General features: G+C 41.8%; 4 protein-coding genes across 4 annotated transcripts in view; 2 read left to right on the top strand and 2 right to left on the bottom strand.

Moving 5' to 3' along the window:
• The first annotated feature begins 7,758 nt into the window (after nucleotides 1-7,758).
• Nucleotides 7,759-21,671, top strand: samsn1b (SAM domain, SH3 domain and nuclear localisation signals 1b). Its single transcript, XM_085469497.1, has 15 exons — nucleotides 7,759-8,090; nucleotides 9,172-9,306; nucleotides 9,469-9,512; nucleotides 9,602-9,642; nucleotides 9,759-9,839; nucleotides 10,183-10,259; nucleotides 14,016-14,133; nucleotides 14,217-14,602; nucleotides 18,072-18,149; nucleotides 18,276-18,401; nucleotides 19,777-19,909; nucleotides 20,156-20,307; nucleotides 20,606-20,794; nucleotides 20,902-21,052; nucleotides 21,373-21,671. Exons 1-15 carry the CDS (start codon nucleotides 8,067-8,069, stop codon nucleotides 21,561-21,563), a joined length of 1,926 nt encoding a protein of 641 aa, XP_085325623.1. The 5' UTR covers nucleotides 7,759-8,066; the 3' UTR covers nucleotides 21,564-21,671.
• A 772-nt stretch (nucleotides 21,672-22,443) lies between these two features.
• Nucleotides 22,444-55,873, bottom strand: gdpd5a (glycerophosphodiester phosphodiesterase domain containing 5a). Its single transcript, XM_085469498.1, has 16 exons — nucleotides 55,588-55,873; nucleotides 46,187-46,360; nucleotides 35,775-35,878; nucleotides 35,318-35,411; nucleotides 35,179-35,238; nucleotides 34,989-35,087; nucleotides 34,059-34,152; nucleotides 33,634-33,779; nucleotides 30,242-30,324; nucleotides 29,861-30,011; nucleotides 29,358-29,579; nucleotides 28,905-29,050; nucleotides 27,834-27,981; nucleotides 27,399-27,481; nucleotides 24,480-24,592; nucleotides 22,444-23,816 (listed from the first exon to the last, which is right to left on the bottom strand). The coding sequence occupies exons 2-16, from the start codon at nucleotides 46,301-46,303 to the stop codon at nucleotides 23,725-23,727; spliced, it is 1,752 nt and encodes a 583-aa protein (XP_085325624.1). The 5' UTR covers nucleotides 46,304-46,360; nucleotides 55,588-55,873; the 3' UTR covers nucleotides 22,444-23,724.
• LOC146699673 (uncharacterized) lies at nucleotides 38,266-39,568 on the bottom strand. The gene has a single exon (XM_085469505.1). It carries the CDS (start codon nucleotides 39,384-39,386, stop codon nucleotides 38,418-38,420), a length of 969 nt encoding a protein of 322 aa, XP_085325631.1. The 5' UTR covers nucleotides 39,387-39,568; the 3' UTR covers nucleotides 38,266-38,417.
• Nucleotides 55,874-59,347: 3,474 nt separating the features above from the next.
• serpinh1a (serpin peptidase inhibitor, clade H (heat shock protein 47), member 1a) overlaps nucleotides 59,348-60,948 on the top strand; it is a 3,864-nt gene continuing 2,263 nt past the window's right edge. The window contains exons 1-2 of the mRNA XM_085469504.1: nucleotides 59,348-59,525; nucleotides 60,365-60,948. The exon at nucleotides 60,365-60,948 is cut by the window's right edge and continues 40 nt beyond it. Coding sequence (XP_085325630.1) covers nucleotides 60,391-60,948 — 558 coding nt within the window. The 5' untranslated portion in view covers nucleotides 59,348-59,525; nucleotides 60,365-60,390. The remainder of the gene's footprint in view (nucleotides 59,526-60,364) is intronic.

The following is a 60,948-nucleotide window of genomic DNA, read 5'->3' as shown; positions in this document are numbered from 1 at the left end:
AAAACAAATAAAAGGCATGATTTAAAATTGATTAAAACAAGCAAACAAACAAACAAACAAACAAACAAACATACAAAACAGTTTATAAAATCAAAAATCAAAACAGATAAAATCAGAACAGTAGATAAAATTAGTAGTTAAAATGTAAGTTTTGAAATTTAAGCTTAAAGTGTGGATTTGGTGCTTTATTCAAATGCAGCTGAGAACAGGTGAGTCTTCAACCTGGATTTAAATAAACTGAGTGTTTCAGCTGATCTGAGGCTTTCTGGGAGTTTGTTCCAGATATAAGGAGCATAAAAGCTGAATGCAGCAAAATAGATCAGTGACACAGTTTAAATTCAAGACTCTAAACCACGATTTCTACACCAAATGTCCTTCTGCCTGTGGCAGGTGTTCTGTAGCAAGCATCCAAATCCAGGTGCAAGGCACATGTTGTAATCTGCGCATGCTACAGAAACCAGATTGTTGCTGAATGGGTGCTCCCAGGTGTGAGTGTGTTCAACTGGGTGAGTGTGAAGAAGGATGGAAAACAGCTTTCATGCTCACTGAGCTGACCCTTACAACAGCAAGGAAAAAGTGAGGAATATATCTGTGTGTGTGTGTGTGTGTGTGTGTGTGTGTGTGTGTGTGTGTGTGTGTGTGTGTGTGTACATGTTTAGACATCTTTGTGAGGACAGAAAATTGGCATGGTATTATACTTATGGGGACAAAATGCCGTCCCCATAAGTTTGAAGGCTTTTTTGAGGCTCAAAATGTGATTTTAGTTTTAGGGGTATAACTAGGTTATGGTTAGGTTATGGTAGATAATATGGTTAGGATTAGGCATTCATTTTTGATGGTTTCTAACCAGGCTTTCATTAACGTGATCCAGCGAGGAGTACCGTGCTTCTTCCCTTTAAATAGTGGCAGGCAAATGAGGTACAGGTGAACATCATCCTTCTCAGGTGTGTAGGCCAAAGGCAGGAACCCGTAACGAGTTCCGCCCAGGCGACAGGGGGAGAGAGAAAAACACAAACAAACCCTGCTGCCAGTGTGGGCCAGCCAGAGAGACACGGGACCGTGATATTATAAACAGTTTGCGAGAGCCTGAGTGGCAGAATGAGGAAAGAGCACTGAGATTTAAACCATGCAGAATGGATGCTGATTGGCTTGGAGAAGGTGGGCAAGGCAATTATTGCACTAGAGCAATGAGTGTGGGAAAGTTGAAGTAATGTGAAGAATACACTAACAGAAAAAAATCCAGGAACACCCAGCTTACACATAAGCTTCATTAAAAGCAGGACACAATACAGGTGTGTAAATAAGAGGGAAACAGTTATACAGTTAAACAGCAGTAACAATAAAGATGTAGTGAGGGCAGACGATTTTAACCCTGGTGAAGGAGAAGGTTTGGAGACGGTGGTGCTGACAAAAAAGACAGGACGCTGACCTGAACATGTTCTGCTCTTCATTGAGAGTGACAGAGATGGGCAAGATTAGAAACTAGTACTTCAGAGGGACAGCTCAGGTTGAGCAGTTTGGAGAAAGAGTTAGAGAGGCGAGGCTGAGGTGGTTTGGACATGTGCAGAGAAGAGAAAGTCAATATATTGGAAAAAAGATACTGAGTATGGAGACACGAGACAGGAGGAAGACAGGAAGACTACAGAGAAGATTCATGGATGTAGTGAAGGAGGACATGCAGAAGCTTGGTGTGAAAGAAGATGATGCTGGGCATCAGGAAAAGCCATTATCGCAGTCTGTGAACTGTAACTAAAAGAATGACACTGATCTGATTTGCGTTACTATCTGTATAAAATAAATGGTTTTAAAATGTAAATGTTCTACAAGATTCTTCAGTATTCTTTCTGAAAAGAGAACAAACTGTGAGTAGCATCGTTGTTTCTTATTAGCAGAGAAATATTGTCCTCATTTTCTGACCTAATTTTCAGCCCAGCCCCGATCACAGCAACATGAAAGCTCTTCTTTATCTCTGGATGAGAGACAAAAAGACAGCAGGGTAGGAGAAGTCGCAGACAACTGTACCGTGGAGCAACGGGGGACGGGGCTTTAAATCCAGACATCAGTAGTAATTGTAACAACGTCATTGTTAGAAGCTGATTCACCTGCAGAGAATGAGACCAACCTCAAGATCTGAAACGATGTTTATCCTCAGAATAGATGAGAAGGAGTGACAGGAATAAGAGGTTTATATTTAAGGATTTATGGGATTTGTCAGAGTGAAGCATAGTTATTTTGCAAGTGGCACAGTTATAAAAATAGGTTCATGCCAGTGAAGCTCCCCCGTCTCATACAGTATGATAAACTACTGAAATTATGCTTTTTTCCTCCTGATTTTCTTTCTCTTCGACATTTCTAATTCATTCGTTTTCACCTTTTTTGTATTTCTGTTCTGTTAAATGGAGCCCTGTTCCATTCAAAATCACAGAAATATTTTTAGAAAAGTAAAAGTAGTAGTGTTGTAGAAAAAAAATACATATTCCTGGCTGGTTGATACAGTCCTGTGAAAAACAAAGTGTATACCCAATGATTCAGTAACACGTAAAACCACCTTTACCAGCAACTTGGAGTAATCCCTTTCTGTATGACTTTATCTATTCATATTAATTTTTTTCTATGTTATTTTCAGGCATTCGTTTATTTACAGCTCTCTTAAGATCCTGCCACAGCATTTTAATTGGATTGAGGTCTGCACTGGGCCAGTGCGACACCTTCTTTCTTTTCTTTTTTTATAGATTCGGTCCTCTGCTTGGGATAATTGTCCCAAACATGAGCCAGTTTGGCTTTAGCTGTCAGACAGATGGCCTTACATTTGACTCTAAAATATTTTGGTATGAAGAGGAATTCATGGTGACTGCAAGATGCCCAGGTCCTGTGTGTCATGCGAGGGCTGTGTGCAGGCAGGAGTGGTAGAAAGGAGGACCCAATGTGCAGACTAGGGATGGGTATCGTTTAGGTTTTATCCGATACCGGTGCCAAATCGGTACTTTTGAAACGGTGCCGGTGCTCAAACGGTGCTTAAACCGGTGCTTAAAGAATGGAGAACACAAAATTGGTCCAAAAACCTCTCATGTTCAGCTGTTGTTTTGTAAAAAGATAACAATGTTAGCCTTTTCTGCAGCTATGGGGCATATATGGCATCACTCTTGGCTGGAAGCAGTGCTTAAACAATGGAAAAAACACAAACTTTGTCCAAAAACCTCTCATGTTTAACTGTTTTCCACTTTTTCTTTGGTCATTTTAGCCTTTTTGGCCAGGGTGAAGGGAGTATCTGCCATCAAACAAGAAGACAGCCGCATGTAGCTATGATGATGTTTGCTAGTTCACCTTACATGCATTAATGTAATAACGTGGTTAGCCTACTCAACGTAAATTAGCTACTCACGCAGAGAAGAACGGCTGCTGCTGCATCATCATCCGTCATCATTTCTGCTACACTGGCAGGGTTAGGGGCCAGGACTCTCCTCTTCGTGTTTTTGGGGGATGTTGCATAACAGCCAACCCACCCGCAGTAGATGTGCTCGGTGTGAGGTCTCACAGCAAGCTATCAAATACGGCGCATTTCTGGGCTTTTAAAAAAACGCTATGCGTCTCCAGGTGTTTCATCGGATCCTTGGTGTTACCTCCTTTGACAGTATCACAGTATCACCTTAAAGCACTTGTTGCAGGCTGCTGAGTTTGCATCTTTTGCTGTGAAGTACAGCCAGACTTTTGACCGCTTCGCCTTGGACATTTTTAATCTGTAGCTCTGCTCTAACAGAACGTACGTAACTGGCCCCGCCTACTATCCTCGGAAACGTAAAATGATTGGCTAGAATCTAAAGTGTATCACAGCTCAGGAAAAAAAAGCACCGAAATAAAGCACCGAAATAAAGCACCGAAATGTGCGCTGCTTTTCGGTCTGGTTACTACCGTTTATGTCAGAACCGGTGCCATCATGGCACCGGACACCGGTACCCATCCCTAGTGCAGACACTTGGAGGCAAAAACATGAACTGAAAACAACTTTAATGCTGAACTCAAATATAACCAAACTGAGAATACAAATAAACTTACACAGGCAGACAGAACACACAGCATAGGATGAGGGTAGATCGCAACACGGACAGAGGAAAACACAGGGCTTCAATACACAGAGGGAGCAGTCAGGGAATGAGAGACAGGAGGGAAACAAATGGGACAAATCAGGCCTAACAAGACAAGGGAGGCAAAACCAGATACTTTAACATAGGACACAGACTTTCAAAGTAAAACAGGAAACAGAACACAGAGACGCGGACTTGACAAGGGGATACAGCAGACAGGGGAGACAGAGCAACTAAGGAACACAGACAGAAACCAGAAGGCAGAAAAGAAACCAAAAGACTAGAAATGATAAATAATGGCCAAATCAAAGTTCAACAATAATGACAACTCGAAACTCTGGGGCGACGACCCAGGTTTCCTAACTCTGTGGCTACAAGAACACATTATTATTCCTTTACCGTTATGTTTAATACTGTATATGAGGTGTTTTTTGTTGTTGTTGTTGTTGATTTTTTTTGCCAAATATCCCTCTGTACTTTATGGCCAAACATCTCCACTTTGGTCTGTCCAAAGAACACTGTTCAGAAGACAAATCAAACTTTGCACACCTTAGATATGTAATTAGTTTTACATAGGCCTGTATAGAGTCCTGTGAAAAGTGTCTTTTTCACTTGCCTGTATATGACTGTAAATATGCATCAGCACTGTTGTTTAAGGTGGCACTGTTTTGCGTGAGGCCATTCCTACAGATTTATATCTCCAAGGTCCAGGCAGTAAACACACTCTATACTGGAACAACTCTGTATTCAAACATGCTGCCAGACTGTAGTCTCTCCATCAGTCTCCATTTCTGATTGCTGCCAGCTTGCCCTGCTCCACTCTGTTATGCTGCACTTCTTCAGCATCAGCATCTCTCTCAAACTTCTGCCTTCACATTCTATCTCTGCACACACTTGCCTTTCCCAGTTCTCAGTCATCAGCCAAGTCATCACGTGTGGTTTCCTCTTGTCTGCTGGCAATCCACAGCCCTTTCAGTAGAAATCAATAATAAATCAGTTAGGTCTTTCTCCTCTGTGACGGTGTTTTCATGCACCTGGGTTCACCTGTTTGTGTGTGTAGGTGTAATCCAGGCCTGATGTGTCTGTCTATTCCATTTCTTCCAAATGTATTAAGAAAGTGAAAAAAAAAATCTTTAATGAACCCTCACTTATATTCCGTATCATAGCTCAATTATCTGGAAAATGACTTAGTCTAGTGTCTAATTTGTGAAGACAGCAGTACCTTTGATTTATCACATACTTGTGTAATATGCTTTGCAGCTATTTAATTTGCAGTGAACAGCATTAGGCCTGTTTGGGTTTTATTGAAGTCCAAGCTGTTTTATTATAGACCGATTTCATTCAGTGACACTGTGAGAAAGAAGAAGAGCTGCAGTGATATTTGTCAGTTTTGGGGGTCTTTGAATAAAAAGAACTGTTAGCTGAGAGCAGTGAGCGAGTGCCCACCAGATGATAGATTAGCAAAAGAAGACTGAGTGTTTTTTGATATTCAGAGGGGAAGTAGTGCATTTTCCACCAGCCTGGTAAGAAACACCACTTTCACTAATATTTCTTTTCACCACGTCACCAGGTGATGGCACAGACAGAAAGACAAACTGCAAAAGTTATACTAATACTGTTAGTTAAGGACATACAATGAAACAACAAAGTACAAAAGTAACCCGGGAAAAGAAATAAAATAATTTTAAAAAACAATCAAAATTTAAAAATCACTTTAGTGACAGGAAGCAAATGCAAGAGGAAAGAAAAGTGTCAAAGTCTGTGACCCCGTGATTTCAGTTGGTTTTGATCTCTTATGTTATATTTTGAAGATAATGTGGAGTTTGGGATTATTATTCATTGAATTTAAATTTAGTCTGTTTCACCCAGGCCTTCTGTGCTAGTTGTTATGTATTTCTCATCCGCTCGTTTTATGTTGTCAAGCCTGTGTTGTCATGTCTACGTCTCTCCATGTTTCCTGTTTTATTTTGAAAGTCTTGTGCTTCTTTGTTCAAGTTTTACTCCCATCATTTGTTTCATTTGTTTCAGCTGTTTCCCAACGTGTTTCCACTTCCCCTGTGTGTATTGAGTCTGTGTGTTTCATTCAGTCTTAGGCTACGTTCACACTGCAGGTCTTAATGCTCAACTCCGATTTTTTGATCAAATCCGATTTTTTTGTCTGCTCGTTCACACTACAAATAAAATGCGACAGCAAACGCGCTCTAGTGTGAACGCTCAAAGCAGCCGCATGCGCAAAAGAAGACGTCACACACGACACGCTCTGTTCAGACCCAGAGCAAACAGTATTGTTTGACCGATGGCCCTTAATATAAAGACTTCGAACTTTACGTTTCCCAATTTTTGCTTTAAGTTATTTTGTTATTTACATAATAATGTAGATAACCTAATAATGATCCTTATTGCTGTTTTAGAGGAGCGGTGCTTCAAAGGATAGCTGCAGATTTCTGTCAGAATCTGCAGATTATACAGTACAAATAAAATGTTCACGTTTCTCCAACGTTGTCTTCCCAACAGTTTCACTGACATCTACACTGGATGGCCAGGAAGCGTTCACGATGTCTTCTCGGGCACTTCTCCGGCGCTGATAATTGGCGTCTGTCTTGTGTCAGTGACGTAAAAGACGGATTTAATGCGACTTGACCATCAAACAGCAGTCGCTTTCTAAAACATCGGATATGTATCGGATTCAGGACCACATACGAAAGTGACCCAGATCGGATTTGAAAATATTGGATTTGTGCCGTTCACACTGTCACACCATGATCGGATAGATGGGTCGCAAAGGGTCAAAAAAATCGGATTTGATGCGCTTTCGCCTGCAGTGTGAACGTAGCCTTTGTCAGGCTGTCTGTGTTCTTCCCTTCATATCATGTCAAGTTTCAGGTAATTCATGATTCTGTTCAGGTCATGTTCATGTTTATTCTCATAGTTTCCCGCATGCACCTGTTATGAATCATGTTCATGTTTTTGTCACAGTTATCATAGTTGAGTTTTTCCAGTTTAGGTTCTAGTTTAGTTGTCGCCCCGCTCGCCTTTGCTTTGTTTATGTACTCTTGTTATCAGCCACAACAAACGGCTCACTTTTTGTTCTAGTCACGTTTCACGCCCTGTTTTTGGTCTGCATTTGAGTCTAGTATTCTCTCCACAAAGAATCAGCTCCTGCTGATTGTGACAAAAAGCAAAGCTGTTGTTTGGTTTTACCAAAATCTGCTGTATTTATTTGCTTATTTATGTATTGTTACATAAGTAGCATATTAAAAATCTCTGATGGACAAATGACAACAAACTGGACTGAAATTTCACAGACACACACAGCTCCCAGTATTGCACATGTGCGCTTCCATAAAAAATGCCATATTTCTGATGTCTATGAGAGTAAGTAGTTTCTCATTGTCTAATAAACAGAGTACAATAAAATCAAAATAAAATTGTAGCTGCGTACTTGAGTAACACAAGGTTAAAGTATTACCTAAGTGATTATCATCTGTGTAAAGCATGCTTGACTTCAGCATGTGTGCAGACATAAAGACACATTTGATAATGCGATAAATCCTGATATTCTCCCTGAATTACATCCAAAACACTTTTTAACTGAGTAAAAAAGGTCACTGGAAGTTTAACCTCACTCAGCGATTACATAATCTCCATGAAGTCATTATCATAATCATTTTAGACACGAGCAAAACAAAGGCAGCCTGTGTGGTTTATTGTCTTCTTGCTATAGGTGTCCTGATGCTTTCTGAGGCCAGCGTTGGACAGCAACGGCTCACTGCATCTATTGGATTAGGTGAGGGATTTGACTCTAGGAATAGGCCACAGGCTGGAGACAGCACAGGGGCTGCGTGAGCCTTTGCATCACGGGGGTGTGGTAGGGTGCTTGTGTGGGTTTGAGATGGAGGATGGCGCGTGAAAGTGCGCTTACGTGACCCGGAGGCTAAGCCTGTCTCCACTTGGTTTCGTTGTCTTCGACCCAGACCATCAGCCATGAACCTGTTCTGCTTCACACTGGTAAGATTCATCTTTTGAACTGCTCTAAACTTGAGGTTAGCCTGTGAGGAGACACTTAAAGGAACTGGTGAACAGAGGAAAGTCATGGTACTCTTATGGGAGACACTGCTGATGTTATTATTGTTGACAGGTCTCTCTGCGGGATGAGACAATACAGCAAACAACTTTCCTCCAAGATTCGTTCCGATTTCTTTGATGCAGTCTTTTTCTTCTTTACTATCCTTCTATTTCCTGCATTTTGTGCATTTTGTTGGATAAATGATTCCATTATTACAACAGCGTTAGAGAATTGATTATCATATCAACAGATGAGCTTATAGTTGGTCTTGATGTTTCATATAAAATAAATATTAATATTAAGGAGCAGGGAAATCATCATGTGTCAAATTTTATTTGTTGTTGGAAGTGAGACCTTCATGAGTGGGAACATTATATGGTGTAGCTGATCTCACACACCGAGGGGGCAGTAACTCTATCTGTAGATGACTTTTTTCAAATGTTGTATTATCTTATTATAATGAATGATTAGTGCGTATATGTCTGCATATATCCTATTGTTGCCTTAACAGGTGGGTCAGTCTGAACTAAACAGACATCAGCACACAGGGAGCAGCTGTTTGATTTTCCAATATAATATTTTCATTTCATCATCTCTCTGGGAATGTAATGTCGTGTTCCCCATTTATTTATTTTTATTTTTTAAGTGAGCCCGTACATAACTTAACGGCCACCAACATTTGTATCCACGACTGAATTTTGTTTGAATTAATACGAGTGGTTTTTGCATAGCCTGTAGCAAAAAGAGGAAGCCCCGTGCTAACCTGCGTACACAAAAAAGGTTCAAATCCCGCCTGGGGCCTGTATTCTCTCTCTCTGGGTTTCCAGTTTCCTCCTACAATCCAAAGACAATGACTGAGACAGGTTAACTGGTGATTCTAAACTGACTGTGAGTGGGAATGGTTGTCTGTCTCTATTTGTTAGCCTTGTGACTGATTATGAACTTGTCCTGATTATTATTAAAGTTCTTAGGTGGGTCAAATACTACAGTACTTAACAACATGCGTGCTGGCTTTCTGTTTAGGAGGGCTCCACAGAAAGCATGTATGAACCAGCAAACAACCAAAAGCTCAAGGAAGTCCTGCCCAAGTACCACTGCAGTCCTGTTCTTCTGAGGCGCAATGCTGACTGGGGCGGCTCAGATCCTTCAATTACTTCCGTAAGTCTGCTGCCTCTGAGCTTTTATAGACGTAATCAAATACTCAAACGTTCACTGTTACATTTAACTTATAAACACACAATGCAAAACACATGGAATAAGTGTGTTCACAATTTTTGTGCACATTTGCTTACTAAAAGTTGTGTTCTTTGTTTTACCAAGAACCGACCCCTGGGAAAGATGAAGTTTAAAAGAGAGAGCAAAAGGTGAGTTTTACATATATTTTTATTATCATCTTGAGTTTATCTCAATTTTCAATTTCATTCAGGCAATAATTATTTACTTGTGATTTTAGATCATGCGTGCCAAAATCAGCCTTGGACAATGAAATGTTAGGTTGGTGCAAAAGGATCACGTCTCAGATGTTCACATTTCTATTTCTAATCGTAGCTGTACCTTTCTATACGGCTACAATGTGACAGCTTCTTCCCTCTCCACCCCGTGTGTTGCAGAAACAGACATTCATCATACCTGCTGGTTGTCATGTGGTGACAAGAAGGACTTGTTTCATCAAATGAAAGTCCAAGAAAAAGGTACAAAAAAAGAAAAAAAAATATGTATATGTGTGTGTGTGTGTGTGTGTGTGTGTGTGTGTGTGTGTGTGTGTGTGTGTGTGTGTGTGCGCACATCGCCTAAAACATAGCACTTAGCGGAAACCAGAAGTCCAGTGAGGTTTACCAAACAGCTGATGCATTACAGGAGAATTTACCACTGGCAGCAATGGCTGGGGTAAAATAGCAAAGTAAGGAGAATCAGCTCCTCTTCGATATGTATGATGAAAAGCAATTTGTTAAACTGCATTACTCACTTGATTGTTGGACTTCATACAAATTAAGGTGAATAAATTATTATGCAATATGTGGATTGATCCTGCAGAGATGTGTGACAGCAGCAAACTGACAACAGAAGACAAAGTGAAGGATGTGAGGTCTGACAGGACACAGACTACTCAGGTACAACCACATCACTTTACAGCACATTTATGATGAGTATAAGACAAAAGCCATGAAAACACAACTCTGTAGTCTCTCTATAATGATTACATTTTGAAATGGAGCCAGAGCACACAGGGCAGTACGTTGTATAATAGGGACTCTCACACTCGTCTTCTGATAAGGAGGCAATCACTTTAGCACCACAAATGATAGTTATTTGCAAAGCCGTGCAGATGGCAGAGTTAAAGGTCTCGTAATCCTGTACCCACATGGATGCGAGTGCCAGACAGGCTTACAAATACCTGGCATTCCTGGATGTTTGTGCACTTGCCATGTGTGCATGTGAGCAAAACGACTGTGCATGTTTATCCTTGCTCACGATCCACGCTCTGCTTATGTAACCAAGGAAAAAGGGGGATTCGATAAAAACAGTGTCAAGTACCAATAAAGATATAAGAATATAATACATCTGTCAGATAATAATTAAATTATAACAAAAGATACGCTTCGTAGGTTCGGATGGAGGTAAGAACTCAACATCTCAAAAAAATCTCTGAGAGGTCAAATGTATGTCAACCAAATCAGATACAGAGTCCACTGTAATCTGCTCTGTAATCTTTAATCTCCTTTATAAGGACCTTTTATATCTTCCCCGAGGTCTTTAGAACACCTGAATTTGATACCGTTTACCGCATTTCATGCCAGCTGCTGATAAAGTAGTGGAGCATGGAACATTGCTAACATCACAGAAAAAACAAATACACAATGAGGCAGCATATGCATCAAAAGAGACCTGTGTACACCACGGCTACACTTTTTGAATGATATAACTGGAACGTAGGCAGGAAATGCTCGGATCTTTTACTTTAGCAGTTGTTCCAGTGGTTACCAACCTATGGAGTTTTTGTCCCTTCAGTGCTTTAAGTGACTGTAACTGCAACATGACAAAGTAGTCTTTAGATTTAATTAATCCAGAAGATTGTAACACCTTATAATAAAGATCCCCACCTATGAGCACGTACCTGGTGACAGAAGGAAGGAAACACTCCCTTTGAACAGGAAGAAACCTCCGGCAGAACCAGGCTCAGGCAGATGACCCCCAACCAGTCATCTTTATAAACCAGTTGTAAATATACAATATCATCCAAATAATACCTTACATTTTGTGTAATTAGTACCAGTAAAAAATATACACATATTTATAACGGTTATTAAAGAGTGTCACCCCGAGGTTTAATGGGACAAAGTCTAATCGATCGTGGCTCAAGAGTTGGGAGTTCGCCTCGTAATCGGAAGGTTGCCGGTTCGAGCCCCGGCTTGGACAGTCTCGGTCGTTGTGTCCTTGGGCAAGACACTTCACCCGTTGCCTACTGGTGGTGGTCAGAGGGCCCGGTGGCGCCAGTGTCCGGCAGCCTCGCCTCTGTCAGTGCGCCCCAGGGTGGCTGTGGCTACAATGTAGCTGCCATCACCAGTGTGTGAATGGGTGGATGACTGGATATGTAAAGCGCTTTGGGGTCCTTAGGGACTAGTAAAGCGCTATATAAATACAGGCCATTTACCATTTACCATTTAATGAATGAGCCTCAGTTAGATCTCACTTTCACATAAGCAATAGCGAGTCAAAATATCACATTTTGCAAAAATTGAAAACCTGGAAACGGGACATGCAGTTGGTGCAGTCACACCTGCACACTAGTCTGACCAGCTCTGACTGTTTTTTCCTTGTTTTGGGCAGATGTGAGGAAGCAGCAGTTTGGCTGCGGTATAAAATGAGCATACCAAGATCACTGGAATGATCTCAAGCCCTGTAGTTGTTTGTGGGAATGAGATGTAGCCTCAAACTGAATGTCAGGTGTACCAGCAATTCAATGCAAAAAAGGTGCTTTAACACAGATGTCGCTTTCATTTGGAGGAACAGTAGTGGTTTATGGTACAGTAGGTTTCTAGACATATTCCACGATGCAGCTGGTAGTGTTTCTACAAACTAGAAACACTACCAGCCACGCTGTCATGTCTTATAATCATAGTGCTGGGGAACAGCTGAGAAAATCCTGAGGCTGTCAGGAAAGCCAGGCAGGTGGGATCCATTGATCCAGTGTAGAGATATGATATATATTACCTATATGTGCTATAAATATAGTTGACTAAACTGTATATAGTGGATTCAAATCAAAGCTGTACTGAAACAAATTACAATGTGGGCCACAGATTTTAATCTTCTTAGTATGATTCGAAAATTAACATGAATAGGTTCGGCAGCAGTCGTTTAGCATGAAGTAAATCATTGTTAAACATCCATCCATCCATCCATCCATCCATCCATCCATCCATCTTCATCCGCTTTATCCGGGGCCGGGTCGCGGGGGCAGCAGCCTAAGCAAAGAGGCCCAGACCTCCCTCTCCCCAGCCACCTCCTCCAGCTTATCCGGGGGAATACCAAGGCGTTCCCAGGCCAGCCGAGAGATATAATCTCTCCAGCGTGTCCTGGGTCTGCCCCGGGGCCTCCTCCCGGTGGGACATGCCTGGAACACCTCACCCAGGAGGCGCCCAGGGGGCATCCTTGTCAGATGCCCGAACCACCTCAGCTGGCTCCTTTCGATGTGGAGCAGCAGCTGCTCTACTCTGAGCCCCTCCCGGATGGCCGAACTTCTCACCCTATCTCTAAGGGAGAGGCCAGCCACCCTTCGGAGGAAGCTCATTTCTGCCGCTTGTATCCGCGATCTCGTTCTTTCGGTCACTACCCACAGCTCGTGGCCATAGGTGAGGGTAGGGACGTAGATCGACCGGTAAATTGAGAGCTTCGCTTTTACACTCAGCTCTCTCTTCACCACGACGGACCGGTGCAGCGTCCGCATTACTGCAGCTGCAGCCCCAATCCGTCTGTCGATCTCCGGCTCCCTTCTCCCATCACTCGAGAACAAGACCCCGAGATACTTGAACTCCTCCACTTGGGGCAGGAACTCATCCCCGACCCGGAGTGGGCACTCCACCCTTTTCCGGCTGAGAACCATGGCCTCAGATTTGGAGGTGCTGATCCTCATTCCCGCTGCTTCACACTCGGCTGCGAACCGTTCCAGTGCGAGCTGGAGGCCCTCACCCGATGAAGCCAACAGAACCACATCGTCTGCAAAAATCAGAGATGAGATTCTGAGGCCACCAAAGCGAAAGCCCTCCGCCACTTGGCTGCACCTAGAAATCCTGTCCATAAAAATTATGAACAGAACCGGAGACAAAGGGCAGCCCTGGCAGAGCCCATCACCCACCGGGAACGAGTCCGACTTATTGCCGGCAATGCGAACCAAGCTCTTGCAATGGTTATATAGGGATCGAATGGCCCGTAGCAATGGGCCAGACACCCCATATTCCCGCAACACCTCCCACAGGACACCCCGAGGGACACGGTCGAATGCCTTCTCCAAGTCCACAAAACACATGTAGACTGGTTGGGCAAACTCCCATGCACCCTCAAGTATCCTGGAGAGGATAAAGAGCTGGTCCAGTGTTCCGCGACCAGGACGAAAACCGCATTGTTCCTCCTGTATCCGAGGTTCGACTAACGGACGAACTCTCCTTTCCAGCACCCTGGCATAGACTTTATGTTAAACATAGAAAGTATTATACTTTACTGGCAGTAAGGTGGAAGACCTCATAAAACTAAAAACCCTATTACTCTAGTATTTAGTGTTGTTCTATCTGTTCTGGAGACATGGTTGGTGTTGAATATTTGTACACTGCACTGAATGTATGCATTTGTTTTTATTTGCTTTAATCTAGGAGAGTAAGACATCAGCTGATGCATCGGAATCAATAAAAACTACAGCAAGACTAAGGAAATTACAAAATTTTGTGCAAGCAAGAAGTGGAAAGGGAAAGAGCACATCTAAGAGTAACGGTGAGCTACTCGTGAGGATGCTTTCCAGTTTTTCAATGAATCTGTTTATAATACATGCAATATCTGGTGATCTCATTTAACAGATGCAGAAATTGTGAGCAACAACAACTCAGTCCTAACCTGCATCGGCCGGAGGAGGAAGACTGAGAGGAGGCTCTCCAAAACTGCTCCGCTGCCACAGCAGCTGTTACAGCAACACGCCAGGAATCTCCATAAAGATCCAGAGGAGGATGAAGCTTGGAGCACAAGGGTTGGAAATTACCTGTGGAGCCCTTTTGACTATCCACAGACTTTCTTCTCTCAGACTTGCTACCAACCTCGACATGGACTTTGTGAGCTGCCACAGACCACAGAATGGGATCGTTTTGAGACCCTCGTACACTGGACAGAGCTGGATAGAAAACAGTCGGGTCTGTCTCCTCCCCAAATGATCCGCTCCATCACAGATTTGCATCTCTACCAAAACACTGTAAGTTATAACCTTGTCATTATTACCATCCATCAGTGAAGCTTCTAAGCAAATGAGAGAAAACAAAGCTGTAAATCAGGAACTAACAACATTTGATTGGGAGTATCTGTGATATGGGCCAGGATATTACGGCTTGTAGTCAAATGCCATGTCCTAAATTATATACTATCATATCCAGACCATAATTTACACAATGAACATCAACTTGCATTTAATAAGACTTGAAACTTGACCAAAAGCTCTTTAGGAAAGTCTAGAGTAATTTATCCAATTCAATGCAACACTTTAGAAGGTCGGCTTATTTACCTCCTGGCAACTCGTTAGCTGAGAACATTGGTGCATCATTAACTTTATTAATAATTTGTAATAATTGTTAACTTAAAGCATAATGTTTTTTTTTTTAATTAAATCCATAAAAATAACAACAAGTTGTGTTTTAAAGTCCTTATACCAGATTATTTGGGAGCATATGGTATAATAAAGCAGTTTCCCTGTTCCATTACTTTATGCTAAACTAACTAGTAGCTTACAGTGGTACAAGTATTTACCAGACTGGCAGAATTTTTTTTATCAAATGTAATTTTCCCCAAATGATTATGAATTTAAATCTCTTTTTCTTTTTTATATTTTTGGAAACCCCCCAAATCCCCATAATTGTGATGTCCTTACCTGGATGATTGAGCATGCATCAAGATACACTGATGGAGTTATGTCTTCCTGTCAGCCAATGAAGCTTTCTGTTTGAATGAGCAAACCAATCCAAGATACCTACTTCCTCCTCCCAGCTCTCCTAAGTATCATTATTGTGTGCTTTGCAGGGCTCGCCATCAGTGTTGCCAACTTAGCGACTTTGTCGCTATATTTAGCGAGTTTTCAGACCCCTTAGCGACTTTTTTTCTAAAGAAAGTCGCTAAAAAAAGACGTGAAAGCGCGTATCGCTTTTACTCTCAACAAGCAGCGGGTGCTGTAACGCAGTCAGTTCTTCTTTTACTCTTATGCTGTTTTGTGGATCACAAGGTTTAAAACTACTTATAAACACACACACAAAGTAACTCCACCAGAGTGTCTATTTCGGGTCACTTGCCGGTCCAAGCCCAGGTAAAGGAGCAGGGTTGGAATTGTGGCATTAAAAAAACAATAATTGCTAAAAGAAATTTAATTTGTAGTTCTAAATAAACTCTAAATGCATTTAGGACGTTTTTTACTCACTTTATGTCTCTTCCACGATGTTATTTCTCTCTCCAAAAACAAAGGTTACAATTAGATTAGCATGATCAATTATGCAAATTAGGCGATGACATCATTTGGCAACTTCTAGCGACTTTTAGGACAACCAATAGCGATTTTCCTTACTGAGGAGTTGGCAACACTGCTCACCGTTCTAAATGTGCTTCAGGGCTCTTTTGGGAACATTTAAGCTAACTGAACTGTAACTGAAATTAGCGCTTAGCGCTTGTGTTTCATCATTGTTTTAATGAAATCAGGAGGTTTTTAAGTACTGGTTTTAATTTCCAGCCTCAGTTATCATTAATGTTTCGTTAGCTCTTCAAAACATCATAATCATAATTTTTTAAAATAAATCAATAATGGACTGTTTCTATGAAGGGATTCCACACAGTGTTGAAAGTGGCTGGTTCAGAATGTAATGTTTACACATTTAGGCTACGTCCACACGTACCCGGGTATTTTTGAAAACGCAGATTTTTCTATGCGTTTGCACCTTTCGTCCACACGTAAACGGCGTTTTTGGTCACTGAAAACTGAGATTTTTAAAAACTCCAGCCAGGGTGGATATTTTTGAAAACTCCGTTTTTGCATTTACGTGTGGATGAGAAAAACGCAGAAAACGCAGCGTCAAAGGTGTGCGCATTTTTTGACGTCACACAGTGCGCCACGTTATTGTTTCGGTGAAATGAATTTCTACAATACTGTTACTGTTAATTCTACTCTCTGCAGTGTTTAAATGCTTACATATACACACAGTTACTGTCCCTCCACACATACGACTCGGTTCTGCTTCTATGCCCCAGCTTTGTTTACTTTTTCCCACCGAGGCTTCTAAACTTCTGATTGGCCAACATTTCTCCACGGTTAGGAATCTAGCGCCACCTGCTGCTTTGGCATGTTCCTAGCAGTGTTTTCCTTCATTTCTGCCTTTATGTGTGGACGGGATTATTTTTTAAAACGAAAACAGAAAATCTCCGTTTTCAAAAATACCCGTGTACGTGTGGACATAGCCTAAGTTTGTAATCAGGAAAAAGCTGCACTGCATTGTGGGTAGGGTAGATTTGCCATTTGACTCCCACTGAAGCCTAAACCTGCAAATCTTGCTGCTATTTTGATTTCCACAATTCATTTTTGTTGTTGTTAATGTGCATATTGTGATTGATGTGATAGTAGCATTACATACAATTTTATCAGTAGTGTACACTGAAACGCTTAATTTCACAATATCAAAGTAATATTATCACTCTGCAGTTTATACAGTCTGTTGTCATTTAAGTAAACCTAATCTATTCTAATACTGCAAGATATTAGCCTGTGCTCGTTTTAGACATCGACTGTGTAGACTTAATTTGTCCGTATAATTTGGCAACTTAGTGGAGTTTTTTGAACAGCTTCAACTTGCATCCAGACTTACAAACACTCTCAGATATATTTCAGTTCCCTCTGTGCCAACACCAAAAATCTATAATGGTAAATGACACATTCATTGAAGACTCGAGATCGTGATGCAATCAAGTAACTAGTAATGAATTATTTTTAAAGTCTACCACACAGCACCTCAGGCTGTGACAGTAACCACAAATCTTGTTCAGTGGCTTCAGCCTACATTTAAATTATCAAGTGGTTCTTTAGAATTGAGTTAGAGTGACTCTCGAGACTACAGCAATATAATTTTGCCAATGTGGCCAAATTACTGACTGAAATCAGACTCAACATCATACATCAGAGCACATAGTTCAGAGAGCAGTACTGATGAAGCAGCAGGACGGTCAGGAGAGGCAGATATTTACTTTTCAGAAACATCTGCCTTATTATACTTGTTTCCTGTATGTGGTATTAAGAGGTGCTTATCCAACCACTCAGTGCATGACAGCGAGGGCTCAGTTTACGTCCTTGTTGGGAAATTAGCCAACACACACTGTAACAGATTTCTGAGAGCAGCACCGAATTACTGCTAAGCTGATGCTAATGGGCAACCTGTATAAGAAAGGATGCTTTGCTTCATGCTTCACCAGCTTCAGTGACACTTTAGAAAATATATGCAGCTGATCAAAAATAAGCACATGTAATTAATAACTTGTAAAATGTATATTTAAGAAACTCCAACCACAACAAAAATAGCATTTCTGCAAGCTGTGTAGCTTCCAGGGTTTAGCCTAATTCAGAACACAGGTTTTATATTGTTGGTGTTCATGTTGCCCACCAGAAAACACACATTTTAATCTGTCTTTTATTCAAACAGTTGACCAGATTTGAGAGATTTGAAGCCTTAAGACAGCACTCGCCTTTAATGAAACCACAGGATAATGAAAGTTGTCTGGTAAGAGAGCCCAGCCTCCTCGTCCTGCCAGCTCGTTCGTCTACGGATTCAAACTTTCTTTCTTAAATGTTTATTTTCAGGAGCTGTGTTGGATCCTTCTGTTTACAGTGTGCTTTGTTATTCAAGCGAACGCGGGAGCAGAACGGTGAGCTGACCACATCGAGAGTGCGGAGGACAGAGCTGGAACATCTATCTCAGAGTGACAGGAAACACATCGAGGACTCACCAGAGGGAACACAAACTATCATCTCTGTAAGTCATGCATCTGCAAATGTTGTGTTAATGCAGAAATTTGTTCATGGCTTCATGTAATGAAATAACAAACAATAGTAGGAGAGGGACCAAAATGATCTAGTTATCCAGGCTCAGCTGTGAAACACATCTTCACACTCCAATATGAAAATAATTTTTCTGTTTAAATGCATTAAATGACATCCTATCATCAGCTAGCATTACTAACATTTTCAGCTCAGTATGATTGGACAATGCTGGGCCAGGTTAGCCTTCTGAGGGAACTTAAATTCTTGTTAGCGCCCCAGAATTTTTCTTTGCATTGATCATAGACACACGATGAATGCATAGTGATCAGTACTTATAGGTAGTTTCTTTAGGATTACCTTCACAGCACTTATTTAACTGACCAAAACTCAGAACAGTGTGAAAGAGAATTGTAGATTTGCACATGTTGGGAGCCAGATACTTATAAGACGTATATTTGGAGGTGTAAAGATGAGGCTTTGTCCCCACTGTCAAGCATTATGCTGTGTTTGGCTGCCAGTAGTACAGGTATAATGCACAAAGTAAATGAAATAATAAAGGACAAGGAGTACCTCAAAATTTTTCAACTTCACCACAAATTGCAGCTACATGGTTGAAACTTGACACAACTGGGTTTTCTAACAGACAGTGATCCCAAACTCACATCAGAACTGGTTAAAGGCTAAAGTTAAGCTTCTGCAATGACTTTCCCCAAGCCCCGACCACAACCTCAAATATCCAGCCAAATTATTTCAGACGCTTGTTGATGGCTACCAAAAGCATCTGGTGGAACTTGCTAAAGGTTACTAACTGACTATTAGTGGGGTTGTATGGATATGTATTTTTGACCATGTGTATTAAGATAAAATCCCCCAAAATGTACACTTGTGTACCCAATTCTTGTTGTTTTTTTAATCATTTTGACATGTATGCAGTACAACCATTGCACCCTGTAAAAAGTGCAGTTTAAAGAAATCACTTAAAGATGATGTGCAGTATACAGTTTAGCCAAACTCATTTAGATTTCAGACTAAGAGAAGCAGGATGTTAAAAGCTGAGCACAGGAAGTTGGGGATTAAGCTCACCGCACAGCTCCTGGACTTCTGCTATAAAAAGCAAAGCAGTGTTTGCAGGATTAGGTATTTTGCTTGCCATAGGAGCTGACGTGTCTGGGATACTGAGCTGTTCAGTCACATGAGGAATCAAACACAGCAGCCTAGGGCCCTGACTCAGCTTTCTGCTTGGTTAGCTTTGTCTTTTATTTATCCTAAAATTCCTGTGGCACAAAATCGACAGAGAACATGACAGAGAACCAAAAGCATATACTGCATTGGAGATAACAACACGAATGAATGTTTTTACTGTGCAGAGCAGAGACATGCAGAAAGGTGAAGCAGAGAAGACGGATGCTGACCATGGGAGACCAATTACTAAAGCGCACCATAGGTCCAGTGTCTCTCTGGAAAGCCTCTACAGCCTCAACAGCAGACAAAGCTCCTCAAGTAAGCACCTCTGGGCACAGACCCAAGCACATCCTTCACACCACAACCCAATGAATTATGCAATCCTTGTGTTCTGAGTATTCTATTACCCCTCTTCTGATGCACTAATTTGTCCAGCTACACTGACCGCTGACATATCAAAAACAGAATCCCCATCTCACACTTGTGCTGCTGTGTTACTGAAATGTGGATGAGCATTTTAATTCTGCTGCCCTTTGCTGAAGCCTCTTGTGTTCTGTTTCCCAGGTGGAGTCACCAGTGGGTCAGACTATTCCAGTAACAGAAACAGTCTGAAGCTAGAGGACGATCTGCTATGCACAAGACAGTTTTGTGGCAGAGCCAGAGTCCATACAGAGTATGTGCCAAGTCCATACGACACCGAGTCCCTCAAACTCAAGGTAAACAAGTACGGCAAGCAAATGGAAAATTATTATATTACTATATTATCTTTGATATTTGTGGATTTAAGTTATGACTGATATTCAGATGCTAATTTTAGGGCAATCTCTGCTGGATTTTGAGCCATGCTGGCTACAGTTTTATCACCTTGGTCCTTTCTGAAATATCTCAACAATGATTGGCCCAAAACGTGTACTTGCTCCCTTATCTTTGAGATTAAAGTTTGAATCTTTATCAATGTTCTATACGTACTATTATCTATTAAGAAATGTAATAAAATGGAATGATTTTACTCAGGTGGGAGATGTCATTGACATCATAACCAAGCCTTCCATGGGAATATGGACAGGCATGCTGAATGGGAGAATAGGAAATTTCAAGTTCATCTACGTGGACATACTGAGGAAGGAGAACTTGGAAACACAAATCCACAGAGTGAGACACAAATCAACTGTCCAGGAAGTGCTGAAGCGTCTCAGTCTTGAGGTATTTTGCTCTTATTTGAACTGATTTCAGTGGTAACCCAACCATCCTTCCAACAGGAAGCTGTTCCTTCAGCTTTCTTCTGAACGGTACCATTTTTTCTTTTTCAGGAATATTACACATGTTTGCAGCTGGGTGGTTACCAAACTGTAGACGACTTGATGAGGCTGAGGGAGAATCATCTGATGGAGCTGAATGTGACTGATCCAGAGCACAGGCAGCGTCTGCTCGCTGCTGTCAACTCCCTGCAGCAACTGCGCTGTGAGTAATGAACCCCAGACAAGGTCATTGAAGGACAGATGTGCTATAATAGAACCACAAAGAAATATGCTGGGATGTTTGGATCCAGAAAGGAAAAAGAACAAGACACATTAATCCTTTCCTAGACGAGACTGGAAAGGTACCAAAGTTAAAGAGATTAAAGACAACAGGTCTTTGAGTAGTAGCGCTAAGAATAAAGGAGACAGATAACCTGTTCGATCCTAATTCACAGAAATAAAAGTGACTGAATGATTACCGACTGCTCGTCAATTGAGCTCTGCAGCAGTACGTGCGACCAAGCAGTCTTCTCTACTTTGCAGCTGATTGTCAGTTGGAGAATGAAGCTGATCAAAAGGCCGAGAGCTCCACTGAGAACATGAAGGCAGATGTGAGTAACTGCCCCAGAGACTCTGGCTGCCCCATGCCATCTGACAGCCCTGACAGCATCACAGAGGAAGCAGACCTTCATTTTCTCTCTGACCATGCTTTACCAGCCAACGTGACGGCTTAATAAGAGAAAACTATTCCTTGACATGCTTGTTTTATTTCTTCTGTTGCTGTTGACTTGTTTTTCCCACAGCTGTGAAACATGGAAACATACAATAAAAGGCACACTCTGACCCAATACCTCCGCTATGTGTTGGCTTGATTTCTAAAGTAAGACATTTTATAAACCATTTAATTTTTTTCACCATAGTTACCATTTTTATGGAAATGACTCAGAATCAGAGAGAAACACTCCATGAAATGTGCAAATGGCAAAAACGAACAAACTGAGCGGCTATTGGTCTGTGAATCAAGGTAAACAACTATGTGAAATTTAGCCTGGTAAGTGTATATATGCATGTAAAATGTGCCTTCCTCCTATACTGGTAACTCTAACCAGTAGGCAGCAGAAAACAAATCCAGAATTATCACACGATATTAACGTAATGACTATCATATAAAAATAAAAGTTGCAGTCAAGCACCCAAAACACACGAATGGAAGTTTGTTGTCTCACTCAAGAAGAATCCACAAAACAGATCATTTTTCAAGAATTTCTCACTTTTATTGAACAGTCAACTCACCTGTAGCTAAATCTGTAGTTGTCACTTCAACATTTTGCCCTATTATAAAACTAAGATGAAAATATTCTAACAAAAAGGCAGCCATGTGAAAGTTATAATACTTGATACGTCTAGAAAAAAAACCAATCATGGCGTAACAGAAGAGGCAGAGGCAGATTGGATTAGCAAGGAAACAGGTTTCCACATGTGCCTTATTCTGTCTGTCACACAAGGATAAAATATACAATTTCAAATAAGTCCGAGTCCTCTCAGAGGGGGAATTACAATAGAAACATGTAAAGACCACTCTCCAGTCTGTGTCCTCTTATAAAACCAAAGGTAAGTGTCCTGGAACAATCCAGCTGTACAGCTTTATAAGTATGAGTGAGACTAATCAGGGATTTTTTTTTCAAATCTTTTCTTTTTTTTAAAAACCAATTTTGACATAACTGGCTAAAATTAAACAAATAAATAAAATAAGAATTCCTTTCTAACTCTGGTACCATAATGTTTTGAGAGCTTTTGCCCATTAATTAACCCCACAGGCACATATCAGCCAATGATAAACTCGTGTTCTATTTTAACTTTTGTAAACAGATTTTAAATACCGTATTTTCTGCACAATAAGGCGCACTTAAAATCCTTTAATTTTCACAAAAATCCACAGTGATCTGGTGCACCTTATGTATGAATTCTGGTTGTGCTTACTAACCCTCGAACTGATTTTATGTGCTGCACAGCGCTCAAAAATCTGTCAAAAAATGTTTTAGTACGACTTTGCTAAGCTACGAAGCCGCACCGCTTGATGGATTGTTGGAACATTACAGCTACCGTAGTCAGGAGCCTCGCGGAGTAATCTGGGTCCTAAACTCCGTCCATTTCAGGTCTCAAAGTCAAATGATCACTGAGAGTTAAAAACTGTCTAAATTCTTTCATCTTTAATAAAATGATCAGCGTTGCTGCTTTACCAGGTGTAACAATTAAGTTTAACATCCAGGCAGTTAGCTTGCTAGTTTCCACCTAAACATGATATAGCATGATCTGACTGAGAGATTTCTGAAAATTAAACGTACAGCTCTGCTATCACTTCCAACATAAATGAAGACAGAAAACTAAACAGCAGTGACGTTTGTAGGGTTACTGACGTTGGGCTAGCTTGTTTAACGAATCAATGGTACGGAAGTGGAGGAAGCAAGAAGAATGAGTAAAGTTTGACTTATCTGACTGTTTTGTTTCGCTTAATGCGCCTTATAATCCGGTGCGCCGTATGGTCCGAAAAATACGGTAATTTAAGCCAAACAAATATCTTCTTAGAACATAAATGTTAATGGCTAACCATATCAGAAGAATTTGGCTGAAACTGGTAATAGTACATAGAACAACTGAGAAAACCCCCAAATACATGATACTAAAACACTCCCAAGTTTGTCATCATGGAGAAATCACTACCCAGTGGACAATTATGATGGAAGATTAAGAAAAGTAAGCAACAGGCCATAAATGGAAAACTTTTAATTGTCAGGACTTAAACGTGATATGTGCTCAGCAGATCAGTACCCTGATGAAAGAAGACGTGTCAGATCTCTGACGTCAAACTCAAGTTTGCAGCTGTGGCTGTTCTGGTCAGCGACTGAGGCCTCCATGAGAATATCTGACGTAGCCATTCTCGGGATACAGAGAAAGTTCCTCTGTACTGCTGAGCCCATTGTTAAGCTCTGGAAATAACAACAACAAACAGGATTCATACACACTGCAAAGTCACCTTCAGTCAGGCCACAGCATGAACAAACTCCAGGCCTCAAAGGCCGCTGTCCTGCAGGTTTTAGATCTCACCCTGGGTCAACACACCTGAATCAAATGAGTAGTTCATTACCAGGCCTCTGGAGAACTTCAAGACTTGTTGAGGAGGTCATTTAGCCATTTAAATCAGCTGTGTTGGATCAAAGACACATCTAAAACCTGCAGGACACCGGCTCTTGAGGCCTGGAGTTCCTCACCCTCTAGAATTAAGTTTAGGTCATCACATATCCAAAGACTTTTGGTCAATATGGGCCAAATTAATACCAACAACAGTATCCACAAACAAAAAGTGTTTTTTTTTTAATCCACCAGGTTCAAAGGCTACGATACAAAAACTCTGAAGTTCATTCTTGGGCTTCTATGAAAATTAAACGAACAGCTTACAAAAACATAGCCCACTTAAACCCAGACAAACAGAGTTACAGCTCATTCTTTTGCTGCTGCTCTTGCCTTGCTATTGAAGGTGTGTTTTCGCATTATAAACAAATCTCTACAGGCTATAATAAAAACAGTGTGTGCCTCCCACAGGAGCTGACTCGATAAGTTGTGATGATGTGCGACTGCTATCTAAGCTTCACCTGAGAATATGAGCTTCTCCTTCATGATGTTGACGTCACGACTGGACCTTCGTGCTACAGCGCTCAGCATGATGTGTTCTGGGTTATAGTTTTGCATCCCGCTCATCCTCCACCTGTTACAGCACACACACAGATAGATTCTTACATCGCATGAAAGGCAGCAACTGCAGCTGTTATCAAGACCAGAGATGGGCAGTAACGCGTTACTGTAATCCGATTACTTTTTTCAAGTAACGAGTAAAGTACGGGATTACTATTGTAGAAACGGTAATTAGATTACCGAAAGAGTGAGTGTAAACACAAAAAAAATATTTTATTTTATGTGCTGGAATGTGCAGAAAATAAGTTAAAAGGTTAAAACTAATAAAACAAGTTTTAAAAAGAGACTTTTCCATTTGATTACATTTTCTATGATGGATTACGCAGAAAAAGTAGAATTGGGCTGAAAGATCTATCGCTTTATTACCTATTCAGGTTGTAAATCGTGTTAGTAACTAAGTAATTAATTACTTTTGAAAATAAGTAATCAGTAAAGTAACGGGATTACTTTTTTCAAGTAACTTGACCAACACTGATCAAGACATCCTTTAATTCAGTAATATTTTTACACATAATATATACACTTAGAATAATTACTGAAGCCCTGCTGAATTTGTAAGTTCGCTCAGTTACAAAGAAATGCACTTGTGTTGGTCTGTGCTCGATCATCCAGGTAAAGAAATCCCACTCTCATCCGAATGTCTTCTTCAGTCAGTCACTCGCACGAGTGATAAGCGTTTCTCTCACTGAAAGCTCCACATCCAGATGAACAGAATCAACTTTTAAAGAAATGAACAGTTTCTAATTTTTATGGCAGTTTTTTTTTAATTGAGAGAGACAGAATATCAAACAACAATCAAGAAAAAAAAAACACATAAAAGTCATAAATTGACCTGCATGTCACTTAAGTATTTTATCCCCAAGCAAAACAACACTTAGTATTTGGCTGAGAAACCCTTGTTGGCAAGCAAAAGCAGTAAGTTTGTTGTAGTTGGAGACTGAAGCCACCCCATGACCGTAATGCGCTTCTTCTTTAGTCACTTGCCTTGGACTTGTTTTTGATGCTGGAAAGACTCATCATCATGACCCATCTTAGTGTTGTGGCTGAGGGAAGGACGTGTGCACACATGTGCACACAGCCAGTCAGTGCGAGCCAAAGCTCCAGATGCGTTGTAGGATGTTTCACTCAGTGATATGTAAATCCATTTATAACTTTCTGTTTTTGATTGCTATTCTCTCTCTCTCCGTTAAAATGAAACTACTACAAAATTAAAGACTGTATTTCTTTGCAAGTGAGCAAATGTACAAATCTAGCAGGGGATCAAATAATTACTTCCCCCAGTGTAAAAGGCAAGGCAGTGCAGTGAAAGATAGGAAGGGGACCAGCTTTGGGGTGTTGGGCGCAAAAAGCACAAGGAGGACAGACAAGGAGGCAGAAACAAAGGCCAAGGCAGACATAGCAGTTACCTGATCATATGATAGCTGACAGATGCCAGAAGGCAGCAGAGGAAGGTTGCATGCAGATCAGGTAGAGCACAGGACAAAGAAAGAATGTCAGAGGAGAAAGAGAGGACAGTAAGACAGGGAGAGGTTGTAGAAAGGAGAAGAAACATGGAAATACCCAGAGGACAAGGAGAAAAAAGAAAGAAAAGAAAGAGTAGAATGAACAGTCAGTGTCGAAGCAGCAGACCAGACAAAGCCACGACTCAACCCGGCTGATGTTAACACGGTGAATGCATTCACAACACCGACAAACATTTAGACACACCGAATCGTTCAGAGGTTTGAATTTTACATTTCAAAACTGCAAAGTAAATGAAGTGATTATTATGAACAACTATACTCCCACACACAACACTGATCTAATGATGTCACATATCCAGTTTACCCAAATGTATGTTTTCTCAGGGCCCTCTACTAATGCCTCTTTAGTTTCATTTCAAACTCTGCACTGCAAATAAAATTGTATTAATCTCCATTTTGGGGGCAGAAAAACCAAAAAAAGCTGTATAATTTTTAACAACCATGAGTCATTTTAGATAGTGACCTTAAAATAAAATAATACTATTATTAAAATAATTCAGTACAGCGGTCCCTCATTTATCGCAGGAGTTACATCCTAAAAATAACCTGCTATAGGTGAAATCCGCGAAGTAGTCAACTTTATTTTTTACAATTATTATAGATGCTTTAAGGCTGGAAAACCTCTCACTACACACTTTATACACTTTTCTCTTTTGTTTAAACTCTCAAAGTTCAAACCTTGTAGAAACATAAGTCCAGTATTATAGAATGAAACCAAAGGCAGGAGCCTCTGACGGTGCAAAACGTTTCATCGGCGTCGTTGTGTTTGATGGGAGAAAACGTACAACATACAGTACAGCACAGAGTCACACTGCTAGCGATTGCAGATGTATGTAAATTTGACAAGCTGACATTCTGTACTGTACAGGAGACACGGCACGAGATTGATTGACAATGGTCTACAGCCAATCAGGACGCAGAACACAATGCGCTGTAAGAAAAAAAAAAAAAACATGGAAAATTGCACAAAAAAAATATCCGTGAAACAGCAAGGCCACGAAAGGTGAACCGCGTTATAGCGAGGGACCGCTGTATTGGGAATTCTGTACTCCTTTCCCACCCAGTTGTTTCAATCATTCATTTATAGGACTGACAGAATAGCAGTAATATTTCTTGTCCCGTAAATCATCTGCTGTCATCACCCAGACATCTATGTCTTTGTAAAGAACCATTCTTAGGCTGGTATCTCATGTATTATGGAGCATGCATGAGTCACTTGGATGGTATTCATTAAATTATTATTGCGTTATACTGTGTTTAAAGTCCCTGTTCATTACATGTATGTGTTGTACTTACTTCTGAAAAAAGAAAACCCCTATGACTATGGCGACGGACACTAGATCTGAAGTCATCCAGATGAAGTTGTAAGCGCTCTGGCTCTGCAAGACAGGAGAAGAAGAGTAGTTTCTGCTCATTGCCATCAGAGGTCCCCATAAACACTGATGTCTTCTAGAGCAGTGAGTAAGGCTGCAGTTTTCTTCAGATCTGTGCCCTTGTCTTAGATTTTCTCAGACTTTTTTGCCAGGGTCCTTTTGTTCTATAATGTCACAGTGCACCTAAAGCCCGCTGCTGGGCTCATATTTCTCTGCGCCTTAGCCCTCAAGTCTTGCTGGGCCATCGTCAGTCTCTGTCCGCTCTCCTGCTGTCCTTTCATCTCGATGTGTGACCTTGTTTGCTTGTGCACTGTGTGTGTGTGTGTTGCATCTATTGAAAGAACGGAGAGCTGTTTACCATGAGCCAGATGGGATAAGGCACCTTTCGGAGGACATGGGGGGCATCAGAAGACACAGAAGGCACCCCACTACACCACAGAATAGAGTAGAGCCAGGGCTCATTCACCGGGTAGACAGTCACACTCACATTATTGGCCAGGTACTCCCTGGGGGAAAGAAAAATACAAGTCAGCACTGAAAAGAGAGAAAGAGAGGTCCACTTCATTTCACCTCTTTACTCCCTTGTCAACATTCACCTCTTATCATTCTGCAGCCACTGGAAAATATTGTGTGCATCGTGAAGCTGACTTTGTTTCATCTAAAGCTGCAACAGAGGTCCCAGAGGAGGGTAGAGCTTGTGTTCAAGGACCATAACAGTGTAATTCTGCAATTAGAAGTGTGCTGGGCTTACTTGGGTATTGTAGCTCATTGACCAGACTGTCCTGTTTTTATAAAACAAGTTTTTGCTAATTCAAAGAAAACTGTCTTTTTTTTCTTAGGTGCTGTGTAGAATCCATCCTCCAAGTTTAACATTGTAGAGCAAAGGTAGTTGGCAGTTTAACTCTCCTGTTTAATGTGTAGAAGACACAGCACCCAGTAGACTGCAACACTGCTACAGCTGTCAATGAACGGGGCACTAACTCTACCACTTTTTAATGATGACATGAGAGTCTCTGAGGACTGACTCACCTTTGGAGCCAGCTTAACGTTAACCACTAGAGGAAGTTCAGATTTTAGCACTTTTAGGTCATTCTTGGTGTAATTCTTCAGCCCTGGAGCCCTGAGCTTGGTACTGATAAATGTCACTTGAAGCAGCTAACCTGGAGCAGAAATAGTGAGCTTTTTAAATCCAAAACCAGTCAGAAGATATTCCCTTTAGTGTTAACTATATTTAACTGTTTCAGGGATTAGTTCCCCTTTTAAATACACTTTATCAAGCTACAGAACAAGTTAAGCAAACAATTAGGTTTGTAAATTGTTGTTGTTTTTTTTATTTTGCTTAAAATAACACAAAACGCCTCCTGTGACATTTCTTTAGAGTTCTTCTGAGCCTTTTTTCCTTTGCTTAGTAGCAGCTGCTTGCTCTTACTGTAGCTCTTTGTGGCTAGCCTTGCTGTAGTGGAGGGTCAGACTTGTAATTCCTCTCTGCCTTATCGCTTCCACTGACAGCTTCTCACTTGTGGTCTGGTGAAGCCCTCGCACCCTCCCCCTGTCTGTGTCGGGGGTCCACGTCACCTGGGACAAACACATATCACATGGAAAGACTCAGATCAGATAAAATGTAGTTTTAATTGCTTTGCGAGAAGGTGCTTATTATAATATCATAAGCTGTCATACACTGGTATACAGTATTTAAGGAAAACAATTAAAATATTTGTCACACTTGCTAAGGACGAAAGATTTGTCACAACAATTCACAGAATCAATTCCTCATTGGAATATTTATAATATTTAATATTTAGTGTGTTTAAAGGGGGAACACTACTACAGGCAACAGCTAAATTCATTTAAGGATTATTGTGGAGGGACCTACAGTCCTCACCCTCTTCAGGGGAATCCCCGCTTTCTGCACAGCCCGCAGCGTGTCCATGAACCAGCTGCGGTAGCGTGGGTGCTCTGGTGGAGGTTTGTGAATGTTGAGCAGTGCGGAGCTGTTGGCCTTGGCTGCCAGACGAAGCATTTCCACCAGACTGCAAACCGTCTGGTTGCCTATTCTGCTCCGCTCCTTCGCTGTCAGTGATGCTGCTGTCCAGTAGGGGTCACTCTACAAGCAGAGGAAAGAAACAAGAGCGAGGTAGACACTGAGGTGGAGCATATTTGTTTATCTTTCCACATTATATGCAGCTTATTGTAGCAGTTTGAAATCGGCATTAAATTATGTTTGATAAAATGTTCTAGAAAATTTTTAAAGCGTCTGCAGATTTTAGATCTCAATCCCTTAAATTCTAAAAGGAAAATGAGACACACAGTTTTGCTATTTGAGGGCAAAATTTATTTTAGAGCTGATGGACTTGAGGTGGCTTTAGATGAAGTGGATTTTAGTACCTCCAAAAACCACTGGCCTGCATTGAGAGAGCGTATCTCTGTCCAGTTGAAAAAGGAGGCATCTTCATACTGTCTGGCTGGAAACACCTTAGTGACATCTGTGGTCCGCCTCAGAGTGTGGTCTCGCATGAGGAAGGGAACCCCATCGACACTGGAAGAAGTAAAGCACTTTAAAATTTATAGGAAAACTAAACATAACATAGTTTAAATGAAAAAGCAGCAGCGAAATGTGTTAATAATCACCAAACACTGAAGGGCAACAGATCTGAATCACACATTTCTCTCGTAATTTCCCATTAACTGTAATTATTTCTACCACACAACGACACGCTTCAGCTACATGCATTAAATGCAAACAAAAGGGAATGTGTGATTTATAACCTTATGGTGACATCAGCCTCCAAGGAGCTGGCACCATGCTGCAGGGCTCTGTTAAAGGACACCACGGTGTTCTCTGGAGCCAGCTAGAGCAAAGAGATCACAGAAAGACTACTGTCAGTCACTTGATGTCAGTCACTGTCAGTCACAAAACACACACCAAGAGGAAATAATAGAATTATAAGAACATTATGTTCGACTTGTGCAAAAGGCTTCCTTCCCTTCAAATTAAAAAAAACAAAAAAAAACAAAACAAATTTCCCACGTGTGGGACTAATAAAGGTTATCTTATCTTATCTTAAATCTAGTCATCAAACATTCTTTATGAGCCAAGCAGCTCATTATTTTCACAATCCTATGTTTAAATGTTAATATCACAACTTTCTCACATTCTTCTCATATGTAGAGATAATACTTTTTCTTCACAGGATAAAAACCACAAAGTGCTTCACAATAATATAAAACATAAACATAAAACAGCACAAATCTAATTAAAAGCTAGTCTAAATAAATAAGTCTTAAGATGATGCTTAAAAGAATAAATACAATCCAGGCAACGTAAAGATGGAGGGAGAGAATTCCACAACCTGGGGGCCACTGCTCTAAAAGATCTGTTACCTCTGGTTTTAAAACATGTTCGGGGGACGACCAACAGCCTTTGATTAGATGATCTTAGGCTGCGAGAGGGAGCGTGAGGTTCTAAAACATCAGAAATATAGACAGGAGCGTCACGATTCAAAGCTTTAAAGGTCTGTGTTAAGTGAAAATGAATTCTAAAATGTACTGGAAGCCAGTGTAATGAGCGTAACACTGGTGTAATGTGCTCTCTTTTTCGTGTCTTTATTAAAAGCCTTGCAGGAGCATTCTGGACTGACTGGCAAAGAAAAAGACTGTTACAATAATCTAAACGAGAAGAAATAAAAGCATGAATAATAATTTCTAACTCAGATTTAGACAAAAAAGTTTCCAGTTTGGAGATATTTCTAAGCTGAAAAAGGCAGTTCCTAATTAACTGTTGAGAGTATTGCTCTAGAGACATGGCAGAATCAAAAACAACACCGAGATACCTGAGGCTCATGTGAACAGATGATCCAAGAGAACCAAGATGCTGTTTGATTATAGATATCTGGCTGTCAGGGGCAATAATTAATGTTTCTGACTTCTCAGAGTTCAACTGCAAGTAGTTGTCTCCAAGCCACTGTTTAATGGAAGCTAAACATTTTATTCAAGAAGACAGTTTATGGACTTCCATCGGCTTAAAAGAGCAGTAAAGCTGAATATCAACAGCATAGAAGTGATAAGACACATTAGGGCAGGGGTGGGCAACTCCAGGCCTCGAGGGCTGGTGTCCCTGCAGGTTTTAGATGTGTCCTTGAACCAACACAGCTGATTTAAATGGCTAAATTAGCTCCTGCAGTTCTCCAGAGGCCTGGTAACGAACTAATCATGTGATTCAGGTGTGTTGACCCAAGGTGAGATCTAAAACCTGCAGGACACCGGCCCTCGGGGCCTGGAGTTGCCCACCCCTGCATTAGGGAATTGCCTAATGGTAAGTCCTAGGGGTAACATGTACAGGAGAAAAAGGTCCCAGAACTGAACTGCTGGGTCTGCGCTTCCACAGGCTCCGCTAGTTTAGAGACTTATTCTCGTGAAGGACAAAAACAAGACAGAACATCTTCAACCGGTCTTTTACTTGCTAGCGATGGAAGACTGGTTGGAACCAGGCTCTTGGGGCTCAACGCTCCTCACCTGTCTTTAAACCAGCTTCTTCAAAGAGCAGCCCTCCTCGTAGCCTTTTATTCCCATGACAGTTACAGTTTGCACAACACAAGCACCTCCCCTCATAAAACCCCCCTATGGTTCTAAAAGATAAGGCAGTATGTGTGTGTATGTGTAAGCACCTGTATGCATGTGCAAGAACGTGTGTGTGTATGTGAGAATGTGTGTGTCATAGGTGTGACCTCCTGCTCACCAAAAGGATCATAACAACAGGAAGCTTACAACACAAGAAACAGATCTTTCATATAGGATGTGCCTAAAATGAAGCCTCTTCAGCCTCCCCCAGCTCCAGAGTAGCTGGAGAGGTGGTCAGAGACAAAGGAATGTCTTTGATCCTGCTGCTCGCACTAAGACTTTACAAATTTAAGAAACACAATGACAACATTCAACAAATTGACTCCAACATGAACCCTGTGGGACCCCCCTCAGGTCCTTAGAGTGCGACATAAACTCATTTGCAAAAACACTAAAAGATTTAAGTATGAAATACAAATAACATAACAAATTATAGCGCTCCATGAGCACAAACCGAATCATAGTTTAATAATAGTTCTAAGGCTTTTTGTAAATTTTTGACCAATAAATCATCAAGTAGACATTGAAGACCTTGGAGGATCTAAGCCAAGTTTGAATGGATTGTTACCATGACCCAACTCAAAGTTTTACCAGTATTCATTCAAAGCTTTTCAAGCTATCATGTTTACAGACAGAATGACACGCACACACACAAACGTGATGGAGATAATAACACTGAGATGTACAGTACAGTATGTGGTGTAGTTGAGCTAAACCTGAATCACACACTAATGTTTTTACTGTATTTTGTTTCTATATAAATGATGACAGGCTCAGACATACACCTTGCAAAACTGATACATTATTTAGTCTGTAAACAGTCCTGTGAATTATGAATTGTTAAGGCTGTTTCAAACAGATGTGTGCAAATGGTATGTCAGCAACATTGCCTTGGTTTTACTATGACACCTACACAACACATCATAGTTTAGTTCCATAAATTACATTACAATTGGAGTAAGGGACAGGCAGAAGAAATATAAGAGTTCTTCATTATCATATCAACGCATGCTGTTCGTTACATACGAGGGTTATGTGCAGCAGCACGATCAATGTGAGCGTCCACTTACAGAGAGAGAGATGCATTTTATATTAGTCTGTGTTGATTTATCTAAAACCTACGTGCAGTTTTGGTACACTGCACTGAGGTGAAAGCAAGGCATATCTGTGAATATCACTGTTTGTAGAGCGCGTGTGCCTCGAGAAGGAAAGCAAACACAGCTCTGAACGTCTCTGTGCATCTCTTATCTACCTGCCCAGCTGTGAAATGACAGTATGTTGCTGACGCACTCTCACACTGAGCCTGACACTATCACTTGTGTTCTGTAGCTATACACCGCATTTGTTGTACAGAGTGTACAGAAAAATTCTTGCATCTTCTTCTTTCTGTTTTTTCCTTTCTTTGTTATTACCCAAACAGCTTTGTGGAACCCAGCAAAAACCGAACACTTGGTACTCCTGGCAGCCACGCCTCTCCACAAAGAGCCGATTTGAACAATTAAGTGGATCAGGTAGTAAAGTCTGGCAAAGCCCCAACTTACCATAGGAGCTCCTCTTCGGCCAATGACGCTTGGTCGCGGTTTGAGGCTATGACGGTCCATGATGCAGGGGCAGGTGAATGTGAGCGGTGCCAAACAGAGAGCAAGGAGGACTACAATGTAGATAAACAACACCATCACCTGGATATCTAAGAGAGTGCAAAAAGGGTTGTTAGTGTCATAATGCAACTTTAGCTCATTCCATCTACTCCTAATAACAAACAGTAGTTAGCTTTGTGTGCTTTGATGGGTGGTAAGAGTGCAGGCAGCTGCTTGAATAAGGAAAAACAATCCACTAAAGCAGGGTAAATTAGACAATGACATACGTGTACAGACAAATAATACTGAATGCAACTTTACGTTTCAAATAGGAACATCAAAAGCAATCCCCAACATGATATTTACTTGAAACACAAGGCAGCACTTACTGGATTTCTCTCTGCGGACAACATATCCAGCTACCAGCCAGCTGATAGCTGTCACTGTTACCAGGGCGCCAAGATGCAGGAAAGGTGCTGTGTACTGATAACAAAGCGTAAATGTGAAATGCTGGCCTTAAAAGATGGTTAGTCATTACACAGCATCAGAGCAAAGCTTTGCCACATTGTTATGATAAATACACACACAGTATAATGATTGAACAGGAGAATATATCAAATGTTACGTTCCATAGAACAAATAACTTTGCATTGTAAGGTGAAGGCCCTACAATAACAGAGAGAAAACACCAACAATCAAATGAACACTTACGAGCAAACACTTGGCAACAGTGGGAAGGAAAAACTCCCTTTTAACAGGAAAGAAACCTCCGACAGAACCAGGCTCAGGGGGACTAACTAAATAACAAATAGTAGGGGAGGAGTTGATATGGATTCTAAACACTTGGACAGGACATCTGTAACACACTTGACATCATATCAATGCCTCAAAGTCACCGATCAGAGAACAATTGAGAAGATGTTTATGAAACCTACATGTTTATATTTTTGTAATGAAAGTTATCTGATCCAGAAAACTGCATAGAATTAATTGAGCATATTTGCATATTTGGCCATATTTGACCCACCTCACCCTAACACCACTTGCCTGTAGACCTGGCAGAGCTTGAAACATGAATCCAGTGCAGAGATTTTTTATTTGGAAATTCTTTTTTTGCAATAATGTTTTTGAAAATGCAGACCTCACCATCCCAGTATAAATTCCAAATAATATATGCTGAAGCAGTTCAACTCAGTTTATTGTTTATTTACAATTGAATTATTTTCATGGAGCATTAAATATATAATTTTAGCCAATTGGATCGGAAAAGTAGAGAATATAATCAACTTTTAGTACAGTGTTGTTAACTGTAGACGAACCTGCAGTGACGCAAGCAGAATGTCCCACTCGTCTCCCCATAAGTCATCGACAAAAATGACACCAGAGATAGTGGTGAGCAGTGTAGCCAGCACCCCCATCTGTGGAGAACAGACACCTCGATGAACCTGACTTTGCTTTGAAAGCATCAGAGGAGCAAATCAATGGCAGGATTGTTTTTTCACACCGTACCTTGTGAACCCAATAGAGATTCAGCTGCTGGCCCAAAGATATGTGGAAAAGTGCTAAGATCTGCAAAAAGAGTAAGATTCGTTAAGTTGTATGTCTTAACTGATCAATGAACAAGTCTGCTAACATTTGCGAGTTTTACCAATAAGAATGTGACGTAGCTGAATCCCACGGTGGTGGAAGCGAGGATGGGCATTGTCTCATCTCTCCATTCTCCAGAACGGTTGTACACCAGCCTGGAATGAACAGAACGAATGTTGGTGGTATGACTAATTCAGTTTTGTCAAATAGAGTAATTTGCCTTAATTGCACATGACATCGTGACACTCATGATGCTCCCTGTCCAGGATGTGTACATCCTCATCCTTGAAAGTGTCCACGTGGACACTCCTCATCACTGAAAGACTGTGGGATTTACTTACCTGCATGCATCAACCTATTTGTCCGTGGTATTTATTTAAAATACACATGCTGAAGGGGCTTGCTGCCACCCCACTGTGGTAAGGTCACCACTCTGCTGTCCTTGATCAACCATTACCAAACATGCAAGTCTTAAACAGCTTTTCAGCGAAAGTAATATAATGAAAAATACGACTCACCAATTGAAGTCATTAAAATCATTTCGAGCCATCAACCAGAAGTAACCCCAAAAGAGAAGCAGAAGAAAGGAGCTGCACAGGATGACGAACCACGTACACTCCCACTGGAAGAGGACACAAACAGCTGATTGTGGATATGTGGACATAATTTCTCTTCAATTTGTTCTTTTATTCATTGTTTCTGGGAAACATTTGTAACATTGGTTTTGAAAAGTGCTACACAAATAAATCTGAAGAGTTAAAATTGACAGATGTTTTTCTTTCTAACTATCAAAGTCTTCCTTAGACGAAATCATGTTCATCCAGTCGCCATATATGCAACTCCAAAAGATACTTCTTTTTTATTATTATTAATTTTCAATCTTTTGCATTTTTTGCACACCTTTTTGTGAACCTGAATAGATCTTAAACTAACTAATGGCCCATTTGGAAACTGCAGTGGTTAAAGACATAAGTAGACCCAAATATTTCAGGGTTTCCACAGTAGTAGGAAAAACCCCCCTTTAACAGGAAGAACATCTGGCAGAACCAAGCTCAGCATGGGGCAGCCATCTGCTGTGACCGATTGAGGGTGAGGGGAGGGAGACAGGACAAAGACACACCGTGGACGAGAGCCAGAGATTAAATGCAAATGGTTTATGAGCACATAAAGAGTAAAAAGAGGTGAATGAAGAAGACACACTCATCATGGGAAGCCCCCAGCAGACAAGGCATATTGCAGTGTAACTAAGTGAGGGTTCAGGGTCACCTGATCCAGCACTAACTGTAAGCTTTATCAGAAAGGAACGTTTTAAGCCTAATCTTAATCTACATGCTTGCTGGGGCATGTGGGGCAAAAACAGAGAGGAGAGCCTGAGCAGCCAGTCAAGGACTCTTCCCTTCACTAGTTAACAGGCTAAGGAGCTAATTCCATATAAGGGGAGGTGTAGAGTATGATAGGCCAGTCAACAGATCCTATTGAGCACTGATCAGCTTTGCATCACACCGTGCCTGGACTCACCATTTCCAGTGGCTTATGTAAGAGGTTCAGAGATTATTACATGGGTGTGCAGGTAAAGACCAAATGGCCGCACTAATGAATGTGTTGAGCCATCAGTGAAAAGCCTGTGAAAGGTTTTAGCCAGGGGAAGAGAGGCCATCCATCAGTGAAAATCTTCTTGGTCACAAAAACATGACAGCAAGGCGGAAATATCACAACAGCCAGAGGATCTTTTTAGTTTGTGTAGCAGCTACCGGGATCTTAAAGTAGTGAGCATATAATAAAGAACTATGTGACACTGAGCCAACGTCACATTTACCTCGTGCTCCCGTGGAAACGCAGTCCAAGCTATGAGTCATTGTTATGGAGTCAAAATGATCTCTTTACAAAAATACAGCATCCAAAGCAATATCCAGTCCTCACCTCTATAAAAAACAACCATATATTTGCTGGACAAGGGTTCTAGTTCCTTAATCTACCACCCGCTGTTGGTAGGATTAAGGGGTCACTCATGGGGTCAGAAAAGGGTTGTGACCAGCAGCTGAAGTAATCTCCGGCTGAGAAAAGTCCTTGGTAATGAAAATGGTAATAGAGACAAGCGTGGCAAAATTGCCCTAGGTAAGGGCCTAAGCCAAGTGTACCATCAGTGTACAACAGACAACATATAACAGTATTTTATGTAAAGTTAATGGACAAAGTAATGAAGATGATGGAATTTGTTTTATTTATATGTAAACAAAACTGAACTGAACTGAATAAATAAAATAGAGAGACCTTCTTTGTTATATAGCTTCTATTAAACATATTTCTTTTCATCCACTCTTCCAAAGCCTGGTTGTTGTTTTCACTTTGTAACCTTTAACAAGTCATTCTCATTGTGCAGTTTCAATTTACTTTGAAGTCTAGCTGTCCAGCACATGGTGCTTTCTCCTGAGTGATATATGGCTTTCAAAGATCCCTCCAAGTCTCCATTTAGCACTGCTGGTACCCATCCACTGACAGTGCTTATAGGTCCTGATCTTCTTACTCCACTTGACTTCACAACACCACAAACCTCTGTTTTTAAGGTAATTCATATTGGGAAACCTAAATGTACAACAACATACAAACTAGGTGGAGTGAGAGCTATCGCTTATCGATTGAATGGAATCAAAGTATTGATCTGAGTGGGTCAGATCAGCTCCAAACGAAAGGGTTAAGGAAGGAAATCGAGAAGCAGTTCTTGTGGAAGTGGCAGTGCGGTCATGGGAGTGTTACCTAAACGTTGCAACGCAGCCAGTTAAAGAATGTTAGCTACCGCTCACCGCTCGTCTGCAGGCTTTATTTAAATGGAAAACTTCCACACAAAAAAAAGCTTTTTGCTAAAAAAAAAGATTTAGAGCAGAAGTTTTTTTGCACTGAATTTTAAAATGAAAACATATTGCATTTATTTACAATTAAAGACACAGAGCAGAAAGTGTGTTACTGTTTTACATCCACAGACACACAAGAAAAGAAGCAGGCAACATGAGGTCAAGTTATGGCAATTTTATTTTTGTATTTCAGTACATGTAGATTAGAGTTTTTAAAAAACAAACAAATGTCACAAGAAGAAGGATGGGTAGAAAGAAAAGTGGAGAGAGGAGGAAGAAACTATTGATCTCCTCAAACTTGATGCTGCTGGGTCAGTTCTTTCTCAGCAGTCTGCTCCAGAATCCCCTCCTGTCCTCGGCTTTCTTTTCTTTTTCTTTTGCCTTCAGTTCATTTAAGGTTTTGTTGAGCTGCTCCTCGGCATCTTTAAATTTTTCTTTCAGCTGCTGTTTGGCCAGTTTCCCTTTGTGTTTGAGGAGCTCTTTAGCTTCCTTTTTGTGCTTTCGCATTTCTTTCAGTGCGTCTCTGCAGTCTTTCTTGGTCACCGTCATTTCTTTCTTGAATACCTTCACCTCAATTTTCTCTTCTGCAAGTTCTTCTTGCACTTTCATCAGTTCCTTCTTCATGTTTTCATTGTGACTCTTTGTATCTTCCATTTCTTTCTTTGCTTCCTGTATTTTAATTTTCTCTTCCTCCAACACTTTTTGAGCTTCCAACAATTCCTTCTTCAAATTTTCAATCTCATTTTCTGCCTCATCTTTACGTTTTTTCTCCTCTTCAAGTTGTTGCTTCACATGCAGTAATTCCTTCCTTAGTGTTTCAGCTTCAGCCGTTACATTTACAGCTTCTTGTGTTGCCAACTGCATTTTCTTTTTTCCCTCTTCAAAAGCTTCCTGCACCTCCTGTAATTCCTGCATCACATTTCCTGCCTCCTTCTTTGCAGTTTGATATTTATTTTTGGCTTCTTGTGCTGTGCTTTTCTCTTCCTCCAATGCTTTTTGAGCTTCCAACAGTTCTTTCTTCATCTTTTCATTCTCATTTTCTGCCTGTTGTTTTCCCATTTTCTCTCCTTTAAGTTTGAGACCCACATGCAGTAATTCCTGCAATACTACATCAGTTTCAAACTTTGAATCTTTAGCTTCTCCTCTTGATTTTTCTGCCTCTTCTTTTAATTTGACATTTTCAGCCTGTATCATTTGAAGTTCTTCTTGCAGGTTAATCAGCTGTACTGAATTGTGAGGTGAAGCACTCGCCGATCCTCTTCTTGTTCTCCCTCGATTCATTTTGGCCTTTTAAACAAAGGAGCCAACGTTTTGTAGAGGAGTGAAGTGAAGTTTTCGATGTTTTCTTCGTCAACTGTCGTTTGTCCTGCACAGAGATGCTGCTGTAGATGTGTCTCTAGCTGTGTCTGGATACAATGAAACATGCTGGAACTAAGTGCTTGTGTTGCACAGTTCTACTAAACATTCCATTTCATGCATGCTCCGCCCACATGGTCAGGAATGTCAGGTGCTGCATCACCAAATGCTGCTCCCGTTGCCTAGCAATAACAGCTGTTTACTTTTGGGGTCTGGTTCATTATTTAATAAAGAAAACATGTCCAAGTATTGGGTGCTGAGGCTCAGCGCATATTCTAGCCTGCCGTGTGGGTGGGCAGCTAGAAATCACTGGTGGGCAACATGAGTGAGGAGAAAACTGGAGCAGCCAAGCAGGGAGCTGCAGGTTGCTGGTTTGAGTCTCTGTTCAGATGCTGGTGTCTCCTCTCTCTGAGATGTCTGCAAACAGTCCCAGATAAAACAATAAGGATAATAAACAAACACGTGACTAAAATAACAATTATGACTCTGATGTGTTTCATGTGTAGCAGGATGGCCTCTATACAGCAGTCGCTGCAAGCATCCACATCGCCACACTCACTTTTCTTTAAGCAGGCGTGCTGGGCTCCTCCTAAGGAAAGTTTGAAACTTCATTTCCTTCATGCTGGTGAACTTTTTACCAAATATTTTCATCAAAGCTTCTCCATCACTGACAGGGATTGTTTGGATCTTCACACTCATCTCCACCAACCCTAAAAAATGAGTCTCACTTTGCTCATATAATGCCAGGAGTGTCTCCATATTCCACAAAAGTCTATGCAAACATGTAACAGTATCCCATATTCATATGAATATTATTGATATTATAACAAAAGCTGTCACCAACACAATTGTCCCAAGTGCTTTTTTTATTAGTTATTGCAAATGCTTGATTGCAGTTCTTGCTAGATGACAAAACCACGTATTAGGTTTAGAAGGAAATGACTTTTTCTACATGAGGTAAAGTTGGAGCTGTTTCCCCAAACTAAATGAAATCATCATTTAAAAAACTACAATCTGTATTTACTCTGAACATCTGTGTTAACATTTGAAATTGGAAACATGTAAGTGTAACAAACATGTTAAAACATAAGAAATCAGGAAGGGGCATGTATAGGAATTTCTTTTACTTATGTATTAATCACATTATTTTATTGTATGATGCCTTGGTGCCACTGGATTTTAACATGTCTCGCACTCATACAGTAAGACAAATGGTGGGGGTCTAGTAGGGAACTTTAAGATCCCGGTAGCTGCTACACAAACTAAAAAGATCCTCTGGCTGTTGTGATATTTCCGCCTTGCTGTCATGTTTTTGTGGCCAAGAAGATTTTCACTGATGGATGGCCTCTCTTCTCCTGGCTAAAACCTTTCACAGGCTTTTCACTGATGGCTCAACACATTCATTAGTGCGGCCATTTGGTCTTTACCTGCACGCCCATGTAATAATCTCTGAACCTCTTACAGTTGGAAGTTGGAGAAGGTATTTATATACACTACAGACTGGTCTATATCAGACCAGTATGAGCTGAACATAGTCACTGACAATGCAAGGACACATATACCCTCAAAAAAAATTTAAAAAAAAGGAAAACTGAACAATTTGTATACAAATAAAGAACAGGTTTTATTTTTTTCCCCTCAATTTAAAGCAGTTGTTTCATTCTGAGGAGTCAACGATTTTTGGTAAAATGTGAAAAAGTGAGCAAACAAAAAGAAACAGTAAGCAAATTATATAAACTATTATAATTTATTATTCTGATCAAAAGTCAAGAACTCTTTTGGCCAAAGACAGTATAGCAAACTGTAAACATACCACTGACCTTGCTCAATTAAAAGCTACCATTCAATATCAGCTTTTCAGCCAAGTCCAGACACCATCCGGTGTGCATGATTTTGGTAGATTGTTCCAGCTCTGATCACTTACTCTGCGTGCTCTGTAATTTCACCATGAACCTTAAATTTGTACAATTCTTCTCTTACAAACTGACACAAATTTCACGTGGACATCCATTCAGCTACCAAACAGTCTTTAGCCTAAACGTCCCGTTTCCGACATCAAAGGCAACATTAAATCAAACTGAAGGATAAACCGTGGAGGAGTTTCAGCGTCCGCTATAGAGGCAGAAGTGCAAGAGGACATAATGAGACTTCCACAGATGGAGCTTAAAATAGCTAACAGGCTGAAAAATGATCCTTAATGGGATGTCAGCCAGATTAACTCAGATAAGGTTTTTGATTTTTATCATCCAGCACCATCATTTTCAGCTACCAGATACATAGCTATGTTTATTTGTATGTGGCTGTCTGGGCAGGGTACACCTAATATTTATTCTCATATTAGATGTGGTTTGGTCTCAGGTTCATTAGCTAAATGTTCGGGCGATCGTGGCTCAAGAGTTGGGTGTTCGTCTTGTAATCAGAAGGTTGCCGGTTCGAGCCCCGGCTCAGACAGTCTCGGTCGTTGTGTCCTTGGGCAACACACTTCACCTACCGCCTACTGATGATGGCCAGAGGGGCCGATGGCGCGATATGGCAGCCTCGCCTCTGTCAGTCTGCCCCAGGGCAGCTGTGGCTACAACTGTAGCTGCCTCCACCAGTGTGTGAATTAATAGTGGTATTGTAAAGCGCTTTGAGGGGTCCCAAAAAGCGCTATATAAATGCAATCCACTATTATTAATATGTTAACTGTTCTACTTTTTAACAAACCTTGCTGTATGTTAATGGGCAGGTATGAGAGCTTTTACACTGAAACACAGGCCTTCTGAGGCTAATGAGAACAGAAAGACTCCACCAATATGATTTAATACCTACTATTACATTTTTGCTTCACACACCTTTAACCATGTCAAATTGTAAAACTCAGAGAGCCCATAGTAAAAAAACTAAACAAAACAGAAGTTCATGAATCGAAAGACTGTCTACCAACAAAATACAATCAAAGCGTGTGTAGCAGACTAAGCAGACAGCCTTAAACTTAATAAATTCAAACTTCTCTAGTTATATTCAAGCACAGTGTGTGTCACTACATGAAGCTTTGTAAATGAGACAGAGCGGGGAGAGAGGCAGCTGTGGGCTTGTTTTTTATCCTCTTGCTCAGCACATCATCAGTGCCCGGCTCACACATTCAGTAAATAGACTAATTTATGGGTGAGCCACTGGCTCTTTGTGATAAAGACGACATCCAGCAGCAGGAGCTGTGGCTGCCCAGTGGGTATCCAATACAGCTGGGTGTCTGACTCTGCTCTTCACATTCCAACACTGCACTGATTCTATCACTTGCTTTGCAGTGAAGATTGTTTTCCCCAGTTACTAGGGCTTGGTCTAGAAGTCTCTTAGGAATTCAACTGAAAAGAGTGGAATGACTAATAGATTTATCTTCAACCTTTAGGAATAAAAAACTGTAATTGTAATTGAATTGTAAAGCTGTTACAATATTAGATGGAAATTCCAACAATCACACAACTCCCTGTGAGCAAGCACTTGGTCACAGCTGGGAGAAAAAACTGCTTTCTAACAGAAAGAAACCTCTGGCAAAATCAGGCTCAGAGAGGTGCACCCATCTGAAATGACCTTTTCGAGGCGAGGGGACCAAGATGAGAGCAAATGAAAGGCAAACTATGGGAGAGACAGCCACAGTTTAATCATTGCTAATGATTCAACACAGTCCTGTTGAATAAATATAGAAAGTTAAAAGAGATGAGTGAATGAGAAATACTCAGTGGATCATGGAAAACCCCACAAAAGCCTGTTGCAGTTTAACAAGTAAGCCTGTCATGGCGCTGGATCTTAGTTTAGGGGCGATCGTGGCTCAAGAGTTGGGAGTTCGCTTTGTAATCGGAAGGTTGCCGGTTTGAGCCCCGGCTTGGACAGTCTCAGTCGTTGTGTCCTTGGGCAAGACACTTCACCCGTTGCCTACTGGTGGAGGTCAGGGGCCGATGGTGCCAGTGTCCGGCAGCCTCGCCTCTGTCAGTGCGCCCCAGGGTGGCTGTGGCTACAACGTAGCTGCCATCACCAGTGTGTGAATGTGTGTGTGAATGGGTGGATGACTTGATGTGTAAAGTGCTTTGGGGTCCTTAGGGACTAGTAAAGCGCTATACAAATACAGGCCATTTACCATTTATCTGTGACCCCATGTTTTCTAGTTTTTGGACATTTTAGGTTCTCTTAGGTTCTTGTTTCTGTTCCCTGGATTCAGTCAATGTCTCATGAATGTGTGTCTCATGTTTCCTGTTTAATTTTGATAGTTTCTTGTCCTGTGTTCAGCGTATCCAGTGTTGCTTCCTCACTGTCTCGTTACATCGGATTCGTTTCAGCTGTGTTTCCCTCCTGTTTCCCATCCCCTCGTTATGTGTATTTAGTCCACTGTCTTGTCTTGCTTGTTCTCAAGTCCTCGACATTAGCTGTGTGTTAAAGGGAGTGGTTCATGGTCTCTCGTTTACATCAAGTCATAAGCTCCTTAGTTGGAAGAGTCTTTGTTTCTATTTTATCTTTTGTTTGCTTCTTTTAGTGTTTCTTTGTACTTTGTAGTTCGTTTACACCAGCGGTCCCCAACCCCCGGGCCTCGGACCAGTACCGGTCCGTGAGTCGTTTGGTACCGGGCCGCGAGAGTTGAGGCTCAGGTGTTAAATGTCTGGTTTTCAGGGTTTTTATCGGTTTTCAGCGTTATTTTGTTATCGTTTTTATCGTTAACTCGGTTTCCCTGGGTCTTTTCACGTGTGTTATGAATAAATCTTCTTTTTTTCGGTACCGGTACTAGTTTTATTTTGTTGTATTTATCCGCGACACCTTAAAGGCCGGTCCGTGAAAATATTGTCGGGCATAAACCGGTCCGTGGCACAAAAAAGGTTGGGGACCGCTGGTTTACACAACAAATAAAGCTGCTGCTTTGGGTTCATTTCTTCCCTTTATGAGTTCTGCATTTGGGTCCTACTCTTGCCTGCCACACAGCCAAACCTGACAAAACTGAGTGGAAATGTAAACGATTCCATGAAATACGCCTCCTCACTCTGGACGACACGCTGAGGGACAGCTAATGGGTACAAAGCTACTGGTTTTGGCTACAATGGCTACTGGGGTCAGGCTAGTTACAGGATTATTTGCAGCGGTGTAGACCTGGGTCTCTAATTCACTGAGCCTGGTGTCCAAAGGTACAAACAAACTCCCGTTTGACACACTGAGCAGGAAGATGCCAGTGAGACAAATAAGAATACATGCTAGTTTAAGATTGTGTTAGTTTTTAGTAATATATAACAATGAATAATTATTATCATTTTAAGTGGCAACTAATTCGACATACACCATACTTTGGATGAGAGTGTATGGATTGTACAGTATAATGCACTTGATAATTCATCCATACAAGATATAAGAGTCACTGAGCCTGAAAGATCTTCAGCAGATGCTATTCAGTCTGCATAAAAACTCTATACTGCTTCCATCAGTGTGCTTTTGCACATTTATAGAAAATACACATTATGTATTTGTACGCATGTGGTTTGTATGTACAAACCATGATTTGAACTTCATATTCAAAGAACTTCCTGGAATTTCAAAAAAGAATTACATTGCCTGTAAAGTTGTCAAAAATTATATTGTTTTTTAACAATGACTAATGCCTAAAGATAAAGGGTGATAAGGGTATAAATACAACAGGACCCTAGATGAACATTACATATTAGGCTCCCGTTGTGTAGTCACCTTTTTGACAGCCTGATCTACTTATCTGGCCTTAGAAACCACAACATTGAAAATAGTTCATTTATGCCTGAGGTGTGCTCAGTGTCAGTGCAGCCTAGGCAGGACTGTGTTATGTGATTACCAGTCTGTTATGTGATAATTGGCATATTAGAATAAGGTTACATAAAGGTTTGCACACAGTGTTGCCAACTCCTCAGTAAGGAAAATCGCTATCGGCTGTCCTAAAAGTCGCTAGAAGTCGCCAAATGACGTCATCGCCTAATTTGCATAATTGGTCATGCTAATGGAATTGTAACCTACGCTGTTGGAGAGAGAAATAACATCGTGGAAGAGACATAAAGTGAGTAAAAAACGTCCTAAATGCAGTTTGAATTTATTTAGAACTACAAATTAAATTTCTTTTAGCAATTATTGTTTTTTAATGTCACAATTCCAACCCTGCTCCTTTATCCAGGCCTGGACCGGCAAAAGTGACCCGAAATTGGCACTCTGGTGGAGTTACTTTGTGTGTGTGTGTGTTTATAAGTAGTTTTAAACCTTGTGATCCACAAAACAGCATAACAGTAAAGGAAGAACTGACTGCGTTATAGTCAGTGCGGAGCAGCGGCTTCGCTCATGCACGATTCATTTGCCGTTTGGATGCACAGGTGTGAACGTCTCCTGCTCTGATAGCAGCTGGGGGAGGACTGTCCTCCGCCTGTGAGCGCTTTGGCACGGGTGAGGTGCCCAAGGCACCACCGCTGCTTGTTGAGAGTAAGAGCGATATGCGTTTTCACGTCAAAAAGTCGTCATAAATAAGTCTCCAATAATACCAGAAAAAGTCGCCAGATTTGTCGCTAGTCGCTTTTTAGAAAAAAGAGTCGCTAAGGGGGTCTGAAAACTCGCTAAATATTGCGACAAAGTCGCTAAGTTGGCAACACTGTTTGCACAAAGGTCATGTTGTTGATAGCACACTTCAAAGACAGCATTTGCAGTGTTCTAACTATTATTATAGCATCCATACTTTATGGTTAGAGCTATATTCTTACCCTGGAGCTTTCATCCTGGGAACGCTGGTATCGCTTCCAGCGGCAACCATAGATCCCAGTGACAAAGGAGACAAAGACTTGCTTCTCATAGACCTGTAAGGGTTGGTGCTTCACCATGCTCCTTCAGCCTTAACGTGACACCAGTCTGTTAACATCCCACACAGGACTGGGAACCTGAAGAAGAATAAGAACTGTTACTAAACAAAACAAGCCTTCGAACATTAGCTCAGACTTCACATATGTAATTACCCTTTTCAGCAACATGCCGTGTCATGTCATGTCGCTGAGGTATATTTTCACAAAACAACAAGAAGATGTTGACAGCCCTGCACCCTGTTTGGAGTCACAACACCTGTGAGAGACCGTCAATACACCAGTCAATAGTAAGCCTTGTCTCAAACAGCCATAATAATATGGTTCATGAATTACAGTTGCTGAGTCAGTCTTTACACATGTGAGGATTTATGGTTGTTTAAGAGTGGCAAATAGAACTGAGAAGGCTGGTACCACATGTCTGTGTGGTATAGTCTGAGCCCTTGAACATCTGTAAAAAAAAGAGTCAGAAGGAGACAGCGTGTTGCACTCAACTCACGTCTGGTTCAGAGAACATCTTTCTGCTTTGGTGCTAGCTAAAAATGCTGCCATAGAAAGCACTGTTTTTTAAGGCTCTCGAGGAGTTGGTCTCTTTGTCGCATTTTTCCGGGATTTTTTAATTAGAATTTTCAGATGGTTTCTCCATGGAATAACCTCCATTTACTATAATGAATCAGGTAACCTAAGGTGTGTCAATTCTATCTATAATTAAACCTGGATCCTGGGAATAGGTTTATGTTCTAAGCATGTGATCTTAGGCCCTTTAGGTTTATAAAACACCTAACATTGGTGCTCTAGAGAATGAAATGTCTTCAGATGGTTTGTCACAGCAGAGAGAAAGAAAAATAAAAATTTTCCCAGGAGAGCAATAAGTGGTTGTGAAGCAGTACCGGTAAGTCTTTTTTGTAACGATAAAGAGGTAAGTGCTTAAATCTAATAACAAAGTCTCCAAGTGAGCAACTATAAAGTGAATATCTGACGCCCAAACCTTCAAACCAAATACTCAATAAATATCCAAATAATACAGGATTTGGGTCCTAAATGACCCCATTCTTCAAAAGGTGTACAGCCCAATGGATAGGGTCATTCTCCTGCTTTATAAAACAACGAATTCAGTCATTTCAGTCTTAGAAAAGATTCCTAGAAAGTGCGACTGTAGAGCAGAGCCCTCTGCATTCATCAGCTTTATCAGTGGCCTCGCAAAAGACTTACAAGATTCTCACACTGCCTATAAATCTCAAGCCAGATGTCCCACTGATAACTGCTTAACGATAACAAGGGGCTAATGTGGCTAACTGGTAATTGCTAATAGTGGAACAGCTAATGGTGACATGTGCGCTGGTCAGGTCAAAATATATAATTTAACTCCTTAATACTTCGATGTATCTGAATATGGAGCTTCACAGACCTTTTTGTAGTCCTCCTAAGTGTTGCTCAGTGTTATGAATGCAGTTTTATGCTGTTTTTGTCACGGTCCGGGGCAGCGGCCGTGTGGAGAGTGGTAGGAGGACTCAAAACGCAGCACTTATTCAGGTGTGAGGGTGATTTATTGATAATATCAAATATAAAGTGGGGATGGTAAAACAGAACTAAGGATGAACTAACTGGGAGAAACTACACAAAGAAATAGCAAACCTGAGCATGAAGGGAGAACAGCAGGGAGAGCACGCAGGGGATTACACCAGGTATGAACACAGACGACGCGACGAGGAACAGAGGCAAACACACACTATAAGTACACAGAGAGACACTGGGAAATCACACACAGGTGGGAGACACAGCTGGACCTGATTAACCTGACGAGACAGGGGAACACTAACACCAGGGACCAATAGAGGGAGCACAAACCCAAAACCCAGTATCTAAAATCCCAAAACACAAACCATCCCAAAACAGCCCATGAATAATAAAGAGAATAATAACAATAAGGGACACAAACACAAAGTCACTCAGTCATGGGAAGGCAACGGCGGCCGCTCAGGCGAAGGCGGTCCGGGGGCCGGCCGTGCGGAAGGCAACGGCGGCCGCTCAGGCGATGGCGGTCCGGGGGCCGGCCGTGCGGAAGGCAACGGCGGCCGCTCAGGCGATGGCGGTCCGGGGGCCGGCCGTGCGGAAGGCAACGGCGGCCAGTCAGGCGATGATGCAGACACGAAGGCTGGACCAGACGAAGATGCAGACACGAAGGCTGGACCAGACGAGGATGCAGACACGAAGGCTGGACCAGACGAGGGTGAAGCCGGGCCGGGCGAGGCTGAAGCAGAAGCTGAAGCTGGGCCAGGCGAGGATGAAGCTGAAGCTGGACCAGGCGAAGCTGAAGAGGACGCTGAAGCGGACGCTGAAGCGGAGGCTGGACCAGGCGCTGCGGGTGAAGATGAGGATGCTGTGGCCGAGGATGCGGGCACGAAGGCTGGACCAGACGAGGATGAAGCCGGACCAGGCAGGGACGAAGCCGGACCAGGACCGGGCGAGACTGAAGCTGGACCAGACGAGGATGCAGACACGAAGGCTGGACCAGACGAGGCTGAAGCCGGACCGGGCGAGGATGAAGCTGTAGCTGAAGCTGGGCCGGGCGAAGCTGTAGCTGAAGCTGGGCCAGAATCAGGCGAGGATGAAGCTGAGGATGAAACCGGGCCAGGCGTGGATGAGGCCGGGCCAGGCGTGGATGAGGCCGGGCCAGGCGAGGATGAAGCCGGGCCAGGCGAGGATGAAACTGAAGCTGGACCAGGCGAGGATGAAGCCGGGCCAGGTGAGGATGAAACTGAAGCTGGACCAGGCGAGGATGAAGCCGGGCCAGGTGAGGATGCGTCCTCAGGCTGAGGTGTGGCCGTAGCAGGCGGTAGCACTGCCGGTGGTGGTACTGCAGGAGGCGGCGCTGCAGTCACAGGTGGAGAAGCAGCCACAGGTGGAGAAGCAGCCACAGGTGGAGAAGCAGGAGGCTGGACGGGCTCCTCGGGCCCCCCAGCAGGCGAAACAGGAGGCTGGACAGGCTCCTCGGGCCCCCCAGCAGGCAAAGCAGGAGGCTGGACGGGCTCCTCGGGCCCCCCAGCAGGCGAAACAGGAGGCTGGACGGGCTCCTCGGGCCCCCCAGCAGGCGAAGCAGGAGGCCGGACCGGGTCCTTGGGCCCCCCAGCGAAAACAGCCGCAGAACCACGGGGGCACGTGGGCCTCCGGCACACACGAAACAAAACCAGGAGGCACGTGGGCCTCTGGCACACATGAAACAAAACCAGTAGGCACGTGGGCCTCTGGCGCACGTACGGAGGGCTGCAGCTGCGCAGAGCACTGACCCTGCTCAGGCAGTGACAGCCCGGTGCAGTTCACAGCCGGCATCTTGGCCTCCAGGGGTCCAGAGTAAGCTGAGGGCAGTAACCCAGCCTCTGGGGAAGCCCCGGAGTGAGTAACAGTCACTAATGTTGCCAGCTGTTGAGGAACAGGTCCGTAGCGAAACAGTTTGTCTCCCTGCCCAGAAACAGCGGTGGAAAAACAGTGCGAAAATTGTGGCTCAGCCATTACCGGAACTGTGGGCTGTAGCGATGCTAGCGGTGGTGGTGGCTGAGTGGCTAACCGGAGCGGCGGCAGAACGGGTAATTGAGCCCTTAGGGAGGCTAACGGTTGAGCCACAGACCTGAGAGCTTGTGGCCGGACACAGAACTGAGCCGGAGAATGGTGATAAAGTCCTGGCTCAGAAGGAGCGGCAGAGAAACAGTCTCTCGGTTTTACAGAGGGTTTGTAGACGCCCACTTGCGAAGGATCCGTTACCACGAAGGTAGGTAAGCTATCTACACTGTCTCTCATCCCGCTCTGAATAGCCCCAGAAAACAGAGTCCCGGAATCTGGGGAAGCCAGAACATGTCGCTCGCTCACCGCCTCAGGCTGCTCGAAAGTAAAAGCAGACAGGGGGTGAAGTCCGAGGTCCAAAAGGAGGAACTCCCACTCCCACGAACAAAGCGAGCCCAGAAGCCATGGGAGACCGGTCACCAGACGCTGTAGCCGCCTCTCTATAGCGCGCTGGGACGTGCCACCCGGGTTTTCCAGCCACCGGTCGATGAGCTCCTGTGTGGCATCGATGAGATTTTCCCGTAGCTCCCTGGACGGGTTAAGCGCTGCTGGGTCCATGTTGTGGTCGCGTCGTACTGTCACGGTCCGGGGCAGCGGCCGTGTGGAGAGTGGTAGGAGGACTCAAAACGCAGCACTTATTCAGGTGTGAGGGTGATTTATTGATAATATCAAATATAAAGTGGGGATGGTAAAACAGAACTAAGGATGAACTAACTGGGAGAAACTACACAAAGAAATAGCAAACCTGAGCATGAAGGGAGAACAGCAGGGAGAGCACGCAGGGGATTACACCAGGTATGAACACAGACGACGCGACGAGGAACAGAGGCAAACACACACTATAAGTACACAGAGAGACACTGGGAAATCACACACAGGTGGGAGACACAGCTGGACCTGATTAACCTGACGAGACAGGGGAACACTAACACCAGGGACCAATAGAGGGAGCACAAACCCAAAACCCAGTATCTAAAATCCCAAAACACAAACCATCCCAAAACAGCCCATGAATAATAAAGAGAATAATAACAATAAGGGACACAAACACAAAGTCACTCAGTCATGGCCGCAGGACCATGACAGTTTTAGTAATCAGTTGATTTCAACATAGATTTTTTTAGAAGACTACTTTCAAACAAGTCATACTTTTTTATTGTACTTTTGACAGCCACCAAAAAGCTTTGGGCATAATTCTGCCAGGTTAATTAACCAGTCTTCTTGGCAGAATTGGTAGAGTTCATTTAACTGGGGTTCCTGGGATGGAACTAAGTTTTAAACACAGTCCTCTTTTTAACAGAGTTTAAGTGGCTTTAGGAAGAATCCAGAATCTTAATGTTAGCCTTCTTTATCTATTTCAAAACTAGTTTTGAAGTGTGTTTGGGATCATTGTCCCAAACGCAGTTGTGTCTAAGTGTGTGCATTTTGTCTGTCTCCTCTGTAGAAATCACCAGTACCACTAGCAAGAAAACAGTCCCAGATTATACTGATGCTTCTTTCGTGGTTGGCACACATAGCAACGTAAAACTCAGAGTTCACAGTGGACAGTTACACTGGTGTTCAGACAGTTTCCGGTCCATTGCATGCATAAACTAATTGCTTCTCATCTGAGGAGACGGTTTGGGTCTTTTTCCAGGCCTTAGCAAAGCTATGGCACATCTGAATGTCTTGCACTTATGTATAATTGTCTGTCTGATGGAGCCATTATTTAGAAATGGCTCCGTCAGACCTTCCAAACTTGTGTAGATCTTCACTGAGTTTCTTGGACTTTCCCTTTGCTCTGAGTATTGGTCAGTTCAATAAGTTCAAAAGACCAAAACCAATTCTTTTTATGATGACAAAGAGCATTAACTACTATTAACCAGTAGGTTAATAGGCGTTGTGGAGAAATTAAGAGATTAGATTAGAGATTATATTATAGATTCATGCTTTACAGTCATTCCAGGAAAGAGCTGTTCAACAAAGCCGCAAATTACCATGACATTCATGTCCATGATGAGTCTGTGTAAACTTCTCAGCAACTGTATGTGGAGCTGGAGCCAGCATAATACCCCCCCCCATTAAACTATACTTGTTGAGTAATGAAAGTGTCTTACGCTAAGGACTGTGAGCTGTGTATTCAGGGCTTCTCAGTGTTTAAGTGTGAATATTTGTCTACCATTTACTGCTAATTTAAAACTATAAACAGTATTTAAAGAGGAAATTGTTCACATATCTCTGTCCTTTTATTGCTGCCTGGCTATTACATGGAAACTCCCAGGCCTGAAGAAGGCTTGCGCTGGCAGATTTCCAGCATTCATAATCTCACCCTGTCCTCAGACAAGGGCCAACTGGAGCTGAAATCACAGTGGGCTTATTCCAGCCAGGTTAGCCTATTGTCTGTCTGCGTCACCGTGGTGCTATCATCACAGAGCTGTGGTCATTATGAAGTAAACTAAGGACGGCCTACATCGGTCAGATTCTGGGTGCAGTTTCTCAGTGAGTTCACCCTCCTTTAGAGAGAAAATATTTCCTCATAGTTTTGGACACCATTCAGACACCTCTCACAGTTATCAGGAATATGGGGGAAAATTATATAATAATTTGTAACTGACGTTCAAAAATTTTCCATAACTCCTTGCATTTTATTTATGGTTTAGGGTTTCCACCCATGATGGCTTGGACCTCTGAGGGTTGAAGGACAGAATTACTATACTTTCTCTTCTCATATTCACCCACATACTGTATGTGACATAGGCATAAACGGGGCATAAGGAAATAAAACTTTGCTGGCAAGAAGTGGTGCCTCAGTACGTGCGCTAAAAGGGAAAACTGTTTCTGACACAAGCAGCAGTGATGTGGGAACAGAAAACTAAGCCACGGTGAAAGCAACAAAAACTGCACATCTTCTAATGTCCACTTACAGCTCAGTTATTCAATTCTGCTTTTTTTTTTTTTTTTTTTTTACAGCTGTCTTCACTAATTCAAGTCACCGCGCTGGGCCTCTCTACTTAGTTTGTGGTGTTGGTGCCATTTGGAACATTTTTAATGTAATTATATAACAAATAATATATCAAAGGGGTTCACTTTGGAAAAGTTAAGTAACCAAAAGTAGTGATTAGTCTGTTACTTAGCACTAATTAGCAGGTACCTTCATCTTATGAATTCAGGTCACGAGCCGTTTGTGATAACTCAGCCCTCCAACATCTTTTTTTTTTAAATTATCAAATAAAAAGAAAAAGAAAAGCTGATAACACCGAGGCTTCAAAACCTGTAATAAAAAAACGTCCCATGTCACAGTCCAACGTTTATAAAGAGTCTATGGGCTGATGTCTGGCTTAAAGCACTGTGGTCTGATATTTCTGACCAAGCTAATCATTGCAAAGAACAAATGCCATGCTCAGCAGAACAAAAGATATCCTAACAGAGCTCCAACAAAAGGTAGAGTCGGTGCAACCAAAGTAAAGTAGCCTGATGACAGACAGAATTGTGAGCATATCACATGCAGTTCACTCTGACACTGCATACGTGGAAACACATTTTCACTCGATTTAAAACAGAGACCAACACTGATGAGCAGCCTCACCTGAATTCTGCTATTACTCTGTTTTCAGGGGTGTTTCACCGTTTGCTTTGACACTTATTGGACAGACTTTTTATTTTATATTTTATGTATTTATCTATTCATCTATTTTTTTTAAACCTAAAAATTGCTGTTTTGTGACACGACACAAGATAAAAGCAGTAATCTCAATAGATATGAAACGTTCAAAGGTCTGGAGCCAGGCAACAGGTAACGTAGTCCCCCAATAATGACTTTAACCATCGTTCAAGGGGAAACAAAAGACAGCTTTGAATACTCCTTCAGTTAAATGTTTGCAGTGAAAGTTTGACTAAAGTTTGAGTAAAAACAGTGTGAACAAGCACACAACAACAGTCCTGACTAGTAAATGTAAATTCTGATGAAACTGCATTGACTCACTACTAGTTATTTTCACTAGTTAAATGATAATTAGGAGTGCAGTGTGGTTTATGACATTGTCTATAGAAAATGGGCTGTAATGAGTCATCAGTATTAGCTCATTACAGCAGCTGCATCCTGCTGATACTTACAGCAGCAGGTGCTGTGCTGCTGGACTCGCTGGTCTAATATGTTATTAAATATTAATGAAACTTCTCTTGTTTCTTTTAACTTCTGTTACATATTACTGTGTGTCACAGTGTGTCCATTGTTTCAGGACAGCACAAGCCTGGAAACGTCTCATTTTAAATCTGTAATGCACCCGGGTCCTTCTATCATCAGCTCTCCTTCTCGCCAGCCTTTCAGATGGCTTTGGGCGAATTTTCTCCCATGCACATTCCCTTCACCTGAGAGGACTTTACTCCTCTCTTTGCTTTGTTGCCAGCTTCTAGAAGTAGCTTGGTTACTTTCTGGAAGCCTGTGAGGCCACAGGTTGTCTGTTGAGTTGGACACATGCGCTCATTGAATAACAATACAATAATCCACTAAATCTCAATCCACCAACTGCCACAGAGCCTCTACCATATCTGCCTATTATTAGCCCTTTATCTCGGTCACTGTTTCCTTTTTTTAAGCTTCCATTCTTCACTCCTTCATGAAATTTATATATGCATTCATTAATAATACCCTAATCTTTCAGTGGGTTTTGTCCAAAATAGAATTTCCATTAGTGTCACATACATGTTATGCACTCAAAAGGAGGAGGAGTGGGGCAAGGGCTAGAAACAAAGCCTCTCTGGTAACCAGTGAGCTCTGATCATCAGGTGATCAGAAAAAACATCTTTTAGAGTGAGATCTAGTTCTCCTATCCAAGCAGCACCTGCTAGTCTCACGAGGCAGTCTTTAATTTGTTAAATGTGATTTAAATGTGACAAATAACGGAGGTAATGCTGCAGGATGGCCAGGATACACCGACAGATAAAAACTGATGGTCAGATATGTCTTCCACTCACATTTGGAAGCACAAAGAGAAAGAAACAGGTGCAATTAAAGTTTATGAAGTTCGATAGATGATGATGTTGTAACTTTAAAGCTTCACTTGGGAAAAATTAGCTTAACAGTTTTGTAATTTACAGTCTCACAACATTTACTAAACCTGGTCCAATGGCTTTCAAGAATTCAATTCAATTCAGTATGTAGCCCCAAATCACAACAACAGTCGCCTCACATTCTAAAGTCGCCTTGTATTCGAAGGTAAACACAGCACAACAACACAATTCAATGTTTCATACCTAATTCAATGTCAGTTAGACATGAATCTATTATTTTCACTGTTTATTAATCTGACATTCAGATCATTTAATCATTTTGTCCATGAAAGTCTTTAAAAGGCTATAATACTTCCAGTTCTATTAAAGTAATGCGCCATAACTGGGACGCTGGGCTCAGCATTCAAAGAAAGAAAGTAATTATTCAGTTATCCAAATAGTTTGAAAGTATTCACCTGTGGACTTCTGGCTCTAGCCTGTCAATTCATTACAGTTTACTCGATTAATATCACGCACAGACTGTATGTTCATCTTTAGCTGCCTCATCTGCCATTTATCTGTGCCTATGTCGAAATTACACGAAATTAACATAAGCATGTATTGGAAAAATAGATTATTTGTGGGGGGCAAACGGGACAGATCACTCAATTTAGTGTCAACAACTGATCACACAACAGAAACAAAGCGATGCAAGTGACAGTTCTGAGGAGCAGTCACTTGGCTTACACGACAATAATCCCATAAAGCGCACAAACACTCACCTCGTCTTCACTACAGGCTGTTTTTCACTGGCACTGCTGGAAAAGTCTCAGTCCCTCTGTTAGTTAGTCAGTATTTCCATGGATGCTGACATAACGCCGTCTCTTCGCAGTTTATGGATCCACACAAGACTTTCAGGTTACTTTGAGTGGCAGTGTGAGAGACGCAGCGGCATCAGTGTGTTTTATATCCGGACAAGAGAGCTAATGGAGAAAGGAGAGGGGAAAAAACAACCCTTGTAATAAATGGAAGGCTTGCCTCTGCTTGGATACAGATGCACCTACATTAGCGTTCATAGCAGAGTGAATACTAACTGTAATCCCTGTGACACTCCGTGGGCGGAACTGTGGCCCACACTGCAAGAAACATCCTGTCTCCGCAGTTTTTACACCTGACCAATGCACGGCAGCACCTGTTGAAATGTGGGGTATTTCTTGCAGTGGGGTAACTTCTCTCTCTCTGTCGGGTAAGTGGACCTGAGCAGCACTTTCACTCTGAGTGGGTCTGGAGATCCCGGTCAGTGGATCCCAGTGAGAAATTTGCTGCACATTTTTGGGCAACTGATAGCCCAAAATGCTAATGCTAAAAGCCAAATGTGCTGGATATAAAAATCCTCTTATCTGAACAACAATTAGGTCCATAATCTGTTGGACAAAGTTTTACAGTGTCTGTAGTTTTCCCTCTGTGCATCACTGCTGTGGATTTTAAATGAAACAATCAAGATGCGAATAAAGTTCAGGTTTTCGGTTTTAATTCAAGGGGGTTTACTGAAATAATACCTTATATGTAATATAAATATATAGTGTATGTCTTATATATAAAACACCTTTGGAATTTACATTTTACAAATGAAATAAATCTGAGATTTTTAAATCCACAGTAATGAATTTAATTTTTTATTTCTCTCAAAATTTAAACTGAAAACTATCCAAATAGTCCTTCGTTCCAAGCTGAGAAGGCTTCAGATTGAGTTTTCTTTTAGTGCAGACTTTCCATAAATATGACAAGAAATACTTTGTAATGATGCAAAAATCAAACTATGTAAAAATATTCTCTTCAATAATTTCAGAGGACTTTAAGACTACAAGCTTTAGGATTATTGTTCACAATGTGTGGCTACAAATGTGCATCTTTACTTCTTCTCTGCACACAAAAACAAAGCAAAATGTAACACATTAGAATTTGCTGAGGGCAGAGGGAGATGCAGAAGGGGACGACAAGGTATCTTGAATCAACCAAGATGCACACATTTGGTTACTGGGAGAGATCATCGGACAAAGAGGAAAAATGTGACAGGAATTATCTCACATTTCTCAGGGAGTTGAGGGACATTTGCACATTTAAAGTGTGGGTGGAGATCTCAGGAAAGGAGGCTCAAGATAAGAGCTCATAGTGAGAGAAATGACTTAATTAAACCTCTGCAGGGGAGGGTTCTGAGGTTGCCAAGGAGGGAAGCGTGACATCAGGCTCATGGAAATGTCCACGTTTCCTGGAATTTACCAGACAACAGGGTCAGGGTCGGGCGGCCGCCAGATCTCAGGCTCAAAGGATGACATGCAGGTGCAGAAGTAGGGAGTCATAATCATTCTTGTAATTGTACCATTTTTCCCCATCCCTGCTATTTTACCATTTGTAAAATTCCTGCTAAGACTGACTGTAAAACACACTGATAAAATGAGTTATCAGCAAAAACTAGAAAGTAACACGACATTTGCATCTGCATTACATTTCTCACATCATTCAGTTCCTTTTAAAGCCTTTTATAAGTTTAAGTGTTCAGAAAAAGCTCTCAGCATAAAGAGACGCATGGAATGAAACACACCAGTACTCCTCTCTCCATTCTCCTTTCAGACTGTTCAAGCAATTGAAACGATTGTTGTAATATGAACATAATTATGTACACGGCCACAGAGGACTATGGCAGCAGTGCCTTACCTCAACACCTGGCAAAGCGGGAGAGGAGATGAGTAAAGTCTTGTAAGAGATCTGGCTATTCCAGGCCCAGCAGTCAGAGATTAACACTTGGCTTTGGATAATTACATAAGATCCCTTTAATCCTTGGCAATTTAGCAGTGGCAATGAAGGTACCTCAGCTAGAACTTCTTTGCACATGAAATGCACGCTCAGGTGCAGCGTTTTTAACCAAATGTTGAGGACGACAAGAACTTTATTGGAATGTGAACAAATGCCATGAGAGGGATTTTGTAAAGCCTGATATTTGTGATGCTTAAAACACACACATGAACACACACAAAAGAAAACCTACTACACGTTTTTGTGAATAGAAATGAATTAACAAAACTGTGCTGAGTAAGTGGTTGTAGTGGCAGTGACAGCAGGAACGCTTAATAAGAGGATTTATTTTCATCTCCTATCTATAACTAGCTCTTTGTTGGCCTCTAGTGGCCATGGAAAGTACAAGGACTGTCAATTTGAAATCTTTCTGCCGCCATTAGTCGTAACACATTCAATCCACAAGCGGAAGGTCACTGGTTTGATTCAAGCCAGAGACACAAATCCCCTTTAGGTTTGCATCAGTAACAGCATCTGGTGTACAACTCTGCCAACTCAGAGTTTTGTCGTTATTATTATTATTATTACATTATTATTTCAACAGCTGTAACAAGAGAGTCTCTCAAACACGAGAAAGATACAGTTACTGTTATCCTGTCTTATTTGAATGGTAATAAAAATGATAGTTGCAAGGACTTTCTCAGCTTATGTATTTAAAATAGCAATGTTTTAATGAGAGTGATCTACCTATTGATATGACCGCGTCTCTCTGCAAACCATTCATATCGAAAAACGCTGCCAAGAAAGAACAGCGTGCTGTAAAAGCACAAGGAGAGTGTTATACCGGACGTGCTTCCACTGCTTCTGTAACTTCCTGCTGTCTGATCCACTTCTAAACACAGAAGTGGGAGTGTGAGAGTGCACATGACACGAGGAAGAAGGAAGGATTCATGGGGGGAAAAGCTACTCAGACAGTATGGGGCCTAAATACTGTTTTGACTACTGACACAGCTATCAGAAAGAATCAGATATGGTATTTAGTGAAGCTTGTTCTGAAAATCAGACCATCTCTGCAGATTTAATCTGACGGTATTGTGTACAGAGTTCACCACTTACAGCAATACTAAAGTGCAAACGCCTGCCAAACTACTTTCTGGACAGTCAGTCTTCTTATTGTGTAATATGTACCCGGCAGTTATATCTAGTTAATGTTGATTTTAGTTGCAGTTGTACTGCTTCACAGAACTTCCTGTTGTATTCAGTGGTGTTCTCCACATTCCGCTGCCCAGTGGTCTGTGCGGCTTTCAAATCATGCAACAGAGGAGGAAAGAACAGGATGAGGAAGAGAGAGAAAAAAAGTTGAGGGGGGGCAAATACTGAGATAATTATAAAGACAGTTAATTGCCACTATGGCAAAAACACCTGCGCTGGCAGGCATGTCGTTTTATCGTGAAGAAGAACAGTAATGAAGCTACCACATAAACAGGACTATATTTATGCATACTGGTTTCTTCAGCCAGACGCCTCTCTGTTACTGAAAGTACAACATACATTATGCAGATTTTGTTAATGATTGGGAGGTCTTATACAGTTAGTCACGGGGAGTAACTTTAGTAGAGGTCATGAGATGGTAAGTTGAGTATTTAAGTGTTAACTGTTTGATTACTCTCCGTGAAATAAAGTTTTAGGCTTTAGGACCTGGGAGGGTGAGGATTCTTCACCCACTCATCCACATGGGCGGGACTGGCCTGGAAATCTGATTCCAGGGCAGAGATTTTCATGCTCTGGGGCCTGGGAAATCATCTCATACACTTCTGTCTTTGCCATCAGATACTTTCACTTAATACCGGTCAGGTCAGTGCTGGGGGGATCTTTTTGTAAGCAGCTTGACGATAAACCTGCCGAGTTATTCAAAGGACCCAATAAGGTAAGATGAATGTGCTCGGAGCACGGGAAGCATGGAGAGGGAGGGAGAGAGTAGAGGGCGTCCATCAACTGGTGGGAAATGTCCAGGCATGTGAAAAGAGGCCAAAAAGTCTGTCTATCTTTAACATGGTTAAAGATTCCTTTACAGCCATGTAGTTCCTCCAAGTAGTGCGAAAGCAAAGCAACTGCTGCACATAACTAGAACTGCATGACAGTCCAGACTTTCAGGGAGTTGGCTACACCTTTTGACCTGATTTAATCTGTAACAAGGGACGCCTCTCCTTCTTTTATCTACATGTTTTAAATGCCAGTGTCATTCATACTAAGTCACATGTCCAGAAAAATGAACTGCTTGTGACCTGCTCAATTAGACTGATGTAAACATCTCTGAACTACATCTCTAAGTGGTGATATGCATAAAGCCTGTCCTCCCTAAAGTACACGTTCGCTCTATGTACATGAACTGCTCTAAAAAACGCGTCTTTTGCTGTAGGGGTGTGTCATGCGTCAGTGAGTGGCCACTTTTCCCTCACCACAAGTAACCAATGAGCATCAACCAGACTTAGTCCTCCATTAGAGAATGTTATGTATGTTAAGTGTTTTTCCCACTCCCAAGTCATGAACAACTCAAATCTTGCTGACCAATGTTTTGGCTTAGACACAGTGCACCCTGAAGCTGCCTACGTGGCTGTTATACAAGTCATTGCTTGAGGTTTGCACAGAGAGCTGCTTTAAATGGCATGGGCTAAACCACACTTACTAGCCTACCACAGCTTGCATCTTCTAAATCTCAAGAGTAAACCCTAAGTATGTACTGTTTGTCTTCATGTCTTCTCTTAGGTTTTGTCTTTTAGTAACATTACACCATGTGGGCAACAAACCTCGTATCTCTCGTCCTTCTGACAACTGCAGCCTCGGCAGCAACCTCCACATCAAAAGACAAAGTGTTGAGTAACCATGCCACCATCCTGGCTGACAGCACTGCCAATTTGGCTTTCAGTGTCTACCAGAGCATGGTAAAAGACAAAAATGTAGAGAACATTATCATTTCCCCTGTCGTCGTGGCCTCCTCTCTGGGTCTTGTGGCTCTTGGGGGAAAGGCCTCCACTGCCTCTCAGGTAAAAACCATCCTGAATGTAGCTAAAGTTAAAGATGAGCATCTCCACCCCAGTTTGGCTGAGCTGCTCATAGAGTTGAGCGACCCAAAGACTCGCAACATCACCTGGAAGATTAGCAACCGCCTGTATGGACCCAGCTCTGTCACTTTTGTGGAAGACTTTGTCAAAAGCAGCAAAAAGCACTATAATTGTGAGCACTCAAAGATCAATTTCCGAGACAAGAAGAATGCTGTGAACTCCATCAACGAATGGGCAGCCAAGTCTACTGATGGCAAACTGCCTGAGGTGACCAAGAATGTAGAAAAG

Source organism: Copadichromis virginalis, linkage group LG10 (assembly GCF_057382275.1).
Source record: "Copadichromis virginalis isolate Kocher_CV1m ecotype Utaka linkage group LG10, C_Virginalis_male_GT1.1, whole genome shotgun sequence".
Taxonomy (NCBI): domain Eukaryota; kingdom Metazoa; phylum Chordata; class Actinopteri; order Cichliformes; family Cichlidae; genus Copadichromis; species Copadichromis virginalis.
This window is presented reverse-complemented; position numbering and strand designations above follow the sequence as displayed.

Excerpts from the sequence above, each read along its gene's own strand:
- LOC146699673 (XM_085469505.1), bottom strand. The coding sequence starts at position 39,386 with ATGAATCGAGGGAGAACAAGAAGAGGATCGGCGAGTGCTTCACCTCAC.
- samsn1b (XM_085469497.1), top strand. The coding sequence starts at position 8,067 with ATGAACCTGTTCTGCTTCACACTG. Across the intron at positions 9,643-9,758 it reads CTTGGACAATGAAATGTTAG|AAACAGACATTCATCATACC; the intron begins GTTGGTGCAAAA and ends CGTGTGTTGCAG. Across the intron at positions 18,150-18,275 it reads AGGATAATGAAAGTTGTCTG|CGAACGCGGGAGCAGAACGG; the intron begins GTAAGAGAGCCC and ends TTGTTATTCAAG.
- gdpd5a (XM_085469498.1), bottom strand. The coding sequence starts at position 46,303 with ATGGTGAAGCACCAACCCTTACAGGTCTATGAGAAGCAAGTCTTTGTC. Across the intron at positions 33,780-34,058 it reads TGTCCGCAGAGAGAAATCCA|ATATCCAGGTGATGGTGTTG; the intron begins GTAAGTGCTGCC and ends GCACTCTCTTAG. Across the intron at positions 30,325-33,633 it reads GCCGAAGAGGAGCTCCTATG|CTGGCTCCAGAGAACACCGT; the intron begins GTAAGTTGGGGC and ends TCTTTGCTCTAG.